We start from the raw sequence: 72089 nt of genomic DNA on the forward strand, positions 1-72089 counted from the left end.
TATTTATGTAGCAATATTCCATTGTCACATGCATATGGTGTTTATATATCTCAACTGATTCGATATGCAAGAGCTTGTTCTGAGTATAGTCAGTTTTTAAATCGGGGTAAGCTACTGACAAACAAGTTGATGGTACAGGGGTTTCAACAATCTCGATTGAAGTTAGCATTTCGCAAATTCTATGGTCGTTATAACGATCTAGTTCGTCCGTACAACCTCGCATTGGGTCAAATGCTGTCTGACATGTTTCATACTGATTGTTAAGCCGTTCTTGGCACACTGATTTTGATAAACTCCGTTTACCTGATCAGGATATAGGGCTCACGGCGGGTGTGACCAGTCAACAGGGGATGCTTACTCCTCCTAGGCACCTGATTCCACCTCTGGTGTGTCCAGGGGTCCGTGTTTGCCCAACTATCTATTTTGTATTGCCTATAGGAGTTATGAGATTGATGACTGTTCTTTATCTTCACCTTGCATTATCAAATGAATATCTGCAAGCAAACAAATCAAAAAGTCCAAAGGCAATAACTTGGTGAAAATCAACTGACCGAAACCAAATTCAAACTTGAATTCACTATTGCAAAGCAATGTACCAAATTATAAAATGAATTCAACACTTTACACCATTTTTCAATAAAATAAATATAAAAGACTTTTTTATATCATAGACAGTTGCTTCTTCAACAAAAATGGAAAACAAAAATATTCATATCTAACAGTCTCGATTGAAGTCAGCATTTCGCAAATTCTGTGGTCATTATAACGATCTAGTTCGTCAATACAACCTATCATTGGGTCAAAATCTGTCACATGTTTCATAGCGATTGTAAGGCCGTTCTTGGCACACTGATTTTGACTACGGATAACTCCGTTTATCTGATCAGGATATAGGGTTTACGGCGGGTGCGTCCGGTCGACAGGAGATGCTTACATGTACTCCTCCTAGTCACCTGATCCCACCTCTGGTGTGTCCAGGGGTCCGTGTTTGCCCAACTATCTATTTTCTATTGCTTATAGGAGTTATGAGATTGATCACTGTTCGTTATCTTCACCTTTCATCTGCGTTGTTGAGACGCTGGTCCTTAGCTAAGTTGTTACTGCATCTCTGTTTCACGAATACGATGTTCTCCCTAATTCTCTGCGACACAGTAGAATCCCCTGGTAATTCTAACTTGAATGAGCTGGAACGTTTTCTTGCACTACCCGGAGTCTTTGGCGTTCTCATTGTAAAGGACAAATTATTCATAACATGTAATAATAAGAATCGCTTATGGAAAGATGTGAACTCAATGAGAATCTGACTAATTATGCCGACTCAGGAATACGGGGATGAGGTGGGGGTGTTATGAAATCCTAGTGTGTACCTTGAAACAGTAGCTAATGAACGAGGTAGGTCTCATGCCAGTGTCAGAATCAATTAAGTTTGGGTGTGAAGGGGGTTAGTGTCGCTTGTATAAATCATGATATGTAACCCTTTCTATATATGTATATTTTTTTGTAAACATTTGATTCCAGGGACGTTAGCCATTGAAATATTGGGTGAAATTTATTAATCAAATATGTTTACATACAATATACACTCAATAAGACAATTTTAGCCACGTGGAGGAGGCTCTTTGCTGTAGAACCCTTTTATTTATTTATTTTTTTAAAGATAAGTTTAGACGTCAGTCATTGCCACATATGTCCCATGTAAGGCTGTCGATTTGGCAAGCATTCTCAGACTAGATTAATTACACAGTTTGGCATGAATTCCCGCAAGTCTGCCACACAAACTGCTTTCGTCTTAAATCCATTTGTATGGCTCTGGAACCCCCACCCCCACCCCCGATATCGCTCGTCATTCCAGACTCCTCGAAGGCAAAGCATTGTCCAGAATTTTTTATACTTTTTTTTTTGGCCATGCCTTTTTTTTTTTCGGGATACCGGTTTTGGTCGATCAGGCCACCAGAATTGTCTGTTGTTCTCCGACATAACGCATGGCCGACAGAGGCAATCCGGGCATTCTACATTCTATCAATGATGCTTGGGGAGGAATGATAGGATTAAGCACCTAGGCTGATGTTGCTTCGGAAACTTCTTTTTCTGGATCCCATTACCAATCGTTATGAGCAAATAAAGCACGAATTGCCGCTAATTTCTCCTCTGAAAGTTACAGTGATCTTATAGGACATCTTCGTCGGGATACAATATCGCTATGACGGATTTATTTTTAATGTTCGATACGTAGTTCGGATAATTATCGTCTCATAATTTTATTTTTAAAAATCAGGGAAGTTATCTTTGCGGTAGATAAAAGGGGATGATATGTGTGCCGTTAATTGCTATCAACACTTTCCGGTCTCGGATACCCAGGTGACTCGCTGGGTGAAAGCTGTCAATCAGGACCTGAGTTCCCGTGGGGATCCAGGTTAGAATAGCTCCTCAGTACCCCCTTGCTTGTCATGAGAGGCGACTAATTGGGGCGGTCCTTCAATTCGGATGAGACCGCAAAAATCGAGGTCATGTGTCACAGCTGATAAACTAAATCGTTATACAACGAGCATAGAATTTGCGAAATGTTGACTTTAAAGACCCATTTCTAAGCCACCTCCCTTAAAATTTATCTAGACAGGGATAAAACACGCACACACCGCTTGTCAATCATGAGAGAGAATAGATAGATTGATTGAATATTGTTTAAGTCCCTCTCGAGAATATTTCACTCATATGGAGACGTCACCATTGCCGGTGAAGGGCTGCAAAATTTAGGCCTAAGATCGGCGCTTATGGCCTTTGAGCAGGGATGTATAGGTCCTCAGTACCCCTTGCTTGTCGTAAGAGGCGACTAAATGGGGCGGTCCTTCGGATGAGACCGCAAAAATTGAGTTCCCGTGTCATGAAGCGATTAGCCAACCCCTGGATAGTCGGAAATTTAAACTCTATTGAATGCGGATGTAATACTCTTGACCAATCAGAACGCTTGTTCTTCCATTACTTTGGTAAACTAACCAACTCAGACTCTGTATGACGATGACATGAAGTGTGTCATCTTCGCTAACCAAGGATGACGCTCCACTTTTCTGAAAAGAGACACCGTGGAGCGTAACCCTTGGCTAGCGAAGATGGAAGTATGTTTGACAATGATTTCTGTCACTAAGAACAGGCGGTGCGAAGTTTCTTGGCTACCTACCGGGCGTTCATCTTCGCTAGCCAAGGGTTTACGATCCGCTCCGCTTCTCTACAAAGCCTTGGTAGATTTAGTGTGATTTTCGTAGCTTTGAGTGGTGCCCTCTAGCGTATGGAGAAAACAACCCTGTTTGGATTACATCATGCTTATCCAATGAAAATGCGTGCTTCAGCTACTGTTTAAAAGTTGTTTGAAAATGGCTGCGCTCGTTGTTTAGAAATGGCTGCGCTCAGAGAGTAACGGAATGTGGTATGCAAATCATTCAAAAATAAAGTTAACTATCTCTTAGTTGCAGACTTGAAAAAGAAATCAGTGAGAATATTATTTAGAAAATAAACATGTGGTGAACCCTTGAAATATAAGTAGTCGTTGAGTCTACGTCTAAAAATAACCCCACGTGTGTAAGGTGAATTCCAAATTCAAGAAAATAGCTCTGACGCAACTGTCTAAATCTGGGATTTATAGAACATAAAACAACGAATTACAAGAGATGTTTGATATCAAACTTATGGTACGGTACTGTAGTTAATAAAATGCACTTCTTTACGCAGAAACGAGTCTGAACTGCACACGTGACACCATTGGTTTGGATATGTATTTGATACACGGCCGAGTGACAGTTGTAGGTATTTAATTAAATTCCTTTGTTTTGCACGTGATCTAACGTAACGCACGTTCTATGATTGAGCAGTGGACTTTGCCTGTGTCCAATCATATGCTGAAAGTTGAGGCTACGAAAATCGCACTAAATCTGCCAAGGGTTTGTAGAGAAGCGGAGCGTTTCCATTGAAATATTCGAAGACTAATGACAATAATTGTGCATTGGTAATACCCCCCTCCCCTATTAGGATACTTTTATACAGCCAGTACTTTCTTTATAAGCGGCAGATTATAATAATGTCTTTGTTGTGCAGATACTGTAAAATCATTTAAATTCGTGGGGGCCAATTTTCGTGGATTTCTGAATTTTTACGGGTTCGTGGGGGCGTAATTTCGTGGATTTATATATTTGTAGGATTCTTGTATACTAGTTGTCTTTATTTGTTGAGGATGTAAATTCGTGGGTGAGGGGTACCCACGAATTCCACGAAAAGTGAACCACCACGAATTCTAATGATTCCACAGTATTGTTGTACATTCCGCCAACATCCTGTCTGTACATTCTGCCAACCTTCCCTGTCTGTTCATCCGCCCATCTGTTACTGGGAAATTTTAAAATTGGTTTCACATAGTTAAGTTTAGATTCAAGTTGGTGGCATAGAGCAATACCATGTTACTAAGATATCCCTACCTCGACTCAATATCCCAAACAAAAATCCAAAAGACCCGTGACTCTCGCTTCTGAACCTGGTACTTAACGAAAGGATGGTCACTATAAGCGATCTATGTTAAACGTACTTGGTTTGCCACGGCCCTGGGATAGAACCCCCCCCCCCCCCCCCCCCGATACCATCGAGGCTCAATGAATGTTCTCTATGCGTATCTGATTAGTGAACATTTATTGACTAATTTCTCAGTGTAAATTATAGTACAGTTGTCATGTAATGATTTATAGGTGGTACTCAAAAATAGTACCTCTAAAAGAGGAAACTAAGGTGTTGTTAGTGATTCCGTATTCTAGTAGTCAGGGTGGCTTCATACGAAAACTTCTCCATCACAATGTGTTGCATAGTTGATTATGGCTTTTATTATTAGAGCGAGATTAATATAAGCCTTTTGGCTTGTTTCTCAATCTATTTCATGTATAAGACATTGTTTGTAAACATTATTATAGAATTATTTACGAATAAATATTGTTTAAACTAAGCTTTTATTTGAAAAATAAATATCATAAATTCAGTTTAATTGTCAATGTTCTAGACAAGGACCTTGACGTCGTAAAGGTTTGATAACCCTTTTTATGTGAAGGAGAAACAAATTAGTTTTTACTTCTGATCAACTAAGATGATAAGATTTATTTAATGCATTTAAATGTCGCAGTATTTACCACAAATAATCAATAAAACTTCTCTTAAAATACCAATTTACTAGTAAATGGATGTGTGTAAATCGCCATTCCTCGCTTCATCTGATGAAAAAAAAAAAAAGCTCAATATTTTAAAAATAAATACTTACAAGTCGAGGTAGGTATTCATTTTGCAATCGTGATTTCAAAGGAGTAATTTGAAAAGTTGAACTTCATCTGGTAAGGAAATATGAATTGGACACTTGTTTCCTTCTGTCTTATTTTATCACACTCCTGTGGAGCTGCAAACATTACCGATATCGAAAATTTGTATACCGATTTGATTTTGAACGCAACAAACCCAGAATTACTGAGAAATGTGCGACCATCCGACAAGACGAAAGTAAAAGGCTCATTACATTTATTGTCTATCAGCGGACTGGACGAAATCTCAGGGACATTTTCAACCATCGTTACTATAAAGTTAAGGTGGCGAGATCAACGATTAAGATGGAACCCCTCCGCTTACGGCAATCTAAAGGACATCGTTGTTCCTCAAGACAAAATTTGGACGCCCTCCATTAATATAAGATACCCGATTAAAAAGGTAAAAAAACTGGGTCCGGAAGAGAACTTGGCAAAGATTTCCAGAAATGGTTCAGTCATTCTTAATTTAGGAGACTTTATAGAGACAGTTTGCCAGTTTGACGTTACACATTTCCCATTTGATCGTCAAAGTTGTGATATTATCCTCTTTTTGTTGAGTTACACAAAAGATGAAGTCGACTTGAAACAACGCCTAGGAGACGTAGATCTGAGTGCGTATTCTAGCAATGGCATGTGGAAGATCTCCGCTACAAAAGCTTCAGTTGTCTATATTTTAACATCTGATAACAATAAGTGTGCTGCATTGAAATACACGATAGACCTTGAGAGAAGGTCATCCTACTTCGTTCTCACAATATTCGTGCCTGTCATTATGCTATTGTTGTTGAACTCGGCAGTTTTCATTCTTCCCACGGAGAGCGGCGAACGTGTTGGATACGCCATAACGTGTCTCTTAGCACTGGCCGTCTTTTTGACACTAACAGTAGACGTTTTACCCCGTACCTCAGATCCATTATCGGTTCTGTCCACTTTCCTGATGCTTCTCGTGTTAACATCCGCTGGTATTTGTCTAGCAACGATAATTAGTGTCTGGCTTCATCACAAAGACGAGAGGTCTCCCATGCCACTACATCTGAAGAAATTTACTTATTTTATGTTATGTAGGTGTCGTAAAGTTCAAATTTCAGATTGCACAAGCGAAATTGTTGAGGCTAGTGAAAGTTCAGAAAATTTTACGACGAAACTTGCGAAAAACAATTTAAAACGTAATGGTCAACCAGTAGCAAATTCCAAAGTTCAAAGGTTAACAAGCCAAGACGAGGATGTAACTCTCAGAGGTTCAAAAAGTAAGGACAAACTGGATTCGAAAAATGAAATAAAACACAGAGTCAAGAAAACTACTTCAAATGATACCATTCATGTGGAGCTGAAAAATGTAAAATTGCACAACCACGAAATACTTGAAATCCCTCTGGAAAGTGACATCCTTGATGACCTCTATGCCGATATCACGTGGAAAACATTTTCAGAGCTTTTCAATTTTCTCTGTCTTGTGGGAACACTTACATTTACTGCCGTCTTTGGATTTCTCTATGTTTTAATTGCAGGTGGTAATCTCTGAGGAAAGCATGTGTATTAACCACAACAAAATCATGGAAAATTGGGGTTACTTTTATTTAAAATTGAGCTGTACGAAAATATTGTCTATTATTAGATTAACGTTAAATATATTAACTCAATTCGCAAAAGTCATACGAGCTTGCCCGTAACGATAGACATGGGCTATTTTTGTTTCTGATTATTTATTATACATCTAACGGAAAATGAAAGAAAACGACTCATGGGAAAATCTTGAGATACAAAGAATGTTAAAACATTATGACATCAAATACAATTAGTAGTATTGACGCTGTGAACTTTTACGTACACTATTCGTCAAACACATTGATTTTAAATAATCTTTTCAACATACAGTTCAAAGACTTTATTGAAATGTTCCACTGAAAAACGTCGTGTGAACAAATCAAAAATTAGAATTAATGGCATATTATGCACATTTAATAAGCGGAAATAAAGTCTAAACTCATTTTAAAAATGACACGGTTTCTGATTTATATCCGATTCAGAAGAGTGGGTGTTTCATCCAGATGCAGCACCTCTCAGCCAGAGTTAGTGTGGTTCAGTTTTCGCCTCAAAAACCTGAATTTCCATTTCCTTCGGTATCGTGCAAAGGGTTTTGAACCGTTGTTACACACTCTTTGTAAATTGGATTTTCGGACTGAAATAAAATGTAATATACTTTTTGAATAGTGTTCAAAGCCGGGAAGATATTTTTGTTCTAATGTTAAAGATGATAGAGTCCAGTACATCTCACCTGTTCCCAGGCTGGATTCTGAATTTCTGATTCGAACTTTGAGTATTCCATGCTGTCGTATAACATTGTCAAGATTTTCCAGATGACTAGAAGCAGAAGACCTATCAGAAAGATGGCCCCGGAGAGACTGAGTCCTATTGTCAGTGGATCTGGAGGGCTAGGGGGACATCCTGCAATGAGGGTGTGCGGTAATCCTTTCATGTATTCAAATGATTATAAAAAGTGGATGAATCAAAACTCACTTTTAGTAGACTTGATTAGTATCCTTTGTCCCATCTCAAGGTCATCTGTAAAAATGTGAAAACAAAACAAACAAAAAAACCATTAGAAAACTATGTATACATATAACAACGTTTCTTTCATTAGGCAGTATCAAAATACCACACTTTGTGATATCCATGGTAAATCTTGCACAATAGTGACGTCATGTAATTAGATCAGATTCACGAATGGAACTAAACAGTTTAAAAATATTGCAACGGCAAAATCTAAGTAGTTTCTTAGTAAAACCTGTACATACATGTATACAAAGGTTTCTATTACCCTGCATATTGTTTTGATTCTAAAGCTTATATGTTTGCTTGTGTTCTTGTTTCCTTGCCCGCAACTTTAACATTGCTCATAACCTTTGAACTATGCAACATATATTGTAAAGTTCAAACACGTTCGCTAAGGTCGAATTTGCAACAACTGATTATTGTCACGTTCGGGGGCATTCATGTAGTATTTCACGCACTTCTTGTTTTAGTTTTGAAAACACATCGAAGTATGAAAGTCGATAACGTGGTATCTTTCACACTATTTTCACCAACACCTTTGTCAATGTTTCAAGTTTTATTATAATCTTGTATGGTCCATTTAGAAGTCTTTCGGAGTACACTACATTTAAATCTGCAGTTTGATATATGTCATTGCTTGCTTGCACATTGTGAAATAATAATTATATTTAAAGGGAAAGGCAACCCTAACCACATTGTTGCTTTTATGAATAAAGTATTACTTACTGATATCGTAAATGGCAGTTTTTAAAAACAAAAATCCTTGCTTAACGATTAAATCAATATTAATCTATCATGGCCATATAAATTTAATTTATGACGTCACGCCGTCGGTTCCGGTTTATTTCTTCAGCAGCACTGTAAACATATGCATGACAAGTCACGAACAGTTAAATTTGGAGCCGTAGAGATTTGAGCCCGTTCTTTCGCAAAAAGAAAAAGAGAAAAGAAGACGTTCAGTCACGTGTATCACGTTTCTTCATACCAATGTCTCGAACCTCAACTTGTCATTACGCAAATGATGGATCCTTAGTTTACATAGTCTTTTCTTTTCTGATAACTTGGTTGGGTCAGGATTTAAAAATTATTTCCCCTCATATCTCCCTTTCGCATTAGTGCATAACAGCTTGACAGGAAGGCATCAACCTATTTATTCGTAAAATCTACCATATGCACATCTTTTATGATCTTAGAATTTCATGAAACCCGATACAGACGGTGTGACGTCAGAATTATTGATTTTTGTGGTCTTGAATACAAAAGAGTTCCACATCATGGCAGCCTCTACAGATGGCAGGGATTTCAATTTTAAACTATGCTTAGCACTCAGGGCCGTAGCAGTGAGGGTTCTTTAACGCGCCAAAGCCGTCGCGACAACGGGACATCCATTCTAAAATCATATCCTAAAGACCTGCGATTCTTACTTCTAAATGCTGAGCGTTTGGCGAAGGAGCAATCACTACCTACATTTATATACGTTGATTGATAGATGTTTTCCGCCACACTCAACAATTTTTCAGTTATATGGTGGCGCCCAGTTTTTATTGGTGGAAGAGAGAACCCAGCTACAATGTACCAGGGAAGGGACCACCGACCTTCCGAAAGTAAACTGCGAAACTTTCTCACTTACCGGCGCGAGCGGGATTCGAACCCGCGCCTACAGAGGTGAGAGGCCGTGTGATTTTGAGCGCGATGCTCTAACCACTCGGCCACGGAGGCCCTTTTTAAAAGATGTAATTTACATTTTCCACTTGTAATATTCACTTTTATATTGCTATTCGTTTCAAAAATGTTGTATCTTCTGTAAAATATTCAATTGTATTGTGCAGTATTCCATTTGTTATATATAATTTCCTATTTTTATTCTATAATGTTCTAGTAGTATTTGAATTCTATTTAGTTTTGCTCTATATTAATTGAATTTTCATTTCTTTTATTGTATTGTAAACGTTTCTTTTGTATTTGATAAAAAATATGAAACAAGTATTGTACATGTTTCACTTCTATTTGATAAGAATTTTATGACACGTATTGTAAATATTTGAATAATAAAATGCTTTCTGTGGTTATGTTCAACAAACCAAAGAAAAACATTGTATTCATATTTTTCTGTATTTTTTTTTATACATATAAATGTAGATACTTTTAAGTACGTAAAATATTGATTGACTGATTGCGGTTTTACGCCGCTTTGGCAATATTGATATTAATGATTTGTAAGTTATTGAAACGTAACAGCTGAAAATCACCGATTTATGTTTACTTACTGGCGCGTAGCTGCCTTTACATAAGTACGCAATTGTGTACACATCATGAGAGAGAGATCTTTGCCATTTCGTGCCTCAAAAATAAATGCATTATATAGTCCCAATTTATAATTTAATCAGCATGAAATGTCCATTCAATCAAAAAAGTCCTCTCTGAATTGCAAATCATTTTTATCATGTCGAATATCACTTTATAACAACATGGTATATTATACTCGTATACATCATATATATGTAGATGTAGTAAACGCATCATATTTTTTTTATCAGTAAAATATACCTTATATACAGAGACATTTCTCTGATAAACAACAGTCGAAAACAACGAGTAAAATTCGTAAAAACGAATGTAAAATGAATTCAAGTACACATGGTGAGTTGGCATTATAAAACACTTTGGAAAATTTTGTGAATTCTTTTGGGCTTGGAAATTGACTCTATGCACCAAAATAGGTGATTTCATTGGAAAAACCCAGGAGCTTCTTGGGGCTTCGCTTCCTGAGCCCCCACCAGGGCTTTGCCCTGGAACCACTTGGGACCCCTTGACATATTTTGCGTGCACTTTATTTTTATTTCGGCTACGCACCTGACTTAGCGTTACTTATTACACTAAATTCAATTAAAAGGTAAAATAATAAACCCGAAAATATATCTAAGAAATAATGATTGCATTTTCGTGTATGTTGCAGGATAACCTCCTTAGTCTTGAAATGTTTTGAAATATAAAAGCCGAAATGATAACAAGAACTTTATTTCTATTCTACTACGGCTCAGAAATCTACAGCCGATCGTTTTCTTATATAGCTACGAAGTAGGTCACTGTGACGTCAGAAAAATTTCCGAAACGAATTGGGCCTACATGTTTTGTGCTGACGAAATAGGTAAGATGGTAGGGACATTCTAGATTTATTTAAAAATATTTCAAGTATTTAGCTTGATGTTGACGGATTATATCAACTGCTTTGAATACAGAGTACAAGACAACTATGTGCGCATCGACATGTTTACATGTGTATCGATCTCGGAATGCAGACGATTGATCGATTTATATCGAATGATGAATATTCTTCAGTCATTAATGAATCTTTTTTTTTTTTACAACATATATTGATAAATGTTTATGATTTAAAAATTACATTATCAGTTATCGGTTTTATTGTTGTATTAGCAAAATACGAAATGGGTATCAGTTTTCTCATAATCAGTTATTACGTATGAATGTATATCGCAGAATAATGACCGCTTTATTCCTTTGATCTTTTCAATGACCGTGGCAAAATTTCCAACAATTGCAATTATGCAGCGAAATAAAATTCATGAAATGGGGATATTCATCCACAAACAGACGACACTAAAATCCGGATCTAACTAGATTGAAACAAAACGTGTCTTCATAATTAAAATTAATGGATTTCAATAGAAATGAACCAGATTACACAGTTTGTGTAAATATTTGCTATGGTACTTGATACGAAATAATAATTATGTGTACGTATTATTTACACGTGGTATCATTATCTGATAAGAAATAAATAATACTAGCTGAAATACTTTTAGGAGGGGAGTGTGTCCTGGCTTTCTCAAGTCGTGCCAGATTCCACGTTCTGTTCATTTCTGACGAATTATGATTACGGACTAATAATGAATTGGAAGTCATAGTGTGTTGGGAATGAATGTTCTTACAATGAACTGAGACGTTGTCGGTGTTGTCTGTAGGAAAAAGACAACTTTGGGCAAATCTTATTTTAACTCAACTGTATGACATATATATGTTTCAATATTCCATTTTCGCCTGCATATGGTGTTCATATCTCTCAACAGATTCGATACGTATAGTCAGTTTTTAAATCGAGGCAAGCTACTGACAAACAAGGTGATGGTACAGGGGTTTCAACAGTCTCGATTGAAATCAGCACTTCGCAAATTCTTATTTATCGTTATAATGATGTAGTTCGTCAATACAACCCATCATTGGGTCAAATGCTGTTTGACATGATTCATACCGATTGTTAGGCCGTTCTTGGCACACTGATTTTGACTACGGATAACTCCGTTTACCTGATCAGAATATAGGGCTCACGGCGGGTGTGACCGGTCGATAGGGGATGTTTACTCCTCTTAGGCACCTGATCCCACCTTTGGTGTGTCCAGGTGTCCGTGTTTGCCCAACTATATACTTATAGCAGTTATGAGATTGATCACTGTCCGTTATCTCCACCTTTCATTTTCACTTCCTTATAAAAATACTTTGTTTAATTTGATAAAGATTTTTGCAAAAACCTATGACATCACACGAGGGTCGATTAACCTAAAGATTGGTTTTATCAAAAGGAATACAAATTTGAAATATAAAAGCCATATCATCAACCAAGTAGGCCAAACTTCAAGGTAAAAACTCTTGGAACCAAAATGAAAGGTGTTGCCACAAAGAATACACATGTGAAATGTGAAAGCCCTATTACAATCCACGCCAATCTCCGATTAAATGGGCATCAACATTCGCTGAAGACTGACAACTTCCACTCTGGAACCATTAGTGAATACATTTACTACGTGTCACCATAGTCCCACACAAGCGCGGGTTATATTCTAAGAATAGATAGATTGAGTGATTAAATATTCGTTAACGTCCCTCTCGAGAATATTTCACTCATATGGAGACGTCACCACTGCCGTTGAAGGGTTGCAAAATTTAGGCCTAAGATCGGCTCTTATGGTTACCGCCGCGATGGCCGAGAGGTTAGAGGTTAGAGCGTTCGCCCCGCCTGCGGAAGACCCGGGGTTCGAATCCCGGCCGCGACAGACCTAAGTGGTTAGGGTATAATGACCATATTTCATATCTAACAAATGGATGGTGGAGTATTTGTAAGCATGGTATCATTTTGAAGGGTTCATCAAATAAAAATAATCCACCATAGGAATTTTAAAAATGTGTTTACTGCCTGATTTATTTCACCTAGAATTTAACATTGAAGTATATGGGAAAGGCATGTTTTATTACAATATTTTAAAAACAAATTATATTTTCATAATTATCTCTTGGTAGAAAGTTACATACATTTTCTTTTTATGAAAATATGAAATAAAATTAATCATTGACCACACACATTTGTAGAAAATTAGATTTGTCTTATTTTCACAAAGGGCAGACAACTCTTCCAAAAAGTCTTAAGTGCAAAAAGGTCAGCTTCTAATCATTTACCAGTCATGTGAATTTCATCTGCGTCACTTTCATCATTACTTAACAATAAACTTTTATGTTGATCTAAATCCTTCAAAATTGTTCATTATCCTTTCATTATACATGGAATACCTTAAAACAGATAGTGGCAGTTCCATCGCCAAACGTTCGGCATAAGGTGTGAATGTCACGGGTCCTCGGATACGACCTTAAAAACGGATGGGACGTGTGACAGTAGGTGTGGCACGCTAAAGGACCCTCACTGCTCATTAGCCGTAAGCGCCGAGCATAGGCCTAAATTTGAAGCTCTTCACCGGTCTGGGTGACGTATCCATACGAGTAAAAAATTCTCGAGCGAGACATTAAGCAAGATACAATCAATCAATCGGCTCTTATGGCCATTGAGCAGGGAGGAATCTTTATGGTGCCACACGTTCTGTGATACGGCACCTCGGTTTTTGCGGTCTTATCCGAAGGACCGCCCCATTAAGTCGCCTCTTACGACAAGCAAGGGGGTACTGAGGACCTATTCTATAATGGAAATGTTACCTGCAGCTAATATAACCTGTCACGGTAGTCTACTGGCTAACGCGCTCACTTCGCCATACGGTTCTCAATCCCGGCTAAGTTCGATTTTTTCAACAAACGAACATATCAGTATTTGTCTAGATGCATTTGACTTCCAAACCTTCAGTGCGCAAGTCTGGATTGCATCCGGACCTTTAGTGCGCATGCCTGGTTACTACAGTTCAACATTCTATAAGCATTGGTTGATGTTTAGAAAAACAGACATGCGCAGTGACACCCCTCCGTTTAGACGAAAGACAATTCCTTCGTACTTTGATTAGACTCTAGATAATAAAGTTGATGATTGAACTAGACCATAGGCAGGCCTGTCTTTCGCCAATTGCCCGGTATTAGAATTGAAAGTCACAGGTCTTTCGGATATGACCTTTAAAACGGAGGTTTTAAGCATCGATACCATGTGTCACTTCACTTGAAGATTGTGACGTTTCTACATGAGTGAAAAATTATCAAATGGAACGTAAAACAACTACTAAGAAGCAAATATCATACGTGTACCTATTAATAGAAATCCACGTATACTTACGGACGTTAAAGTTTATAATGCATCCAAATTCGTCTTGTAGAACACAAACTGTTACAGAGGTTCCATTGTCGATGGCTAGAAAATGGAAAAGGGTGAAATGGATTGCTCATCCGTAAGAGAAATCAACACAGTGGTACGACAATATCGATTTAAAGTTTAATCTGTTAAACATTGCGGACAAGAGATTTGGATGAGACTGAATTGTTATAAAAAATTAAATATGGTTCTTTGATGATTCTTAGGTGAGGAAACACCATTGATAAATAAACATAACACACACACACACACACACTTATATATATACATACACAGTATATATAGATATAAATTTACGGTAGCTTTCGAATCTATTTTACTTACACGCCTCTTCCAGAAGAGGTACAGTTTCTACGTTTCGACATTTCCGATTGCATGTAGTTTCGTTGTAGCGTCCCTGTTTAAATCCGATGCATTCTACACAGTCGTTGTTATTTTCACAAGTCCCAGGACAATTCTAAAACACATTATAATAAGTTACCTCAGTAGTTGTCTATTCACGAACAACCATTCTCGAGCTGTCTGGGTTGTTATCGTTTATATAAAAAGTCATATAGAGTTTTAGGCAGATATTTTCATGGGTTTATTAGATTTCGGACACATGTTAGGGACATGGTCCAAACTTTACGGTAATTATCACGCTACCTTACATTATCAACCATTCTTTTTCTATTTATTACAATATAATTCAAACACTGGCTTTCTTCTGAACTCGGATGTTGGATTTTATACGGGAATAACGCCAACACAGTCCCGTTACACTATACATTGTAATGTGTAAATTGATTTGATCAATGCAGCCCTTATCTGCCTCATTTCGTGACGTCATCGAAATATATATATAAACGCAATAGTATCAGTGGTTACGATTTTTGGAGACACTATAAATTGTTGATATTTACGTACAGTACAGGTACATGTAGGTTTTGTATTTACCTGACACCGTCTACACACGGGTCCTCTATATCCCACGTTACAGCGACATCTCCCACACTCACAATCACCATTATCTGAGCACAGGGTCTAAGTAAGGAAAAAGTGACGATAACACAGTGATTAATCTCATAATCCGTGTAAAGAATACAAATTTAAGTGCAAACTCGGACCCCTGGACACACCAGAGGTGGGATCGGGTGCCTAGGAGTAAACATCCCTTGTTGACCGGTCACAGCGGAGAAAGAAATGTATCAAAACTTCACGTCAGAGTAAATGAGATTAGTATAGCTTTAAAATGAATTGCTATATAGAATTATCCTATGCGATACATACCCCGTTCTTATCTCTGCATGTATCAGTTATCGTCGTACAGTCACACGCATCTCCAGTATAATTAGCATTGCAAACACATTCTCCACAAACACATCTGCCATGGGCTGGACCTGTGTAAGGACGGAAAGATCTTTAACTGATTGTACATTTATTTGTGATGACCGCTCTCTGGTGGTCTGGGAAGATGAAGATAACGAACAGTGATCAATCTCATAACTCCTTTAAACCCTATATCGTGATCAGGTCAGCATTGCACAATGATCGTTATAACGAGACTGTTGAAACTTCTCTAACATCAACTTGTTTGTCAGTAGCCTGCCTCTATTTAAAGACTGATTACACGAAGAACAAGCTCTTGTGTATCGAATCAGTTGAGAGATATAAACACCATATGCAGGTGATAATAGAATATTGCTATATAAATATGCGAAGTTAATGATGGAGAAGCATCTCGTTTGTCATAAAGTTGATTTGTTAGTTGGCCGTTAATATTTATTTTCCATAAAATATCTAAGGACGAAGTAGATGTGGAGGACTTTGTTGTGTCTTTTACTGTCCGTTTGAGATATTTTGATACTACATGAAGTTTCTTTCAGAAAATGTTACTGAAATGGCTGTGCATATTGAGTTCAAAATTAAGCACATACCACAGGAGAATGTATTTTGACAAGTGAATGCTAAATTTTTGCATGTTGTATATATGTTTTAAAGTCAGGATTTCGCAAATTCTATGGTCGTTATAACGATATAGTTTGCCAATACCATCGGGTCAAATGTTGTCTGACGTGTTTCATACCGATTGATAGGCCGTTCTTTGCACACTGATTTTGACGAAGGATAACTCCGTTTACATTATCACGATATAGGGCTCACGGCGGGTGTGACCGGTCGGCAGGGGATGCATACTCCTCCTAGGCACCTGATCCCACATTTGGTATATCTTGCTGTCCGTGTTTTGCCGAACTCTCCATACTATATTGCTTATAAGAGTTATGAGATTGATTGATCACTGTTCGTTATCTTCACCTTTCATGTAAAGAATGTTCCATAATTATTAATTTGAAAAGCACGTATAATTTCCATCACCCATGACAACAATCAGTTACATTCTTACTATCACACAACAATCGGTTACATTCTTACCATCACACAACAATCGGTTAAATTCTCACCATCACACCACAATCGGTTACATTCTTACCATCACACAACAATCAGTTTTTTACCATCACACAACAATAAGTTAAATTCTTACCATCACACAACAATCAGATAAATTCTTACCATCACACAACAATCAGTTACATTCTTACCATCACACAACAATGAGTTACATTCTTACCATCACACAACAATCAGATAAATTCTTACCATCACACAACAATCAGTTAAATTCTTACCATCACACAACAATCAGATAAATTCTTACCATCACACAACAATGAGTTACATTCTTACCATCACACAACAATGAGTTACATTCTTACCATCACACAACAATCAGATAAATTCTTACCATCACACAACAATCAGTTAAATTCTTACCACCACACAACAATCAGATAAATTCTTACCATCACACAACAATCAGTTACATTCTTACCATCACACAACAATGAGTTACATTCTTACCATCACACAACAATCAGATAAATTCTTACCATCACACAACAATCAGTTAAATTCTTACCATCACACAACAATCAGATAAATTCTTACCATCACACAACAATGAGTTACATTCTTACTATCACACAACAATCAGATAAATTCTTACCATCACACAACAATCAGATAAATTCTTGCCATCACACAACAATGAGTTACATTCTTACCATCACACAACAATCAGATAAATTCTTGCCATCACACAACAATGAGTTACATTCTTACCATCACACAACAATCGGTTTTTTACCATCACACAACAATGAGTTAAATTCTTACTATCACACAACAATCAGTTAAATTCTTACCATCACACAACAATGAGTTAAATTCTTACCATCACACAACAATCAGTTAAATTCTTACCATCACACAACAATCAGTTAAATTCTTACCATCACACAACAATCAGTTACATTCTTACCATCACACAACAATGAGTTACATTCTTACCATCACACAACAATCAGATAAATTCTTACCATCACACAACAATCAGTTAAATTCTTACCATCACACAACAATCAGATAAATTCTTACCATCACACAACAATGAGTTAAATTCTTACTATCACACAACAATCAGATAAATTCTTACCATCACACAACAATCAGTTACATTCTTACCATCACACAACAATCGGTTTTTTACCATCACACAACAATGAGTTAAATTCTTACTATCACACAACAATCAGTTAAATTCTTACCATCACACAACAATCAGTTAAATTTTTACCATCATACAACAATCGGTTACATTCTTACCTCCACACAGCAATCCGTTATGTGAACGACAGTTCTGGTCATTACATTCACATTTTTCTCCGCTGTATCCAGGTAAACAGTCACACTTCCGGCAGGTACAGTTTCCGGCACCGTTACAAATTCTGGAATCAATATGAGAATGAAAGAAAACGTGTAAGCTCACATCCCCACAATGAATGAAATGCTACACAATGAATGGCAATGCTATACACATTTACATGAAATACAACAAATTCTACAAGGTTTACAGTTGTGCCATACTGTACTACTTTTATGCATGTAACCAGATGACACTGATCAAGTCACTACTCAAGTCATATGCAATATTGTTTAGAAATGTAAGCGATATATAATATTAAAACAAAATTATTTTAATTACATATGGGCTGGAAACCGGTTTCACACAAGTTGCACCAAATAGTATTTCTTAATCAAACTTCTATGTTCAAAAAGTCAACAACAAAAAAAAATCATATAAGAATTTCCTGTGAATAACAACATCAACACAGTATGTCCATATCAAATACAAAGTTACATGAATTCTGTTCCGCGGTTTCAGAAGAGTACCAAATAGTATCATATTCTGACCAAACCTCAATGTACAAAAGTGGCGTAACTCCTGGTAAAAAATTAAATCAGTATATTTTCTGTGAATATGCACATCTATATGCAAGGCACAGAGTGTCCATTTTAAATACATAGTTACATGAAAGGTTTCAGAGGAATTCAGGTGACACACCCTTTCAATAGTATATATAATTTTGGTCAAACTTCTAAGTTTAAAAGGGACATAACTTCCAGAAAAAAATCGAATCAGACTTTCCAACGAATATGCACACATACAAAGTTTCATGAAATTCTGTCGAGTGGTTTCACAAGATTTGCGGTGACAAGAACATGACTGACTGTCTAAAACATTGTATCCTCCGCAACTCGCTGTGTAGGGTTATGTTGCTAATATACATGTATGTTATCATCAAACTGGAATATCAAAATACAATTAAACGGCACGGTATTCGCAGGAAAAAAAGGTTTTCTGTTTTACACCCCTTCCAGAAAATCGGTCACTCGTTCAAGTACATGTACAGATACGTAGACGTACAGACAAGTAGACGTACAGACAAGTACATGTACAGACAAGTACATGTACAGACAAGTAGACGTACAGACAAGTACATGTACAGACAAGTAGACGTACAGACAAGTACATGTACAGATACGTAGACGTACAGACAAGTAGACGTACAGACAAGTACATGTACAGACAAGTAGACGTACAGACAAGTACATGTACAGACAAGTAGACGTACAGACAAGTACATGTACAGACAAGTAGACGTACAGACAAGTACATGTACAGATACGTAGACGTACAGACAAGTAGACGTACAGACAAGTACATGTACAGACAAGTACATGTACAGACAAGTAGACGTACAGACAAGTAGACGTACAGACAAGTACATGTACAGACAAGTAGACGTACAGACAAGTACATGTACAGACAAGTACATGTACAGACAAGTAGACGTACAGACAAGTACATGTACAGATACGGGGCACTGTGTTTGTTGCTTTTCGTCCCACTCGAGAATCGTCAAACATATTGAGACGCAATACATGTTCTCCTAATGCTGGTGCACAAAACTTCTAAATTGTGTTATAACGCCTTACCGTTACAAGGGAGTTCGGTTTTTAAGTTTCGTCCGGGTTTTTGTTGTTGGTTGTTTTTTGTTTTATTTTATTATTATTATTATTTTTACATTGTATCATGTCTTACCCTGATTCTGTGCCGCAAGCCTCGGTTTCAGTACCCCTCCCGTCACAGTCGCAGGTCTCCCCAAACCATCCATCGTCACAGATACATGTTCCACATTCGTAGCGCCCTCTCCCGTTACACTTAGGACTACGTGGTTCCTATGTATAGTACAATGATAAAAAATGTACAACAGACAGTTGGAAGTATGCTACGATTAATATTTTTATCGATGTGTCATGGTATTGTAACCCTGACATTCCTACTTCTTGACTTTGCATTATTTGTTTTAATTTTATCTGGACATAAAGATACTCGAGTAGATATCCTATCAGAAGTAGAAATAATTTTATACTCCTGGGAAAAAATCATATGGTGTAATTATCTGCATTACCGCCTCAGGTTCAAGTTGACAGTCGCAGTCACACACGTGTTCAAAGTCAACGTTCACCCGCTCCTCCAGACCCTCAGGGAAGATGGTGAAAGTGAAGGTGTTTTTATCAGGGCACTCTGTCAGGTTTGATTGTATATAAGCGATGAAGTTTGCCTTAAAAAGGAATATACTTCTGAGTAAAGAAACAGTGGTAGAGTTAAAGAGAAACTGTATATTTTACGGCGACGTACATGTACAAGGGCAACGTGAAAATAAAATTTAAGATTATACGATATAAAATAAATCCCTTGTTTATCGATGCTTGATTTTGATATTACAGAAGAAATAAGTGTTGATAATTGTTGAATAAGATATGCCTATTTGTTTCCTCAATCCGTGATTTTAGTCTTGAATCAGCCTCATGGAAATTTCCAGAACGAAGCGCCAAGAACGAGGCAACGTCACTATATACGCTTAGATCTATAAACCAATTGCACGTTCTCGGGCCTTTCCGGGTTACACAGGCAAGCCGAAATATAACATGATCAGCATAAAATTGTCAGTGGCGGATTTAACGGGGGGGGGGGGGGGGGGGGGGGGGGCACTAAAATTTTCAAATTTACGGTAAATCGTAGTATCTTGTTTAGAAAAATATACTAAACGATAAAAGAAGCAATAATGTCTTCCACTCCTGGTGAAATAAATGACAAAATCTTTTGATTTCTTCAATTACTTTATTGGGAGAACTTAATTTTTTTCAAAACCTCTTACAATTAGCGTCGTTTTACTAATTTCACCATATTAAAAATGATGGAAAATAGTACAAATGACTTAAATAGGAGACATATTTCAAGTCTTATAAAATGTGTAAAATTCAGGAGCTTCCCGACCACCTGCCTCATACAGTGGCGCCGCCCTCCCCCCCCCCCCCAACCGCAATTCCTGGATCCGCCCCTGATTGTGTAGGTGTTCAGTGTTACGTATACCTATAATAGTTTTGATTAGTCTCATATTTATCATTTCATGAAGATTTTTAACGATATTACTTATATACATCTCATTCAACGAAGGACCCCCCGAGACCAACGATCTGACACATCGATTAATTTTTAAATACGATATTCATCTGATATTTTCGATGTTCTTAATTTTTTACGTGATTATAGGAGTCACTGTTATACGACTTTTTGTAATAATTTATTAACAGTTACTGACACATGAATAAACACAAAAGAGTTTTTATTTTGGTTGAACATGTTTTGTGAGGACACACATCTTTAAAGTAAGTACTAAGTCGATAATTGTCCAAAGTGTCAGATTTCAAATGGCCCGGGGTTGTTCTGGGAAATTTACGCCTTAGTATACAGGTAACTTTAAAGTTAAAACAATTTACCGAAATTAGGTTGTACACTACCTGGCAATGTCCAAGAAATCAGGCCACTCTTTACAATATAGCAGATTTTCTGTTTGTCATTCATATAGTGCATTATGTTTTGGGTTATTGTATTTGACGAGAAGAAACGACATGTAGTCATAATTTTGCTCCAATTGTTGTACTGGATAAAAACTATCATTATAAACACATTTGCAATACTAAGTTTCAAATTTTGAATTCATTTTGTCTTTGGTCAACTATTCGGCATGACGGATTACAATTGCATTCGTAAAATCATTATCTAATTATCCTCTATGCAATATTTTTAATTGTGATTTTCCGCGCTTGCACGAGGTTTCATCTAGTTTAGTTTATTTCCCACATGTTTGGTTGTAAAGAAGATGTTCGAGAAAATTGGTCAAATGTTGGCAGTTTTTGTCCCGCCCCTCAGGCCCCAGGAGTTCTGAAATTTACAATTTATGTCTCCGTTGTCCCAATGATTGATTGAATAAATATTGTTTAACGTCCCTCTTGAAAATATTTCACTCATATGGAGACGTCACCATTGCCGGTGAAGAGCTGCAAAATTAGGCCTATGCTGGACACTTACATCTATGACCTTTGAGCAGGGAGGGATCTTTATCGTACCACACCTGCTGTGACACGGGACCTCGGTTTTTGCAGTCTCATCCGAAGGACCGCCCCATTTAGTCGCCTCTTACGACAATTAGCAATGGGTACTGAAGACCTATTCTAGCCCGGATCCCCAATGATGCTGCATACTAAATTTTAGACGAATTGGAATGGTACATGTAGTTATCAAGAAGTTAATAATGTTCAATTGTTAACGGAAGACAACAAATTGTAATACACTGTTAACTGATTGATTCAATATTGTTTTACGTCCCGCTCGACTGCAAAATTTAGGCCTATACTCGGCACTTATGGCCATTGAGCAGGGAGGGTTCTTCATCGTGCCACACCCGCTGCGGCACGGGACCTCGGTTTTAGCGGTCTTATCCGAAGACTGAAGTGAGCATGCAGTTTCATTTCGTGTTAACGTATATTTGAAAATACAGTAATTGTATGTTTAATTCTTCCCGGTTGTCGTCGTTGTTAATCTTTTTGTTTAACGAGGGGACATTGACTGATGAGAAATCTATATACATTGTACACAGCAATAAAAAGCAACAAAGCACTATTAAGGTAATTCCCCATACCACATCTTAATATTGAAAAACCTACAGATTTCTATCAAAATTCGCATGTATTTTGTCGAGGATGTATATTGACTGAATTCCCGAAGAAAAATATGTTCAGCGGCCTTTCCCAGAGTACAGCCACTTCTAAAAACAGAACACATCACGTTAAAACAAGCAGTCGGGTTCGTTGAATGTGCGATAACGTTCACGACTCGTGAATAACATTTCTAACGTTATATTGACGTGGTATATGGAATTACCTTAAGAGTCGTAATACACACCGTTTTATCCAATGTCAGATTTGTGCAAATATTTGTTGAATCGTTGAGTCGCCTGAAAGATTAAAAAAAAAGTCATGAAGCTGGTACATGAATACAAATGGGTTTAGCCTGTTTTAACTCTAAACTCCTCGTAACCATGAATCCTTATTTATGGTTACAAGGAGTTCTGGGTCAAAACGGGCTTAAACCTTGAGCATATACATGTATGTATCCATGGAGTAAACATACACAATTATCTTATTTTAGTGCATTTTATATCCCCTGGAAAGAGGCATAAAAACGCTATTATTGTGCGTGCGTGAAAGCAAATCTTCACCACACCATTAGACATTTCCGATATTTTTCGGCTTGATACCTACAAAACTGGACCAAATATTACTTAGGTTCTGATCAAATTTTACTTATACCCGGATGATGAAGCCGAGCGAGTGCCCGTGTAACGAGCTGTAGGTGAAGTGCCAAACGTTTGGACCTATGTTTAGCGCTCTGGAACGTAGCAGTGAGGAACCTCCGTTTTTCTCAAGGTCATATCCGATTGATTTTTAGCTCACCTGAGCTGAAAACTCAAGTGAGCTTTTTTGATCGCCCGTTGTCCATCGTATGTCTGTCCGTCTGTCAATTTTTCATACTTTTGACTTCTCCAGAACCACTGGACCAATTTCAACCAATCTTGGTACAAATCATTCCTAGGTGAAAGGAATTCCAAGTTTGTTAAAATCATGACCCCCGGGTATAGGGTGGGACCACAATAGGGGATCACATTTTTACATACATATAGCGAAAATCTTTTAAAAGTCTTCTTCTCAAAAACCCTTGAGCCATAAGAGTTGAGATTTACATGAAAACTTCCTGGTATCAAGTAGGTTCAAGTTTGTTCAGATCATGGCCCCGAGGGTAGGGTGGGGCTACAATATGGGAGCAAAGTTTTACATGCTGATATACAATTTATAGGAAAATCACCTTCTCCAGAACTAATGGACCAATTTCAACCAAACTTGGTTCAAATCAACCTTGGATAAAGGGAATAAAAATTTGCTCAAATGAAGGGTCATTCCTCCTTCAATGGGGAGATAATCACAAAAATGCAAAAATAGGGTGGGATCATTTAAGTATCTTCTCAGGAACCGCTGGGCCAGAGGAGCTGAAATTTACATGACAGCTTCCAGACACAGTGCAAATACAAGTTGATTAAAATCATGGCCCCCAGGGGTAAGATGGGGCCACAATAGAGGATCAAAGTTTTATATAGAAATATATAGGGAAAATATTTAAAAATCTTCTTCGCATTAACCACCGAGCCAGAAAAGTTTACATTTACGTGAAAACTTCTTGACATAGTGCAGATTCAAGTTTCTTAAAATCATGGGTCCCAGGAGTAGGGTGGGGCCACGATAGGGGATCAAAGTTTTACACACAAATATATAGAGAAAATCTTTAAATCTTCTCAAGAACCACTGGGCCAGAAAAAGTTTATATTTACATGAAAGCTTCCTGATGTAGTGCAGATTCAGGTTTGTAAAAACCATGGTCCCCGGGGGTAGGATGGGGACACTATTGGGGATAAAAGTTTTACATACAAATATACAGGGAAAATCTTTAAAAATCTTCTTAAGAACCAATGAGCCAGAAAAGGTTACATTAATATGAAAGCTTCCTGACATACATGGACTTCAGATTCAAGTTAGTAGAAATAATGGTCCCGGGAGTTGGTTAGAGCCACAATAGGGATTAAGGTTTTCCATGCGAACATGTAGGGAAGATTTTTAAATATGGGCCAGGGTACCTCAGATGAGTAATGTGACCCATGGACCTCTTGTTTATATTATATACCCTTATTCGACAGCTATCCAGTACATATTTGATGGATTATGGTATTCATTTTTTACATGTTCATCATCAATATGTAGTACTACTCCTGTAGTTGATTTTTTGGGGGTCACCTGAGTTACTCAAGTGACCTATTGCTATCCGTTTTTATCCGTCGTGCGTTAACATTTGAACATCTTTAGGTTCTTCTCTTAAACTACTTGGCCAATTTTGACCAAATTTAGTGCGTAGTATCTGTAGTGGAGGGGAACTCAAATTGTGAATTTCATGATCTCAACCCCCAGAGGCCATGAATTTTGGGTAAAAACTGTAAAAATTTATACAATTTTCTTTAAATCTTCTTTTCTACTCCTTCTAGCATCTAGCACACAAACCGAGTACACGGTTATAATGAGCAAAGGTACCTCTACCAAAATTGTGAAATTCATGGCTCCTGGGTCAGAGTTCAAGCCCTAAGGCGGGGCCAATATGGCCATATAGTGAAAATGTATTAAATAAACTCTCTCTCTCTCTCTCTATATATATATATAAAGAACAACTAAATGCATGGTGATGATGTTCATGAAACTCTCTACTAAATTATTAAATTCATGGTTCCTGGGTCAGAAGTTCAGCCCCTTGGGCAGGGCTAATATGGCCACATAATAAAAACATATATATATATATAAAAATTCTTCTCTACTTTCACAGTCACAGGAGACAAATTAAATACATGATATGATGTCCGTAATGTCCTCTAAAACTTCTTGAGTTGTAAAATTCATGGGTCGGATGGGGGGGGGGGGGGGGGTAGGGGGTGTTAAAATGATTTATATGTTTCAAACTTCCATGTTTGCTTCATCTGTGAATAAACAGAAATTGTGTGCATATTTTGAAAGATCATAAACATGTACACAAAGGACTCTATATTGAGACTTAAAAGCAAATATAAGACTTCCTGTATGAGCTATAATTCTCAGGTGACCGTTAAGGCATGTGGACCTCCCGTTATATATTTACGCGTACATGTACATATCCATGGTGCCATGGTGTATCTTATAATAACACACGCAAGATTACAGGGTTATCGAACTTGCATTGGCGAATATATACATTGGTTGGATGTAAATAATAAAAAGACCTGTCATGTTTCGGTGCGGATTACATTATTTCACAAAAGGTTGGCGTTCACTAATTGCTCAGTTTTGGCACGCTAAGATTCCTTGGAATTTAGGAACATTTTACTGCTAACAAATTATTGTCTACACAAAAGAATAATCCTGTGCTGGTCATCCATATCCACTGCCTCTGGTTAGCACTATCCTTTTGGAAGCGGGTGGTGCGTCCGACAAGGCGCGTTAATAAACGTGTTAGCGTTGACTTTAGCACGTGGTCTTATTAGGACGTTATAAAACTGACTGTACATTAACATGCGACTTTTGGCGTCATAACTAGTATGCATGTGCCGAAACAATCGTAACAACTAGGCCATTTCCGCAAGTAAAAAAATAATGGAGACGGTGTTCCGATTGGTGTGATTCTTTATGAAAATATCTTGAACCATTGCATGAATCAAAGGTAATATTAATCGCGATTCGCTCTTTACTACCAAAGTTTAACATTTGTAAGGTACTTCGATAAATAAAACTATGGTATTCAGAAAACAGTAACGGGGATTTTCGAAGATCATATAGCAGACAGTGTGAAACATTATAATATTGAGAACAGGATGAGAAACACAATGAATTGGATACTAGACCCGTTGGTGTTGCAGTCGGTGTACAGGGTCAGTACCAGCTCCTCTGGAAGACTGCTTGTCACTAATTTCACAGTATCGCGAAGGCGCTGAAAAAAGAAGATTGAAATTTTCTTTGTAATTTGAAATACCTTTTAAAATAAATGTAAGTATATTAAATATAGTATATACATGTACATGGAATTCCTTTGCTTTGCTTACGGAAACCGTTTTCCCCTCATATATAGCAAACTGGAGATTCAAGAAAAACTCAATAAGTTACGCTTTGCAACAATTTTCACTAGAAAACAAGACGTATTATTATATCACTCAATGACAATCAGTTAGTACATTTCAATAACCATTCAGGAACCTCTGATCATTTATCTTTCGGTTGTATTTATATGTACAAATATGTATCTAATAACCCGTTCAGATATTCAATCTTATTTTTGTCTATGCTGTCTTAGTCATACATAATCTATAATTAACTTATAACATCTTAGGACCCCATTGGAAATAAGCAAGATTTATAAATTGCTTTCTTGGGTTATCCCAGGCAAAGATTTATTTAAAGTATATACTTTATATTGTCTGTGATAGGACCTGGTACAGTGATAAGCATGTATTTTGATAATGATGTTGGTGGCTATAGCTGTGATAATATTTGGAGTGCTAATGCGTACATATGATAGCAATGTGCCAAAAATTCATTTGTGATCCCTAATTGACATTATTAATGTATTTTACAATGTTTATGATTAAGATTTGTAATTTATCTGATGCTTTGCCTGAATAAACATAGTAATAATAACAGTAAATATATTATATGTAGATACATGAATACAACATGTGATAAACAGATGAATGAACAGCAACATCGCATATCATTATGAGAATGAAAAACACCAACCTGTGCTGATAAAATATTTGCATGTTTAGAGTGGCATAGCGAATTAATTTTTTACAAGTATGTGTCGACATTTTGTTTGTTCCTATGTTGTTTTTGATGGTTTTCGTCCCGTTAAATAATTGTTCACACATAGAAAGATGTCACTAGCTCTAGGTGAAGAACAGTGATGATAAGTTAAAACGGAGGTCCCATATCGCGACAGATATTGTCAGGATGAATAACCCTCCCTGTTACAGCCCTGAGTCCATGCTCAAGTTGTGGCACTTCGCCTATAGCTGATGACGTCTCTTTTGGAGGGAAAAAATTCGAAGTGTAGAAAATAATAAACGAACAAATGAAATCCTAGCCCTGTGGAAGAAATGCCATATGGTGAGGTTACTGCATAACATGGTGTATGGATTCTAGCAGGAAGTGACGCAGGCGAGCGCTGTGAACTTGTATTGCTTATTTTGTTTATCAGCACTGCGTTTTGGTGTTGCAAAATTTCGTTTGGTTACCCTAAAACTATCGCCAACAATTCTGAGAATGTTGGAAGCATCCGTGTTCAGCGCAGAGGCTTTGTCTATACCGCCAGGAAGGAAAGCAGCCAAATTGTCATAATAGACCCTTCTAACATAAGCATTGTCTTCACCGCCTATAACGAACAGGACGTTTATGTTGTTTTCACGTGCTTTTTGTAAGATTTGTCCAACAGATGGATAATCCTGAAAGAAATGTTTGTTAGATATTATATTTTTACAGAATTTTAATACTTTCATTCTGGTTTCACGAAGCTACAGTCATTTGGTGAATATGTAGAATTAATGTACCTGAATTTCTGCCTTTGTATATTTCCCATTGCTATCTAGGTGACACAAACAATCATTTGGTTCTAGAATTCCAGAAAACTGAAAATATTATTACATTTTACAGCTCGAGAACACATGTATATGAATTTTTAAACAATCAATTGAGATTCTTTAGGTCTTCTTATAAATGTCTTTTAGAGTACATCGATCCCTCTCGATCACTTATTTTGTACACAGTTTGGCCCTGCCCTAGGATCAGAAAGCCTACCCCGGGGATCATAATTTACAATTTTGGTAGAAGCTTCCTTGTTCGTCATTACTATATACTCAATTTCTCTGCTAGATGCCCAGGAGTAAAGAAGATTTTTAAAGAAATACATCAATTTTACAGTTTTTACCCCAAAATTAAGGCCTCTTAAGGTAGGGGGTAATGAAATTTACAGTTTCCGGTCTCCTTCACCTACAGATGCTACATACCGAATTTGGTCAAGATTGGCCCAGTAGTTTCTGGGAAGAAGTTGTTAACGGACGACGCACGTCGCCGGACGCAGACCAATATCAATAGGTCACACGAGTGACCCCGGTGACTTAAAACTTGAAGCTAAACATTCTGATACGCAACATTCTTGGTATCGATCATAGAAAGAAGGTGTTGCACATCTCATGCAAGTTGTTGGAGCATATAGAACTCATATTAAATACGTTGTAGCTTGGGAATTTGTAAATTAATGATATTTCAAAAACATGACATCTACCTACCCTCCCGTCGCCTGCTTGATGGAAATTGATGTCAGTGGCGAAGATAACCATTCGTCTAGATTTCCTCCTCCATCCTATTCGATCCTGTTCGCAGCATTTTTGTTAAGTTAAATGAGTGAAACACAAAATTTGATTTCACACGAGATAAAGAATCGAGCACGAAATGAATTAATACTATAGTATGCGTTTAGCACATACCAAAAAAAACAAACACGGTTGGATAACCTCGTCGTTGGACAGCTGAGGTACCAAATGTCTAATGGTTACAACAACAGCAATTAAAATGTACAGAAAAGAATTGGAAACATATCACTATCATCTGACGGCTGTTTTACTTTGACCTTGAAATTACAAATAAGTGTCAAGGATCTAAAAATAGGACAGTTCAATCTATAGAATTGATCAAACCTTTATTTTGGTTTGGTACTCACACCACAAACCATGACTTGCATCAGTCCGTCAAACAGTCCTTCTGTGATGTCAGTATTAGCGGTTGTGTTCACGCGACTTAGAGCGGCCTGTGCATGAAAACATAAAGTAAGAGTCCATAGAAATGGAGTTAGAGGGGATATACAACTGTCAGACATTACCTGTTCTCTAATTCCTTCCATCTCAATAAAATACAGTTTTTGATTGGTCAATATAATTATCAACAAATGAGAGAAATATCCATTATAAGTATGTACCTTTAGAATGGCAATGATATGATAACAATGCTTTCGTATTTAAAGGTTGATTTTACCCTAAAGTTTTGAATGTTTCGAGTGAGAGGTTGTCGATGAATGAAAGAGTATGGTTGGTCACAGTAGATAGCGACATCCCCACAGGGAAATTCCACACTACAATGGAAAGTACAATGTCATACATTATCAAATATACAAGTAGTAAGAAAATAAGAAAAACGACAAATTCCACTTTTTCTATTATTGCCGACTTCATGATATATGTCATCCTAAGGTAGCTCACTCCACCAAAACTGGATCTTTTAATGGCACTACAAGATGGCGAATTAAATGTTATGTGAAATGATTTATTAGTCTATCATCCTAACTCGGTGGATAGAGTGTCGGGTTAATGACTCGCAAATCCCGAGTTCAAATTCGCCAGGGTCTTTTGTTGATATTTATTGAAATAAATTCTTGAAAATCAGGAGGGGTGTGTGTGTGTGTGTTCTTATCCCAAATTGCATATTTTCTGCCTTTTTGACATATGTATTTATTACATATCATATCTTTCAAAAATAAATCATTTAATGCTGATTTGAGAAACCATTTCAAGGTATAGTGAGCCACCTTTTAGAGGAACAATATGGTTCTGAGAACAGTGAAAAGGCGAATCGAAGTGGGTTACATTTCCCTGTCTTTTGCTAGGTGGCGATGCTGTTCCCGGTCTGTTTACGTTAAAAACGCACTCAAACTCGTAGAGATTTTATTTGTTTTTCATTCATTTATTCTTAAACGACTTAAAATATCTATTCATACTCATGGATAAACAAAATTAGAGCGAAATGAATTTTTCGCAATTGAAGAAAGAGCTGAAGAAGTTGTCTGGAAGGAAAAAAGAATGAGTTGAAATGTAATGCGGTGTTCTTCTATTGATGCATGCTTGCTTTGATTTCGACATGTATGTAATTTACATCACCAAATCTTGATCAAACTAGCTTTGTTTATAATTCTTTTAAATCTATCTAATTCCAGTGAGACGTCTCGAATAAATAAATGACGCCGAGCCCTTCATGTGTCTTGGGAAGCTTATGACAGAAATAGTAATGTCGGGAAGGAGGAGCAATTGGAGCTGGATTTTTGTATGAATGCCCCAGTAGTAAAAGATACATATTCCGACGCGAATCCAGACACACCCTTCATTGGACAGATCACGGGGAAAGTACAGAGAGTTACTACGAGAAGTTATAAAGCCTTTGTGAAGCTATACGAGGAAAATTTCTGATTTACAAATGTATTATCGTGTGTCAGTAAGCGATTCTTTCACTTGTGTAAGATGTAGTTGTGATGCGGTGTCTGTTACTCAGTGGATGTCAACAAGGGGTTTATCGTAGAGGCACAGTGCGAGTGTGTTGTCGACATGAGTCCGGAAGCCCACTGTAAACACGTGGGCAGGGTTATGTATGGTGTATTTGTAGTTGGTTGTATATTGTTTAACGACCCATTCGAGCATATTTCACTCATATGGTCATTGCCGGTGAAGGGCTGCAAAGTTTAGGTCTATGCTCGGCGCTTACGGCCTTTGAGCAGCGAGGGGTCTTTATCGTACCGCACATTGTGACACGGGGCCCTAGTTTTTGCGGTCTCATCCGAAGGACCGCCCCCATTTAGTCGCCTCTTACGACAAGACATTTTCTAACCCAGATCCCACGGTGCAGTAATGTTTGCTAAAAATAAAAATATCAAAGCGGAAGAAACATGTACTCAACGCTTACATTCCACCATTGTAAGAAATTTAAGGGTAGACCTCTGAAAGCAGACTCTGTCCGATTTCAAGGAGCCGATGAGTTTACGACCATGAAGTTTGACCCTAGATCTGAAAAACATCGTAAAAATATTTCTTATTCTGCTTATTTCAAAACTGTTTGTTTAAATTTTCCAGGGTCGTCTAAAATGACTCCTAGGCACCTGATCCCACCTCTGGTATATCTAGGGGCCAGTGTTTGCCCAACTCTCTGTTTTGTATTGCTTAAAGGAGTTATGAGATTGATCACTGTTCGTTATCTTCACCTTTCATCAAACGACCATTTACGACACCTTTCACAACACCGAAAAGTTCTCTTTTAAATGCAAATGAAACGTAATTTATCTTTTAGAAGCTGTGATATATTTATAACATTAGCTCAAGAGGATTTCGAAGAGAGTAAAATAATATCATTGTTCAATTATTGGGTCCTCTGGGGGCTATGTGAAAGAAGCAGGTGAAATAAGGAACTTTTATTACCTTATTTTGGACAAAGCTATATAAGATCAATATTTAGTGAACAAAATCAGTTTTATCTCAAAAATAAGTATCAGTTTTAACATTTGCCATATTCCAAGTTCACAAACTGCATGAAAATTCCGACATTTCTCATTTTTACTGAAAAAATGAGAAATATCAACCATATGTTCCTTCAAAAACTATAGAACACACACTTGTTTCCCACTCAAATATACATAGTTTGTACAGGAGTATCAGCTGCAATTTTGGTATTAAAATGGCACATAGATTAACATGTACTCGATGTTTTTGAAAGGAAAAATTGAAAATGTATGTAAAATTACACACACACACACACACACACACACATATATATATATATATATATATATATATATATATATGCAAGGTGACGATAACGAACAGTGATCAATCTCATAACTCCCACAAGCAATACAAAATAGATAGTTGGGCAAACACGGACCCCTGGACACACCAGAGGTGGGATCAGGTGCCTAGGAGGAGTGAGCATCCCCTGTTGACCGGTCACACCCGCCGTGAGCCCCATATCCTGATCAGGTAAACGGAGATATCCGCAGTCAAAATCAGTGTGCCAAGAACGGCTTAACAATCGGTATGAAACACGTCAGACAGCATTTGACCCAATGCGAGGTTGTATTGACGAACTAGATCGTTATAACGACCATAGAATTTGCGAAATGCTGACTTCAATCGAGACTGTTGAAATCCCTGTACCATCAACTTGTTTGTCAGTAGCTTACCTCGATTTAAAAACTGACTATACCCAGAACAAGCTCTTGCATATCGAATCAGTTGAGATATATAAACACCATATGCAGGTGATAATGGAATATTGCTACATAAATGTGGGAAGTTGACGATGGAGAAGCTGAAATCATCCCGTTTGTCATACAGTTGAGTTGTCAGTTTGCCGTTAATGTCTACTTTCAATAAAATATCTAAGTATGAAGCAGAAGTGGACGACTCTGTGGTGTCCTTTATTTCGAGCTCACAGGGATATATCAAATCGACATATGAATGAAAACTATCATTGTTAATAGACAAAACTTCATCGATATATCTAAAAGTCGAATTGAAGGTCACAGCGAGAGATTTTTTCTTCTCACGTAGAAGTTTTTGAATAAATTCTGCTTCATATGAATATAAAAACAGGTCAGCTAACAAAGGAGCACAATTCGTGCCCATGGGAATTCCAACAGACTGTTGGAAGACCTGATCACCAAAGACCACGAAGATATTGTCAATGAGGAACTCTAGCATATTTTTTATTTCAACTTCAGAGTACTTGTGCGTGGAATCAGAGTGGTGTTTAACAAAGTAAGTTTTTGAATGACTGATCACTAGATATGAATATTTCCGTTTTCCGTTTTTGTTGAAGAAGCAACAGTCTATGATGTCAAAAAGTCTAGTCTTTAATTTATCGTGAGGAATGGTCGTGTATAGTGTTGAAAAGTCATAGGTTTTAATGCTATTGATTTGGGAAAAATTCTGTGATTTGAAGTTTACTAAAAGTTCTTTAGAATTTTTTAGAATCCACATTTGATTAACACCACTTCTGGCATATGTAGTCGCACAGTAAGTTTGAAGTTTCTCCTTCACAGCTGTTAACATTTTCGTGAGGAGCAAAGATAGGGGAATACAACGATATAAGGCCTCAACCGTGCGCAGCTTTTTGTGCGCCGTAAATCGAAGGTTTTTATAAGGGGTGGATCTGTAGCTCTCTGTTACGCCAAACTATTTTTTCAGAGAGCTGCAGCTACATGTATGTACATGTATGATATTATTTCTGGAAAGTGATGTTTATTTCATTGATTGTTCTAGAGCTTGCTATTTTCAGTAGAAAGATTACGTAATGGTTGCATCATCTTTCAAGAGTGTACTAGAAAATTTATTCCCATTATATATACAGGCTCTGTTTGGACATTTTTTATGCACTCTGGATTATTATACTGGGAACAATGATTTTGGAAGTTATAGTTTTGTGTGTTTAGATTCTGTTTGTGGATTATTGTTCAACTACCGTGAGTTAATATTTTGCTATTTTAACAACTTTCTTTCAATCATTAATTATAAATAAATCTTATTATTTATTTAATTGCCTTTTGTTAGTAAATTCTGCTGCGCTATAACAAGGGTTTGTTCTGAAAAATAACAGTGTGGCCTCAGTTGTTACATTTATCACCATGATTAAACATTTCTACTAAGGTATAATCTTGAAACAATTTTTTATTGGGTTTGAATTTGAAGTCTATTTTTTTTAACAGTCAAGTGAAAAATGGGGTCCATGATACTATTATCCTCCTTTGTTCAATAAATAAAAGTGACAATACAAGTAGCATCGCACAATATCGTTGTATCTTTCAAGAAGTCTCTTCATATGACCAGAATTTGTCTATATATCATGTTTATGCGGAAAAAGAATTGCACATGCATCAATGATAACATAGCTTATAATCTTAAAAGCACTAGTCTCAAAACGTAATGATCACAAATCGTAAAATATAAAGAAGAATTCTACAAGTAATGAATTTATTGTTGTAGTTCTTATCAAACTATCGCTACTTGTATCAACTTACCTTCGAGGATCAGTTCTGGTAAAGGGCATGATGACTTTGTCCATAGACGTCCCGAGTCCGAATCTGAAATCGTTGGTTAATGTGGCGATTTCTCCAGCTAGTCAATAAAGAATGTTGACAACATTTCCATGCATCTATTATTTACATAAACTTAGAATTGTTTATTCTCCAATTTGCACGTTTTGCAAGAGGGATTTTGAAACTATTGATCACATATTTGTAGAATGTCCATGTGTGAAGAATTGAAGAATGGCTTTATGAAAAACTGGACAGGCATATTAGTTTTGATAGACAAGCAATTCTTTTCGGAATATTTGCTAATAAGAATATTCACAAGGTGGAAAATTTGATACTTCTTATGATAAGGCAATATATTTATATGAAGCAGAGTTTATTCAAAAACTTCTACGTGAGAAGAAAAAATTTCTCGCTGTGGCCTTCAATTCGACATTTAGATATATCGATGACGTTTTGTCTATTAACAATAACTTTCATTCATATGTCGATTTGATATATCCCTGTGAGCTCGAAATAAAGGACACCACAGAGTCGTCCACTTCTGCTTCATACTTAGATGTTTTATTGAAAGTAGACATTAACGGCAAACTGACAACTCAACTGTATGACAAACGGGATGATTTCAGCTTCTCCATCGTCAACTTCCCACATTTGTGTAGCAATATTCCATTATCACCTGCATATGGTGTTTATATATCTCAACTGATTCGATATGCAAGAGCTTGTTCTGGGTATAGTCAGTTTTTAAATCGAGGTAAGCTACTGACAAACAAGTTGATGGTACAGGGATTTCAACAGTCTCGATTGAAGTCAGCATTTCGCAAATTCTATGGTCGTTATAACGATCTAGTTCGTCAATACAACCTCGCATTGGGTCAAATGCTGTCTGACGTGTTTCATACCGATTGTTAAGCCGTTCTTGGCACACTGATTTTGACTGCGGATAACTCCGTTTACCTGATCAGGATATGGGGCTCACGGCGGGTGTGACCGGTCAACAGGGGATGCTTACTCCTCCTAGGCACCTGATCCCACCTCTGGTGTGTCCAGGGGTCCGTGTTTGCCCAACTATCTATTTTGTATTGCTTATAGGAGTTATGAGATTGATCACTATTCGTTATCTTCACCTTGCATATCAGTAAATTCTCAAGTGTAAGTAAATTAAGTATAGATGCACCCAAAAAAATTATCATTGATAGAATTACAGTTGAATAACTTTTGTTGTTGAAAAACTGCAGGTATATGGAGTTTGAGAGATACTGGCAAAATATTGACGATAAATTATTACTGTATTAGTGTATTAAAAGGTTTGTCTGAAATCTAAGATTGCATAATATGTGCTGCTTTGCTTTATGTGTTCTCTCTTTCTCTCTCTCTCAATTTATATTTACGAAAATGTCTTTTACTTATGAATATCGATGATATTATTGTGTGGGGTTAAATTACATGTATATAATTATATCATATGAAAGTTAAATGAAAAACAATAAAAAGAATGTTGACAATGGCATATCACCAGTTTTCTTAAGATTAAGGTTATTTGTCTAATCTAACGAGTGTTAGCTTACTACCAGACGGGTTAATAATTATCTATTATAATATCATTGACAGGACGTTAAAAATATATCAGTTATTGCTTAGCAATATAATTACTTGGATGGTCTGGGTAGGTAAGCTAAATTTATACTTTTCTATATCACTGGTAGAACATTGGATAACTTAAAACTTGTCTGTATCATGGATTGGACGTTCAATATTAGTTGAATAAGCAAATACTAACGTATACTTAATTATTGACTGGACAATAATGGTAGTCTTATCTATATCATCATCGTCGCAAGCCACGCCTATTGTCTCCGTTTACACTACGTCAAATGCTGTGTTTGTATGATAAAAAAATCCTCGACTTCATGAATATTTAGGTCCATAATTAGCCAACCAATCGGTGACCTTCCATTTTTTATTTTTATTTTTGGTGGAAAGAAAATCATTCGGAGGTCATTGTGTGCTCGTAGCGGAATAACCCGAGGATTGCTGATTGAGAACAAACTGGACACTTTTTAGCTATTGTAACTAATGGACACTTCCTTGTTGACTTCACCAGTGTAATAAATTTACCGTATAATATGTGTAACCACGCCGCTCTCTTTAGATAATTGTCCGATCAACTCTTTGTCTTTCAGATGTCAACACATCCACTTTACCCAAATGTTCTCATCAAGTTTGAGAATACGATTAAGTTTATTAACACAGAATTTACAAGTGTAACCTCTGCTGGTAATACGGATTTCATTTAATAAATACTGATAAACTTTACTTGCTTCTGTAAACAGGGATCCGCAGCCTTTTGTGTCGGTTATTACTTGTAAAATTAGCTTGAAAATACGGATGTATTCTTATTGCTGTGATAAAATTTAGAAATTCATTTCAAAATTAAGGATTATCTCCCTCATGCATAGCTCTTATCCTTAGACGAATTTGACTCCACTTTTTGGCACTCTGTTTTCCCCAAAAATAGCTCTAGCAAGTTTATTGTTATTTCGGATTTCAAACATTTCGGTTGAGCATTATTTGTCGAAATGCGCATCTGGTGCATCAAAATTGGTAACGTATAAGTTTTACATTGTAAACAAATACTGTACGTTTTAGTTGTGGGCGCAACCATTACAAAATCGGAAATCTGTTATTGTGACTGTGATAGGTCCAAAAAAGTATTGTGTCATTTCATAATTATTCATGAAAATCGAGGGTTTCGCTGATCATGCAGTCACGGTTTGAGGTAGGGTAGGTACTACCGGACTCAGTAACCGTGGCTAGCGACGATGCTTTATCCTTTACTGGACGTTGATATTTGGTGGACAAGGTCACACTTACCTATATCATTGACTAGATTGTTAAGGGTAGATACCAGTGATCGCATCGTGTAAGAGGGATCGTTCAAGAAGTACAGATCGAGAGGGAAGTTGCGGGCAGTTCTGTAGAAAATAGGGAGTTCGAGCCCATCAGCGTCTGAAATACATAAAGATTTAGTTACTAATACTTCTAAAATTTAATGATATACTTTTTTATATTCTTACATGATACGAAGATTATTTCTGTGCTGTTGATGAAAGGTGAAGATAATGATTGATGTGAAATTTTAATTGACAGGTATGATATCTTCCACACTAGTCTGAATTTCGCTGCTGTCATAGGCAAGAAACGACTCCGTGACCTGGACCGGTAAATGTCCTAGTAAAAATAAACAAGTGAAATAGAGAGAATGATGACGTATATCTTTGTTATTTTAAGAACCTGTGGCTTGCAATTTGGCATGCAAGTAGTTGAAACATTAATCAATGCAAGGAAAGCGACAAAATCTGCATAACGTACCTAGTTTAAGATTTTCTAGGCATTTGAAGCGAGCGGTTAGTTTTTTTTATCTGGGTCAGAGTTAGACCCCTTTCTGTATTTATGGTATCACAGAGTTCGGACCCAAAACGGGCTTAGTCCCTGTGTATTTATCAAAAGTGTTTAGATGCGATATTTTGCTTACAAAAACTCTAGAATATATAATTATACATTTGCCAAAAAATATAAGGTGTCGCGATTCTTGGTTTTTGTGTGTGTCAAGGTAATCATAGTTCAAAGTCACAATCCCTTCGTGCGAGAGGACTTTAAAATTCAATGAGCACGGGTTTTATATAATTCTGAATAGTGGATCATTCGAATTTTTTTTAACTTTGTAAAAGAAGTGCGAACGACCGTGGGTTTCCGACGATGACAGTATACATGCTATCAATTTTATATCGATGCAGGCTACTGTCAAATAAGTTGATTTTACATGTGTACAGAGGTTTCAACAGTCTCGTTTTAAGTCAGCATTTCGAAAGTTGTGTGGTCGTTCTATAATGATTTAATTTGCAAATACAATCAGTCATTGGATCGAATGCAGTCTGGTGTATCATACCAATTGTTAGGCCGTTCATTACATAATATTTTGACTGCGGATTATTCCGTTCACTTGATAAAGATATAGGACACACGGCAGGTGTGGCCGACAACGGGGGATGCTTACTCCTCCTATAGGCACTTCCAAATGTCCGTGTTTGCCCTACTCTCAAATTTGCATTATTTACACGATTTATGAGATTGACCACTATTCGTTAACTTCACATTTTTTTATGAATGGAAGTCCATTTAATTAGAAAGCATAACCAAAAACACTTGCAAATTTGATATGATAGACCGAATTTCCTTGCGGTAGCTCAGTGGTAGTGCATTTGCTTCATAACCAGGAGGTCGTGAGTTCGAGCGTGTAGTGACAAGCATCGGCACGTTAAAGAACCCTCAATGCTACGGCCCTGAGCGCTAAGCCTACTAGTGGGTCTAAATTTGTGGTACATGTACTTCACCTACAGCTGTTGTCGTCTCAATGTGAGTGACAATTTCTAGCCCGTAAGCCGGGACGTCAAACAACCAACAACCAAATTTTCTCTGATGTTTTGGTCATACTTCTTTTGGCCATTTCAGCGTAATAAGGTAAAGAATGACATGAAGGAGGGGGTAATGGTATTGGATAGAGAAAATGATTCCTCATTACGCCCCCTTCAAAGAAGGGGCATATTGCCTAGGACCTGTCGGTCGGTCGGTAGACCACATGTTGTCCGCTCAATATCTTGAGAACCATTCACTTGATCGTAATGATATTTCATATGTGAGTTAGTTATGAGTATATGAGGACCCCTATGGTTTTCTAGGTCAAAAGGCCAAGGGTCAATATACTCTGGACATAGGAATTACCGTCCGCTCAATATCTTGAGAATCCTTTGCTTGACAGACATCAAACTTGGTACACTGGTACATCTTTAGAAGAAACTGACCCCTCTTGATTCCGAGGTCACATGGCCAAGGGTCAAACTGGACATACAAATATACTGTCCGTTCAATATATTAAGAACCCTTTGCTTGACAGACATTAAACTTGGTACACTGGTATAGCATAAGGAGTAGATGACTCCTATTGATTTTAGGTCACATGGTCAATCCACTCTTGACGTAGGAAGATATTGTCTGCTCAATATTGAGATGACCCCTATTGACTTTGAGGTCACATGGTCAAACTGCATATAGGAATATACTGCCCGCTCAATATCTTGAGAACCCTTTGCTTGACAGACATCAAACTTGGTACACTGGTACATGTACATTTTCAAAAGAAGATGAACCTTATATTGATTTTGAGGTAACATGGTCAAAAGGCAAGGGTCAAACTCGACATACGAATATATTGTCTGCTCAATATCTTGAGAACTCTTTGGTTGACAGACATCAAACTTGGTACACTAGTACATCTTCATGAGAAAATGACCCCTATTGATTTTGAGATCACATGGTCAAAGGTCAAGGATCAAACTGGTCCTAAGAATATACTGTTCGTTCAATATCTTGAAAATCCTTTGCTTGACAGACATCAAACTTGATACACTGGTACATCTTCAATAGAAATGACTCCAATTGATTTTGAGGTCACACGTTCAAAGGTCAAGCTGAACATAGGATTATTCTGTCCGCTAAATATATCTTGAGAACCCTTTGCTTGACAGGCACCAAATTTGGTACACTGGTACATCTTCAGGAGAAGATTACCCTTATTGATTTTGATGTCATATGGTCAACCTGGACATAGGGATATACTGTTCGCTCAATATCTTGAAAATCATTTGCTTGACTGACATCAAACTTGGTAAACTGGTACATCTTCAGGAGAAATTGGCCCCTATTGATTCTGAGGTCACATGGTCAAGGGTCAAACTGGACATAAGAATATACTGTCCACTCAATATCTTAAGAACCCGTTGCTTGACAGACACCAAACTTGGTCCACTTGTACATCTTCAGGAGAAGATTACCCCTCTTGATTTTGAAATCAAATGGTAAAAGGTCAAACTGGACATAGGAATATACTGTCCGTTCAAAATCCTGAGAACCCTTTGCTTGACAGATATCAAACTTGGTACACTGGTACAGCATAAGGAGTAGATGACCCCTATTGATTTTAGGTCACATGGCCAATCCACTTTTGACATAGGAAAATATTATCTGCTCAATATTTTTAATTGGTGATACTACTATCAATTAAATGATGCATGTGTGTAACCCTTTTCAATTTCGCACCATGGGGGGGGGGGGGCATATATGTTTTACAAACATCTCTTGTTTTGTTTTTCAAAACACACTAAATATAGGGTATGTAAAATGAACCCTAAGGGATAGGTAGTTCAAAATAGCATGGAAATGCTTCTAATTTTGTTACTTTTGTTATATCTTAGGTCTCAATCCCATATTTTTGAAATACGTTTTCTTGTGATTTGTTCTACTCGAGGCAAAAGGCGGTTCTTTTACACTTTTCGATTAGGAAAACTGGTATTTTACTACGCCGCTGATTCCACCGAAGAAATATTTCCATGTAATTCAAATCCCCCAGATAAGACCTCATTTGTAATAACTTGAAGGAAGAAAGAGTAATATAAATCTAAGACCCGCATATTTTAAAACTGAAGATAAATACACGCATGTATGGTGCATCATTTCTCCCCATGTAGTATGTTGTATACCTACTAGGTACGAGTTTTATTTTCACTCTTTGTGGTTTAATTTGGATCGGATCTTTCCGTGGACCTCCGTCAGAAAAATCATCATCCTAAAACACATTGCGACATTGAATGCATTAAACAATTACATGTATTCTAATCTGAGACCAGTGTTATTCGACTATCATGCATTCGAAAACACAACTGATGTATTGAAAACCAATGCTGCGATATGTAAAGATATTTTTTGTGAATGTATTTAAAAAAATATTCGTTAAATGGGCACATAATAAAACAAATATGCTGTACATATTACCTGAATAATCTGTAAGGTATGATTTTTCCTCTTCACTATATCAATGCACCCATCATCGATTATCTTGTTCATATTCGCACATCTGTCAAATCCGTAATCCTTTAAAAAATATAGTTCAATTACGAGTATTAACAAACTCTGGATTCCTGATTTAAGATTCGCCAATAAAAGTTTGAAATTTAGACGAATGAAAATTTCCACAATAATATCAGCAAAATTGATGGATACTCCCCGACCGAACTGCATCTACCCAATGAACTACTTTCTATGACGAATAACCTGCACAATGTTTAATAACTGTTGAAATATATATGTGTATATATATATATATATATATATATATATATATATATATACACACACACATACACACAAAGCACTAAAATAACCAACGACACGAACAACCATATATAAATATATACCCCTACATTGACCTTTACAAAATGACCTTGAGTGATCTTTGTCTGAAAGTCATTTCCCTATGATTTTTTTAATGATATATATATGATTAATATCTGTTCAAAAAATGTTGAAATGAGGAACGATTTCCTTGGCACATGTTCCCGTAGGGATCCACGTTAGAATAGGTCCTTAGTATCCCGTGGGGATCCAGGTTAGATTAGGTATTCAGTATCCCTAGGGATCCAAGTTAGAATATGTCCACACTACCCCGTGGGGATCCTGGTTAGAATAGGTCCTCAGTACCTCGTGGGGATCCAGGTTAGAATAGGTCCTCATTACCCCGTGGGGATCGAGGTTAGAATAGGTCCTCAGTACCCATGGGGATTCAGGTTAGAATAGGTCCCCATTATCCCGTGGGGATCCAGGTTAGAATAGGTCCTCATTATCCCGTGGGGATCGAGGTTAGAATAGGTCCTCAGTACCCATGGGGATTCAGGTTAGAATAGGTCCCCATTATCCCGTGGGGATCCAGGTTAGAATAGGTCCTCATTATCCCGTGGGGATCCAGGTTAGAATATGTCCTCATTACCCCTTGGGGAACCAAGTTAGAATAGGTCCTCAGTACCCCATGGGGATTCAGGTTAGAATAGGTCCTCATTATCCCGTGGGGATCCAGGTTAGAATAGGTCCTCAGTACCCCCATGAGGATTCAGGTTAGAATACATTATCCCGTGGTGACCCAGGTTAGAATTGATCCTCATTATCCCGTGGGGATCCAGGTTAGAATAGGTTCTCATTATCCCGTGGGGATCCAGGTTAGAATAGGTCTTCAGTACCCCGTGGGAATCCAAGTTAGAATAGGTCTTCAGTACCCCGTGGGAATCCAAGTTAGAATAGGTCCTCAGTACCCCTTGAAGATTTTTTTAAGGGTTTAATCTGTAGGTCTCTGATCCTCAGAGAGCTACATTTCTGTAGCTAATATACAGATACATTACTCTACGTAAGTCAATGGTTTAAATGTCCCTCTCGAGAAGTTTTCACTCGTATGGAGATCGTCTAACAATCGGTATGACATACGACAGACAGCATTTGACCCAATGACAGGTTGCATTGGCAAACTAGATCGTTGATCTAGTCAAGAGTGAACTTCTGGGATAAAATCAAATAGATTACATTGTGTGAAATGTTATATAACGCCATTTCTGAAAAAGATTTCTAGCTTTATATTTGTATCTTATAGCATTCCGTAAAATCGTTTTATTTCATTGTCATTTTAAAGTAATTCTCATTGATTAAAAGACACAGCATTAGTATCAAACCGATTGCATGTGTTTATATGTTCATGATATGAAGAAAAACGTTTTCATGTATAATATGACAGGTTGCGGACGATTTGAAATTGGACAAGACCATGTAGAAAAAGTTTGACTTGAGCCGAATTCTTCGTTCATTTATGGGAAATAAAACCACTGGCACAAATATTACACAACATGGCAGACAATTCTATGCAAGATCTATTTGTAACTACATGTAACATCCTGCTACACGGTTTTAAGTATGTCGGCATGTTTCTAGCGCACTTTCTTTAATCACATGCAAAAAAGAATATGTTAGTATACTTCTATTTATGATCAAAGGTAGGAACATATTGTGATCTGTTGCATGCTATGATATTCAAATAGTCCTTTCATTTTTAATTTTGATAATTCGATATGTGTACATATGTATTTTTAATTTAAAGAGATTTTTGATTGATTTTATCTTGTTTAACGTCTCTCTTAATTATTTTTAACTCATATGGAGATGTCACCAAGACCGGTGATGGGCATCAAATTTAGGCCTTTGCTCGGCACTTACGGCCATTGAGCAGTGAGGGTTCTTTAGCGTGCCACACCTACTTGACACGGGACATCCGTTTTTATGGTCATCTCCGAGGACCCATGGCATTCACACCTGATGCCGAGCGTTTGGCGATGGAATTGTCACTACCTGTTTTAACGACTTAGGTCTGTCGCGGCTGGGATTCGATCCCCGACCTTCCGCATGCGGGTCGAACGCTCTAACCTCTAGACCTTCTTTTCTTACAGCAGATAGGGTTATTAGCATGATAACATTGTACATGTATATCATTCAAACACTTATTTCTCTTCCGTCCGGTGCTTACATAATGTGCTTGTTTTCATCTTCCTTTCAATGAGGTGTACACAGAATATTACAATATAACAACCTGCTGTTCACGAATGACTCAAAATAAAACCCTTACCGGAGGTGAAAATACTCATGCAGACATCATGACGACCGTATTTACGAGGGGTCTTTGAAACTTGCTGAATGTAGACTAGTGTCCGCTGGCTAGGAAATATGATACAGATGGCATGCTGCCGACAGTACCTAAGTTCCATTATGGCAAATTTGACCTTGATATCTGACCTTGATATTTCAGTTTACGATATATGACGTCCTAGTCTCGTTCAAAAGTGACCTTGAACTTTGATCTTTTAACCCCGAAAATCAACATTGTTCTTTCTTTCTTGAAAACGAAGTTACCTGTAAAGTATCGAATCAATCACACAAAACCAGTGGTCTGTAGTGTATCTACAAACTTTTTCTATGAAGTCCCGTATCGACGTTGACCTCAAAATTAATAGGGTTTTCCCTCGTTAAATGCTCTTGATTACAAAGCTACCTATGACGTATCAAATCAATCTAACTGGAAATGTGGCCTGTAGAGTGTCTACAAGCTCAGAGTTACACACACACATATATACACTCGCATACTGTTACATACTCACCGATGTATAAACGGCCCTGTTATTATATCATGTCGCAATGAATTGCGAGAGGATCAAAATTAAACAGCAAGCCAACATATTTGTAATTTTCACTAGCCAGGTTGTTAACATTCGATTTACTATTCTAGAAAGTTCTACTGCATTTAGATATCATTGTTATCAAGAATCGACAACCACAACAAATTGAAATAAAAACTTAAATATTCATTGGCATTGATGTAAGAAATATAGTTTAATTTGAAAGAAATCCGGAAGACTGTATCAGCTGAAAAATCAAAGCATAGAACTGGAGAGAGGTTGTGTTAATCAATAGAAAAAGGGAAACGTACCCGATCCTTACACCAAGCACAGCCCCTGGTGACGAGACACTCTCCACAGCGCGATCCCGAACACATCTGCAGGCTGACTTCTGGAATGCCTATTAACGATATTATAGGAATTATGCTGTAAATAATTATCTTAAATTGATTCTCAAACGTCAAATGCTTTGAGCTTCAAATGTTATATTGATTCGCTAATTTTTCAAGGAAATATTTATGGTGGGACGCTTTCAGAATAAAAATTCTTTGATTTTTTAAGTAAGATTTTCTGTTTGGTATTAGATACATGTACTCATGTAAAGCCGTAGGTATTTCTTTTGGAAAATATTGGGAAGTACCACTGATACTAGATCTACAGATCAACACCTTATAAAAAGCTTCCGATCTACAGGGTCTTATTTCGATGCATTCTCAAAATTTTAGTGTTAAAAAAATCTTAAAACACTTGTGTCAAAGCACACCTTCATGTAAAACTTGAACGGTACCAATTTGGATGCACCAGATGCGCATTTCGACAAATAATGTCTCTTCAGTGATGCTCAACCGAAATGTTTGAAATCCGAAATAACAATGAAGTTTTAGAGCTATTATATATTATACATTTATTACAGTTCCATTAAACTGAAAACTCACAACTTGAAATAGTTTCATTCTTTGATGTAGTTATGTAAAGTTGCCAGTTCTGCAGCTAATATAATGCATGTACTTTGTACTGGCAATTTAAAAAAAATCAATATCACCATTACTAGTTATGATTTATTATAATGTAGTCAGATGTGACTTTTTCATTTTATAGGGAATATTCGGATATGAAAAAGTTGAAATTTATACAATATATATGTAAGTATCTAAACCATGTTAAACCACGATATATAAAGGCGACTACGGTTTTTGGTTACATGTAGCACATCACTATCTTGTAGGTTTTCTGGTTTAATTTGGTATTTAAAAAACATGTAAATTTACAACCCCAAAAGTCGCACTCATTCTACTTTGAATCATCCAGTGAAGTGGTATGAGGCATAGAATCAGTTTCCAAGGTTATGGGATTGAACCATACTATGCACGTGTCACTTTTACTTTAAATATTCTATAACCAAAAAAAAAAAAAAAAAACCTTTCAATTCCAATCGATCAAAAATCGTGACCATGCCCCTTTAATATATATGCACGTTTCACATTTTGATATATTTTCGGCTTTATTGAATTATATGTAGATTTACTATAATCATACTAATAAATCAATTTATGGAATTAACGATACTGTATCATTCATTGTGCGATTTATTTTAACAGCAGCTTACAAAGTACATGTATATTTACTACGTGTTTAGAATTTTAAAAACGTTAAGTATATGCATTTCAAAACAAATATATCTACGATATGTTTATAGCACTATTTATTAGTATATTCTCAAGACACCTGATCTATCTAAGCAGAAATTCCTGAACAGAACTATAAAGACAATTGTAGGCAATATCAATAGCAAAATCTACTATGCCTCTTTGCTTTAAAGTTTGGTACTGTAGCATTACTAACATGGGCAAGTTCGAAAATCGTAATTTTCAGACATAACCTACTATTATTTTGGATGTTCTTTTAAAAGTAAGAGGTAATCTAAATGTAGTGAATTTTAATAAATTGTAATTAGTAATTAAATTGTTATCATTCGCGTTTAACGGTGCATTTGTTTACTTTTCATTTCTATCACTCACTGTGTGAGGTGATTTTTAATTATTTGCTAAATTGTAAATAGTAAGTAAATTGTTATCATTCGCGTTTAATGATGCATTTGTTTACTTTTCATTTCAATCACTCACTGTGTGGGGTGCTTTCCCACGGATATGAAATTGTTAGTATCGAAGAACCTTCTAATGAAGACTAAGCCCATGCACATGTAGCTGATAAGAATACTAGTATTTTACTTACATACTGCTATTACAGTGATAATAATTCCTGTATAGAGGGCATTTAAACACATCTTGTCGTTTCTATCGCCGTCATCTATTGTTGTCATCAGGTAAGTAACGGATAGGAAACTGTGACTATAAATGTGTTACTCACGTTAAAGTACATGTGTGTGTGTCGGATAGGAAGTCGTAAGAACAGGACAGGAAAGACGAGCTTCGTTGATATATGACAAAAAGTACACGTAAATATCATCTTATTACGCGCATGCTCACTACACTAATTATTTTTGGGGGTTTGTCTTAAGTACAAATATTCATACGGGCACCACAACAGTACCTGATATCTTATGTAACAAATCTGGTGAAACATATTTTGATGGGGTAGTTAACATCATGGTTTAGCCCATTACAATATGTCAAGCTTGCTATAGGGTTAAGAGAAACGTTCAGAATAATTGTAAATAATCCAAATCAAAGATTATGTGAAAGAAGAGATTATTGTCACCTTTTTGAGTCATTTTTAGCATAGATATATGTAGCTTTGCAGAAGGAAACTTTTAATTTTTGTGAATGTTTCAAATCACGACTTAAGCAGGTGCTCTGCGGCTCTGTCAATTCTGGCGGCACGTCAAATCTAAGACGTTTAACATTGATAGTATTACTCAGTATGCCTATGCAGAGCACAGATTTACATGTACGTCTGATATTATCTAATGACATGCTGTCTGTACATGTTTTTTAGTTATTATTATCAAATTTTGATTAGTTTCCCTCTCAAAACTAGCATTGACATATATACATGTAGATGACCACGGGTATGATGCATCTAACCCAACTTTGCCTTTACGCATGCGTCTACCTTTAATGCGCATTGGCTTCGTTTTGCGTTCACACGGAGCTAATGCGAAGTAAATTTAATTCGTGTTAAATCGCGACGTAAATTTTAATTCGAAAAAATCTAATGCGCATTAAAATCTCCGTGTGAACGCGGTTCAGATTTAATTTGCATTAACTTACGTTTAATACAAATTAAATTATATCTTCGACAAGCGCCCGATATTAAAAGTTAAAGTCACGAGTCTTTCGGATTTGACTTTAAAAATGGAGGGCCCTTTTCACGGTAGACTTGAGCCCTCCCTGTTACGGCCGTAAGTACTATTTATGGGTCATTATTTGTGGCTCTTCATCTAAAGCTTTCGACATCTCTACACGATTGAAAAAAATCCTTGAATGGGGGCGTAAACCAACAAAGAAACAACATTTCTACATCACGCAGTCACTAGAACGATCGCTTCGTACGCGGATGATCATGGATTCAACTCCAAGTGTTAGAATTGGAAGCAACTGGTTATTCGCCAAACTCTCGGCATGAAAAGAGAGTTTTAGAATGAGACATTTTGAAAAGCGAGGTCCGATGTCATGATAGAGCTGGAACGAAAAAAAACTCCAGTTTGCATAAGTTTGTTGCTTTTCCCAAAAAGCTGTTGATGCCTCGGTGTGAATGATGCGTTGTTGCTGGGACGTTAAACAATCAGTACTATGATTTAAAAAAAAAACTATAATAATATTCCGTGGAAATAAATGATATGGCGATTCTTGAACTAATATTCTAACAGAATACTGACGAAAATACCCCGGTTTATCTTAAATCTTATTTGCTCTGTGTAAATGAATAAACAACGAATGAGTTAACATCATTTACATACACACGTAGGGTAGCAGGGGACAGTTTCGCACTATAGACCTTATAATACAGTTGTATTTCAGTGGTAAAAGCTACAGAGCTATAGCAGCAAAAACCGCGCTAAGCATACATGTATGTTCATGTGATGGTGTTGTTAAGGAGTATTTGCGAACCAGAACCATAAAATCTCAGAGGAAAAGTTCCCCACGTCCCCGTAAAATCACGGAAATCGTTCTTCAATTCATCGAATATCAGAAATGGAAAAAGCCGTCAATTTATTGTAAAGAAATTCGGCAGAAATTACTGGACGATCAAGTATGTACTGTAAACAATGTGCCATCTGTGCAGAAAAAATGCATGCATTGAAACACAAGCTACAATTTTCTCACAAAAAGTTGACCGTTATTCCAGCCGAAACTTTAAGACCAGACCACGAACAGAAGGTCGAGGCTTTTTTAAGTACTATTTTAAACTACAATTACACGCAGGTGCATTTTTTGACGAGGCATCAATTATTGGAAGATCCGGAAACCGTCATTATGGACATGCACACATTAGTGATCGAGCCATTGAAGTTCAGCAATACACAAGTTCAAATACAATCAACGTATGTTGTGATTTCTTTGGATTGAATCATTTCAATATTTTAAATGGAGTATCAAACGCAATGGGAATGATAGCATTTTTATTTTTTTAGCGAAGCGCTTGCCGAAAAAAAAATGAGTTAGGGAACCCCATGTTCAATCGTGGTGATCAAGGACAACTGCGGTTTTCACCAACAAAGACATGGAAAACATTGAAAGAATTACTGGCTACCACGGTGTTGACTTGGTTTTTCAGCCCCCATACAACCCTGAGTATAATGTTACAGAGTGTGTATTTGGTGTGATGAGACAGGTGACAAATTTGTGTCGCAATTTCCGGAACTTGCCATCGTAAATGCACTGGACTACTCGGATATGAAACGAAATATGCCTGCATGTTTTAAAAGATGTGGTTATAAGTAATGTATAACTTAGTTATTCTCACCATTTTGTCATTGTCATATGACTTTATCACTATGGTGAGCTCTGATTGTGTCATTAATAAACTAAATTTTAATAAATATGCATTTTTTTTAGCACGTTTGGAATAATTATATATTACTCAAAATTTGATAAGGATCATAGATATTTTTCTGTTTAAAAAATTAATAACTGCATAACTGGCAATATTGTGTCCAAGTGAAATCAAAAACGTCTTCAACAAACTTGCACGTGCATTTCATGCCATGGGAAATGCGTTTCTCATCACAGTTTATGCTTTTGCTACCAATGCACGATTTTCACTCGGGCATCGGTGTCTGATTCTTTCTAAAATTTCAAACTCATTTGAGAGTTTACACTACGTTTATCAACACAATGCCCCCTCAACGTGTAAGGCGTCGCCTGACGACAGAACAACTGGGCAGATGTATTGGAATGCTTGACGCTGGCTATTCACAACGTGACGTTGCAAATGCACTAAACGTCAGCCAGAGCGTTGTAAACAGGGCCTGGAACCGACAGCAAACTTTTGGTACAGCAGCACACCGACATGGGGGTGGTCGTCAGAGGTCGACAACCCAACGCCAAGACCATTTTGTGGCTCTTCAGGCACGACACCATCCCTTCTGGACAGCAACCAGCCTACGTAACGACCTCCTGAACGCCTCGGGGGTGAATGTGTCCACTCAGACAATACGGAATCGGCTTCACAATGCAGGTCTCAACTCGAGAAGGGCATGTGTTCGAGTCCCTCTGAGTGTTCGACATCGGCGGGAGCGATTGGACTGGGCTGAAGATCATGTCACTTGGACACAGAACGATTGGGTTCAAGTTCTGTTCACCGATGAGTCCAGGTATTGTTTGGACTTTACACACAGGAGGCACCGAGTGTGGCGACGACAACGTGAACGTTTCCATGATGCCAACATCAGTGAACATGACCATTATGGTGGTGGTTCCATCATGGTCTGGGGTGGAATCAGCAGGGATGGAAGAACAGATCTTCATGTCCTGGAGAGAGGAACAATGACGGAGGTGCGGTACCGGGATGAGATCCTCGATGTTTACATCAGACCCTACGCTGGTGCTGTTGGTCCTGAGTTCATCCTGATGGATGATAACGCCCGTCCTCATCGCGCCAGGGTGGTGGAACAGTACCTTCAGCAGGAGACAATTGTCCGTATGGACTGGCCAGCGCGCTCGCCGGACTTGAACCCGATTGAGCATGTATGGAACATGCTGCAGTTTGCCCTTTCACGCCGTAAAGCACAACCCACGACTTTGGCAGAGCTCGGGAACGCCCTCGTGAAAGAGTGGAACAACCTTCCCATTGGAAACATCCGGGTGCTTATTGACAGCATCGCTCGACGTTGTCAAGCCGTCATTGATGCAAGGGGAGGCCATACCCTTTATTGACACTTCATCGACTAAGTGTAATGATGGACTATCCCCAAAAACTGTGTAATTCTTTCTCTGGTTTGCTGTTAACTTTTTGTAATGAAATGCCTTTTGGTGTTGTCATCAGATTTCAAGCATTCCGTATTGATAAAAGTTCATGCCGTTCATGAATTTTTATTCATAACCTGAGTAAATACGTTTCTGAGTCAAATTTATGTCTTTTCTTATGTTAGTGGTAAATTACACACATATAACCTAGTGATCCTTATCAAATTTTGAGTAAGTAGTTTATGTGCATGACATTAAGTTCAGCCAAACTGAAAATTGTTGTGTTTCGATAACCCTATCTACCCAACTTTGTGGTGTCACTTCTTCAGTTGCTAAGTTATTATGTGTATGCCCGCTATTGCATACTCTGAACAAATACATAGTATATCTATATACAATGCTTAAGGTGATCTATCAAACCTTTCACTGCAGTGATGTTGATTAAATTTCAATTTATTAAATACAATAGTCAGTGCTAAATTGAATAACTTATTATTTTTTTGTTGGTTATATACTTCCTAAATAGGAATATTTTGTAAAGATCTATGCATACACTGAACTAACATTTGTATGCTCTCCCTCAATTATTTGACATGAAGACTTTTATTGCGATATTTTGTGAACTTTATTCTGAAATTAAGAATCTGTTTGAAAAGTCAATTATCCTTACAGAAAATTTTAAAAAGTATTTTATATTATATTGATCAGAGTATTCTATTAACTATGATATCGACATGCTTAAGCTACCTCACTACACCAAGGCGGAGCTTTATATTCTTTATGACACTACACTACATGATGGCGATTTCAATGTTTTGTGAAATGGATCGATTTGGTTATACATCATTTAAAGCATTGAATTGGTGGCAGATCCCGAGTTCAAATCCGCCAGATTATTTTGTTCGTATTTACATAATTAAATTTTTGAAAATCATGTTTTTTGTAAAATCCAAATTGCATAATTTCTGCCTTTATGACAAATGTACTTATCGCATCTTTCATAATTAAATAGTTTCGTGCTGATTTGAAACTCTTTCAGGGTGTTGTGAGCCACCTCAAACGTGTTGATTGTGAAAGAACTTACTTCCCACATATAGAATGTAATAAAAAAAATTGTTACATGTCCTTCTCTCAGGTCAAACTTTCTAGCAATTGCATTCATGAATCTACATTACCAAATAGTTCATGGAAATTCTAATACTTGTTGAGTAATCTTGTGAAATTGAGTACCACTGATATGTTTGTATGTCACATATGCTAGTAGATTGTCTGAACCATCGATTCGTGGTTAGATTTTGTCAGTTGTTCCTGTTTGAAGAGTTCATGACCTTGATGGTTACCGATTAAAATTTGTAGAAATAGATGTAATAATTATCTATAAAGCTTTGATTATTTGCTAGCTTTTGTCATTACTGACGATGATACATCTTGAAGCTTGCACAATCTATATTTTGTGGATGAAAATCTTTGTTAACATGTTCATCATTGAATATAATACAAATTTCAAGAATCTTGACCACAAAATTGACAATTTATTTTTATATCCCTGCCATTGAAGATTCGAATCATATATAGTTTTTGGCATGTCCTTGCATAAACACTTTAACCATGACAACTTTTGAATGGGTGTTGATAGAGTTTTCATATTTCACATTTGTACTTGTGACCAGACCTTTTGTTTTGCAAAAGTTTTGACCTTCACCTTGCAATTTGACCTAATTTTGAAAAACTTGAACCCTGTCATAACTTTTCAGTAGTAATAGGGCTTTCATATTTTTTCACATGGGTATTCCTCGTGACATGACTTTTCTTGGGTACCAGAAATTACTTTCCCGTCAAAAATGCATCTTAACTACAGTCAATAATTCCATTCATTGCAAAAATAACCGAGGTGTACTGAACTGTCTCTCACAAAGATAACCGAGGTGTACTGAACTGTCTCTCGCTATATTTCAGTGAATTGGATGTTTCAAATTTTATTTGAACTTGCTACAACTCAGCATTTCATAACTGGAAATAAATTCTGAAACTCCTAGAAGTTATAAATGAAAATACATGTATATCAAACTCACAGGCATAAAATGCAATACAATTTAGTAGTGCATTTCCTTAAAAAAATGATTACACTAAAATACTGTTTCCTTTTTATCAACTTCTGATATTTCTTAATTGAAAAACAAATTATCAAACTTACATTATGAAAATATTACAACCAATGTATCAGCATAATACATGTATAATTTGTAGTGTATTTAACTACAATGTGAACATTACAGCAAAGTATCTTCGTGTTGTTTCTTATCAACCAGCGATACATATTTATACATGTATATGTACAAAGTATAAAATAAAATGTACGAACTTTCAAAATTGTAAATATTAAACCCATCAGCAGAATAAAAATTTCTTCGAGAGTACAATGCTACACTATAATAGTATGTGTAAAATATCTACTCAAACAGTTCACAAGTCACTGTCCTTTGGCAGCGGACGGTTTTGTGGTGGTGAATCCAATGGTAATGGTGGACTCACAGTAGAGGAAGGGGTCAAATTCATGGGATACATGTAATTTCCATACACATCATACACATGATTTGGGTACACAAAATACTGATATTGGTAAGGAGTTGTTGAATTATAGGGGTTGTACTGTGGAATTTGGAATGGAGAACTCTTGTATTACATGTACATGTAATGGCTGTTGTTGGACAGATGCAGTATTGGAAGGTGACTGCATTGCCTCGGTTACACAGTCAGTAGTAGGGGTTGCTTTGCATTTGACTGTGTCTGTTGCATTGGTCTTATGTTGATCAGGCATTATACTGGCAGTTTGTTGAGTGTCCAAGTTGGGAATTTTGCTGGTGACTGTTGATTTCCCCTTCATCATCAAGCTACTTATGTAAGAAGGGGAATTGTCTTTAGGAATTTGACCATTAGTAGCAATTTTGATATACCGCAAGTCATGCTGTAAATTTTGTGCTCCCTCTTTACTTTCACATTTCAGAGGAAATAGTGAGTTTAATAGTGGGCGCATTGCAGACACAAAATTAGTATTGTTATGGTTTTGAAACATTTTGATGCTGTTCAATTCATCGGTTATATTCTTCAGTCTCCTCTCGATATCATTGATTTCTTTCGTTACCTAAAATAAAACAATTGACATTGTATTGGCTAACAGAAAATATTTTGTTTGATATACATGTATCTATAAAAACTGCCTATCCCATCAAAATCATCTCTACCCATTTTAATAGGTATTTATTTAATTGCTTGTTAGGGTATTAAAATAATACAATTCAATTTCATTTTGTATACCCCATTCTTATTTCTTGAAAACAAAAACCACTATATGTAGGCCTGAGTTTATCAAGCAAACTACATGTACATACAGTTTACTCAAATTGATGGTGGCCTGGGAACATTTGTGCACGTTTCAAGAAAACAGTATCAACAGCGGCAGCCAGAGTATGTAGTTTGATCATTCAATATGTCCCTTTTGGTTTTTATTGATATCAAGATTTAAATGTTCAATATTCCATTATATTCAATAAAAAGTACATTAATTTAGCCATTTATAGGAAGACACATATGATATAATTTCTATTTTCATTTACGTGCACCTTACATTTAAACTTTTGAAGTAAGTATATATAAGGAACTTGCCTCATTGACAGCATGCTTGTGATCTGGGTGTTTCGTTTCAATGCACTTGACAGATAAACATGCGCCGTAAATCGGAGGTTTGTATAAGGGGTAGATATGTAGCTCCCTGTTCCGTCACAATATCTTTTCCAGAGAGCTACAGTTCTGCAGCTATAGAAATGGTGGACTATCGATTTCCAATATCCAGTAAAATAAAAAAAAATATCACATTGGTCTCCTTGTTTTAATATGGTCGATCTACTGCACAACACAAAATCCCTGGTGCAAACGGGCGATCTCCTGCACAATCATTTTATTTATATCAAATTTATTGAAAAACGAGTGACAATTACAAGACATGATAACAAAGGGTGGTATTAAGTACATGTATATTCTATTTGCAAATTTATAAGGAATGAGATGAAACTGGGGTGGGTCTTATTTGGTTCAAAGGTTCAACTTCATTGGTAAAAATTCACTACCGACTCTCGCGTCAAAACAATTCCAGCCCCCAAACGAACCATCAGAGTGTATTGCTTTCTATGAAATCATAGAATACTAAATTGCCTAGAGCATCACATTCTTATTTTTTCAATTTAAGGCCCAATTTAATTTATAAAATCTAGGGGACCCGATCTACTCAACTAGATACTGCACAACCGGATGTTGATCTTGCGGGGGGTGTTCACAACTTTTTACGGTAGATCGATGGGTGCCCGTGTACACACAGGGGCTAAGCCCGTTTTGGGCCCGAACCCTGTGATACCGTAAATATAGAAAGGGGTCTAACTCTGACCCAGATAAAAAACTAACCACTCGCTTCAAATGCCAAAAAAAAAATAAAAATCTTAAATTCGGTACGCTATGCGTAATTTGCTGGTCTCCTTGCATAGATTAATGTTTTAACTACTTGCATGCCAAATTTCAAGCCACTGGTTCTTAAAATAACAAAGATATACGTCATCGTTCTCTCGATTTCACTTGTTTATTTTTACTAAGACATTTGCCGGTCCAGGTCACGGAGTCGTTTCTTGCCTATGACAGCAGCGAAATTCAGACTAGTGTGCAAGATTTCGGACCTGTCAATTAAAATTTCGCATCAATTATATGCTACTTACTTCCTCATACTTTAATAATGTTCTCTATGTTCGCTGTATCTGGGTCGCTTATTTTACAAAACATCAACTCCTAACTTCAACCACAGGAGTCTGAAGTTTTTTCAATAATAAAGCTAAAATAATAAAAAAAAAAAAATACATCCCCATACTAAAAAAAAAATACCAGAATGGCAACGCGTTTTTTGAGGTCCCGCCTGAAAATTATGCCTTGGTTCAACTGGGAGAATTTCGCGAGAAATTCCGTAACCGGAATGTATGGACTGTTTATTCAAGCAGAAATTTCCAACCTGTGTGACGATTATGGGCCATTTCTAGCCGGGTTTTTTCACTTCGATAGCTCATCCCTGACTCCGTGATGTGAAAACCGGAAATGCGCTCCGCGGTGAATTTCGCAGGTTAGTAAATATTAAAACCAATCCGAAACGCGCCAAAATGTCTGAAGCTGAGAAAGCAAAGAGCCTCGCTTTTTCAAGCCATAATGTGATAGTTACAGGCCAGTGTGGAACAGGAAAAACTCACCTTTTAAAGTATATATTTATGAAAATAAATAAATCAACTTTTTTTCCCTGAACTTAGAAATACAGAAATGATAATTACTAGGGACACTGCGGGGGCGGATCCAGGTCATTTTTCGGGGGCGGGGAATATGAAGAGTGTAAATGATAAAAGTAGATCCTACATAAGTATAATTTGAGGGGATTTTAACACTCCCATCACCTTGCTGGATCCACTCCTGAATACATATTCAATGTATATACATGCATACACAAAAGTATCATGAGACATCCCAGCTCCTTAATATCAATCACTATGATACCTCGATGTATTACTAGAAAACTTTTTAATGACAGAATTTCTAGATATGCCATGAAAACATTTTATGGCTGATGCCAAAAGTTCATGTTACATCTTGAGGTAATTAAACATGCAGATATCAGTGCAATTTTCATTTGACATCAGAAAACATTGTTGCTGAAAATGATCATACCTTTTATTTGTGTAGGATTTTATTTATCCTTTTTATGGCATCATATGCGAAGGGGCCTTCTGTTTTTCTTGTTGGTTTTGTTTCTTATAGTGTTTAATGCACAGGGAGTTGTAGCCGAATAGAATGCTGCAGTTTTTCCAAAATTACATTTGCTTGAAATACTGCACTGGCCAAGAATTATTGCAGTAGTTGCTGGACAATACTGCGAGAGAGTTGGATTATCATTTAACCCATTTCTGATCCCTCTGTGCTGACCAAACAGGTTTTCAACTATATCTGAGTTTATAAAATTAATGCTGTTTCCTTTCCCCAGTTTTAACATACAAAGTGATGTAAATCCTGTGATTGTAGAATTTATATCATCCCTGGTTTCCTTTGTTATCAAATTTTTCGCTTTAGTGTCAGAGTCTTCATGGTCTTTTCCCCACTTATTCAAGAAATCCAAAGTCTTCTGTAGAGATTTGAATCTGTCATCACTGAGAAAGATTAAAGGTTGGTGTGAGTTACAGAACACATCTACAAGGATCCTCCAAGGTAGCTTGATAGCTTTTCATGAGGAAAAGCATATCTTTATTGAGAACATCTAGAGCTAGAGAATTCCTCATTTTTGAGGCAGGTGTAAGATTTAGATGTTCTGGAGAAAGTTTGGCATGGATACCAAAGCCATTCTGAATATTAAAATTGAAACATTCCACCCAATAATCCCACACAATATAAGAGTCATTGAGTAGTAAAAGTCTCCCCTTTTTTTGTTTATGCTCCAGTTTACTAGACTCGATATTATTTCGGACTCTCTTTAGTACATGCATTATGTCTTGAATGGCACAGATTGAGTGATTAATGTCATATACATCAGAAAACAATGCTTCCCTGGGGTTGCTATCAAACAGCATGTTAACAGAAGATCTGTCTGTGGAAGCTCCGTCCATCATAACGTAATCCACAGTAAATCCATTCTCATTTAATACATCCACACACTTCCAAAAACATTATATAGCTGATGAGCTGCGGCAGTACTTGAATCAAAATAGGCAACAGGCCACCTGTAAAAATATACGTTATAAATTCAATTAGTATATGTCAACTTTTGAATACAGCTTTTACATTGTCACAATTTAAATTGGATAGTATGATGTGTACAGCTATAAAGTTAATTTAGAGTTCTGGCTTAAATGGTATTGTTTATCAGAGTGTATGTTAACTTTTATGACTGTTATTATACCTGAATCCAGTAAGTCCATGGAACACTAACTGAAGAACATGTGTTGCTAATGTATCTTCTTTTCTCCTTGACAGAGGATGGCAATATTATTATTTGTGGTATCCATGTCCACAAATCCGACTAAGTTCCAGGAGTCTCCTTTCTTCTGAATCACTAAATCATCTTGTATGGATATTTCATCGATAATAATACCTCCATTCATTCCAAAGTGTGATACCTGTTGTCTAACAGCCTCCTTTTTCATCCACTGAAGATTTTCATGGTTAAAGCAAGGGCTTTGTTTGATGGAGTTTTTATAATATCTCAAAAGTCTCTGAGAAGGTAATACCAGAAGGCCAGAGTTTTTAAGGTCTTGATACCCTCTAGGTGATCTTATATACAAACTTAGACAGATAGTTATAACATCTGTATTCCATCGTCTTTGATGTTTTTCAAGAATGTGTCTTTTTGTTTTGTTTTCTGTTTGTGCATGTGGTTTCTAAACTCACATTTTTTCTTTTTCTGTTCTTAAGTATAGAGTCAGAACACACTTCACAATGACTGTTTTTCTTTGTCCAGTTTAGAATTACTTTACAAGATTTACTCTAAATTCTTCTTTCAAATCTATTTTCATCATGAAGTATAGAGAAATTTGCAACAACAAAAGATGGTGATTCAGTTTCATTCAAGCTTGCTATTCCACAGTAAGTTTTAATAACTGACTAGATGAATGATACCATCAACATTTTGTTGAGTGGGTAATAAGTCAAAACTAATATGAAATGGTAAATTTTGGATTTTTAAAGTTACTTTTCCATTGTCAAATGAAATCTCACACTTTTGTATATGCCCATCAAGAACTACCACAAGAGGCATGTCAAATTTCAAAACATAAAACATTGTGACTCATCTCTTTAAGTTCACAGTGGTTTGGTAGTGCAACGCTATCATGTGTCTCAGGTGATCTCAGCTGAACTCCCTTATAAGCTACACACCTTTTCCCCTTTTCGTACAAGAAACATGGAACTGCATTGAACAGAAGCTACATTAACTTGCCTATGGTATCCTTATTTGGAATGCAAAGGGACTTGGATTTAAAGAATTTGAAACAGCTTTCCACAATGGAATCCAGTGTTACCATACCTCCCATGGTGCTGGCATAATTAATACACAACCTAAAACAATTTTTAAAAATTAAGGGATTTGATTGTTTATTTATTATTTATACATAGCAAAAAATCGGTCTCAAAACCATATCCATGTTTATTAGCTCACCTGAGCCGAAGGCTCAAGTGAACTTTTCTGATCAAAATTTGTCCGTTGCCTGTTGTCGTCGTTGTAAACTTTTCACATTTTCATGTTCTTCTCCAGAACCACCGGACTAATTTCAACCAAACTTGGCACAGAGTATCCCTGGGTGAAGGGGATTTAAATTTGTTCAAATGAAGGGCCACACCCTCTAATTAAGACATAGTAAAAATTTGGTACGGTCATTTAAAAAACCTTTTCCTCAAGAACCACCTGGCCAGAAAAGATGAAACTTATGTGAAAGCTTCTTGATATAGTGTAGATTCAAGTCTGGTCAAATCATGACCCCCAGGACAATGGACGATCGAAGTTTTACATAGGAATGTATAGGAAAAATCTTCTCTAGAATTGTAAAGCCATGATTTGTCATACTTGTATGAAAGCATCCTCAGGTAGTGTAGATTCAAGTTTGTTCAAATAATGACCTCCGGGGTTAGAGTGGGGCCACATTGGGCGATCTCAGTTTTACATAGGAATGTATAGAACAGGGTCACTATAGAAGATCAATCTTTTACACGAAAATATATAGGGAAAAAATTAAAAATCTTTTTATGCCATGATTAGTCAAAGAAATATGGAAGCATCCTTAGTTAGTGTAGATTCAAGTTTGTTCGAATCATGCCTCCCTAGGGGTAGGTTGGGGATACCTACATGTATACATTTAAACTTTTGAATTCTGAACTGGTTTCAGCTTCTGTAGCCAAAGTGCTAAGGTGAGCCCATGGACCTCTTGTTTTAACTTATAAGGCATAGAAACAGAGGGAAATGTACATATTTATGAAGCTGACTCAAATTGATTTTCTTAATTTTTCTAACATTGTTAATGTTATAATTTTACTTGATATTTGGATTTTGATACAATATATTTTTTCTCCACAAGGCCCAACAAATCTTCTACACCATCTGAATGTTCCAAACACGCTGGTATTAAAGGAAGGTGCTCCAGTGATGTTGACTAGAAATTTGCCCGGTGGTTTGTGTAATGGAGCTAGAGGAAAAGTTCATTTATTAAAGAAAGATTGTGCACCAGTGATTAACATTGATGGAAAATTAATTGAAGTTCCTCAGTACAGATTTGAAGTATATTCACCAGAGCAATCAAAAGTACTGCCAGTCGCACTCAGTACCCAATTATTTTGGCCTATGCATTGACAGTCCATCGAGCCCAAGGCCAGACAATTCAATATGTGGATGTAGACTGCCACTCTTTCGTTGCTCCAGGACAACTCAGAGTAGCTATTGGAAGATGCAAGAGCAAAGAAGGTCTACGTGTACACAATTTTAATCTACATAAAGCTACTTTGAAGCATCGTCAGTGTGTTTATGACTTTTATAGCAACAATACTTTCATTGAACCTTTAGATGATCTTTCTTGCTGCAGAAAATCAGACATGTCTCTCCCCACTTGTAGTCCTTATCCTGCAGGTCCTTCAGACAGTATTGTCACAGCATTAGATGATGACAATGACTTTCAAATTCAAATGGATGTGTCTGATTTTTCTCAGCTTGTTTTCCCATGGACCTTGGAGGATTTTTTTCATGAAAATGAAGGACAATCATACACATCTGGTTTGGCAGTTGACTTTATGCAGTCTCAAGAATTAGAACAACACTCTAGATTTTTATATCATAGCGATATAGAAATTATGAACAAACCTTTGGAATCAAGCACAGTCCCAAAATGGAACCTTGCATATGGAGAATTAAATAAATTTCTCATAAGTGACACCCACATAAAAGCCTGTCATCAGCTGTTTAAAACTGAACATATTTCAAGTTTACAGAATAAACTATCTTCAAAATTAGTATTTTGGCTGACAGACAAAGTGATCGCACTAAAAGCAAATGAAGTAGTGGAAAAACACACAAAATGTTTCTCAAAGAGGGGAACAAACTTTCACCTCAGCTGGTCAAGCCAAAATAAGATACATAGCAGGAGTTTGTACACATAAAGTAACCAATAAAGTGAGAAGCACTGTGGAAAGAAGTATTGGAAAATCCTCAAAAAGAAGCAAAATTGCATGTAAACTGAATTACAAGAAGCAAAGGATGTTGCAGTATTTCCGCATAAAAGAGGATGAAGCTCCCTGTAATGATCCTAGTATGTCGGAGATAATGTACAAGCAGGGACCATCAAGAGGCTTGACCATTGTTCGTGATGTAATGTTTGAGGTTTTTTTTATTGCTTTGAATACTTTGGTGCAGTCTAGTTTGTCTTCATTCCATTTTCATTTGCATGGTGAACAAATATTTACATACTGCAGAAATGTTGTTGATTCCAATGAAGATATTCTTCAGAAGTGGGTCAGACTGTTTGGGAATTTTGAGGATCCGGATTTGGAAGATGAAATATTTCTTACACTTATGGAAATTTTTAAAGATATTACAGAACATTTCATGAGAGTAGCATTTGTTGATGCATTGAAATATTTTAAGTCAACAATACCTCGGAAAAAGAAACAAGCCTTGCGAAGCAAGATCAGTGCACTTGGTGACAGAGATTCCAGGCCAAAACAACAGAAGAAGGAACAAAGTATTGTTGTTGAACCAAAAAAGCAGAAAAGGGGCCAAAGTAGTGTTGTGGAGACAGAAAGTGACACAGTTTACAAATGTAATTCATGTAACGTTATCTGTGAATGGGAACCTGAACTGTTGGAATATGAGAGCATTGCTTGTGATAAATGTAACTGCTGGTTTCATTACAAATGTGCAAACATAAAAGGGACAGAAACATTTTTTTTAAAAACATCATCCACATGGTACTGTAGCAACTGCGCACCCAAAGGAAAAGGACGAGGCAAGAAAAGTTAAAAAAAAAAATAAATATTTAGTACAACAAGCTTATTTACAATTATTTTGCAGTAAATGCTATGAAGTGCAAAATATTTTACACAGAGGTAGTGAAATAAATGGGGGGGGGGGGGGGGTGTTACGTACCAAGCTGCTAGGTTTAACTGCTGGGCCATATTTCTCAGCTTTTGAACGTTTTTAAATCTGGCGCCATGTAAAATTTTGATTACCTCCCTCTGATTTACACATCAATTTTAAACGAGTGAAATAAAAAAAAAAATGAATAACTATTTGACGATACCTTTTATTATATCCAAAATCAACCTTTTCAATCCCGTTGATTTAAATTTCTTTCATTTTATTCTGTGATTTAATATTTACTAACCTGCGAAATTCACTGCGGAGCGCACTTCCGTTTTTCACATCATGGAGTCAGGGATGAGCTATCGAAGTGGAAAAAAACGGCCAGAAATGGCCCATAATCGTCACACAGGTTGGAAATTTCTGCTTGAATAAACAGTCCATACATTCCGGTTACGGAATTTCTCACGAAATTCTCGCGGTTGAACCAAGGCATAATTTTTCAGGCGGGACTTCGAAAAACGCATTGCCATTCTGGTGTTTTTATACCCCCCGCAACAAGTTGTGGGGGGGGGGGTTATACTGGAATCGGGTTGTCCGTCTGCCTGTCCGTCCGTCCGTCTGTAGACGCAATGGTTTCCGGGCTCTAAAGCATTATCCTTTCCACCTACCGTCACCATATCATATATATGGACTACCCATGGGATGAAGATGTTCCCTATCGATTTTGGGGTCCAAAGGTCAAGCGCACTGGACATCGAAGTAGCAATATGGTTTCCGGGCTCTAAAGTGTTATCCTTTCCACCTAGTCACCATATCATACATATGGACTACCCATGGGATGAAGATGTTCCCTATCGATTTTGGGGTCAAAAGGTCAAAGGTCACGCGCACTGGACATCGAAGTAGCAATATGGTTCGGTTTGTCATGCCATTTGTTTTTTACACTCAGAAAAGAGGTAGTTTATACCTATTACCAACACCCTTTGGGAGATGGGGGTAAGCGGGGGGTATTTCTTAGTGAGCATTGCTCACAGTACCTCTTGTTTTAGTAGGGGGTGTATTTTTTTTTCAGCTCTATTATTGAAAAAACTTCAGACTCCTGTGCTTCAACTGCCATTTTGAGAAACGCATTAAAGACCCGAATTATCTAAAACTTTAAAGAAAGGGAAATGGGTAAAAATAATCTAAATGAAATAAAATAAAATAAACAAAAAATTAAGAAAGCCAACAAATAATGTTCAATTTCCTTCTCTAGGTGCAATATCACAAGAATAATGTTTTGATCAATTTTAAGGTATTTGAGATTTTAAGTATATCGGGTATTTATAGTGCTTTCATTAAAATGGCAGGTCTTGTCAACAGTTGATGCTGCTGAGGAAAAATAAGTCGTGTAACGTCTACACGAAGAACATTATTAAATTATGAGGATGTAAGTAGCGTATAATTGATGTGAAATTTTAATTGACAGGTCTGAAATCTTCCACACTAGTCTGAATTCCGCTGCTGTCATAGGCGAGAAACGACTCCGTGACCTGGACCGGTAAATGTCCTAGTAAAAATAAACAAGTGAAATCGAGAGAACGATGACGTATATCTTTGTTATTTAAAGAACCTGTGACTTGAAATTTGGCATGCAAGTAGTTAAAACATTAATCTATGCAAGGAGGCCGGCAAATTACGCATAGCGTACCGAATTTAAGATTTTTTACGCATTTGAAGCGAGTGGTTAGTTTTTTATCTAGATCAGAGTTAGACTCCTTTCTATATTTATGGTATCACAGAGTTCGGGCCCAAAACGGGCTTAGCCCCTGTGCGTGTACATAGTATTACTGTGAACGACAGTCATCTTATTTCACGCTCATGGCGCTTGAGAGTTGTCAGGTAGTGTAGCGCTGGCAGAAAAGAAACTAACTTTTAGCAAAGCATTATTTCTCATATCTACATTTATTTCAAAGAATTGCATAATCACAAAGAAATACATGTATTTGGTTCACTATGTAGGTGCAAGTCAGGCGGTGTTAAATTTGACCTATCACTTGTACAAATGTACCTTAAACTCTATTGATACTTGCATAGCGTGGCTAATTTGAAACCACAAAACCAAATATAGAATATTTTTCACTCAGTGAGTAAGGCTTCCTGTATAGAAAATGTTATCTCAGTATTTAAACTTTAATTTTGGTCTGTGACGGAAAACAGTTCTCAAATAGAAAGCCGTAAGAAGAAAGAATTTCTATAACGAAATATAATCCCGTGATGAATTGTATGCAAAATAAAAGTGCAGTATTTGGTGTGTGTGGATTTTAAATTGTAATGTTATAAATGTACCAATTGTCTATGCTGTTGAAAAGAAATGCTTGTACATACAAGTATTTCTACTTTCTACAAAGCCCAAGAAAACCAAACGTGGTAGACCTTCAATGCACAGTCACTTCCCAAAGGTTTCAAAATTTAAACACCTACACTAATTAATTCGTTTTCTCTTCAGTTTTAAACACTCCTCTAGCGTAACACACGGTCAATGTTACCTAAATAAAATTTGTGTAGAAAATTGATTCAGATCGAATAAATTTTAACTAGATCTTCTTATCTTAGAAAAACAGAGCTAATATAGGATATATGTATCATAAAAGGCGAAGATAACGAATAGTGATCAATCTCATAACTCCTATAAGCAATACAAAACAGAGAGCTGGGCAAACACGAACCTCTGGATATACTAGAGGTGGGATCAGGTGCCTAGGAGGAGTGAGCATCCCCTGTCGACCGTTCACACCCGCCGTGAGCCCTATATCTTGATCAGGTAAACGGAGTTATTCGTAGTCAAAATCAGTGTGCCAAGAACGATCTAACAATCGGCATGAAACACGTCAAACAGCATTTGACCCAATGATAGGTTGTATTGGCAAACTAGATCGTTATTATGACCATAGAATTTGCGAAATGCTGATTTTAAACGAGACTGTTGAAACCCTTGCACCATCAACTTGTTTGTCAGTAGCTTGCCTCGATATAAAAACTGACCATACGATATATACAATGACAGTTTATGTAAATAAATAGGTATTGTTTATAATTTTCGTATCTTATGATTAAATTTACTCTACTAACAGTATTCCACTCACATCTCGGAAATGATTGTTGTAAATAAGCACGCTTTCTAAACAAATGTGAACGAATGGTGGAGAAGCCCCTCCTCCGATAATGGAAGATGATTCCAACATGGGAGTTTATTGATTGATTATATATTGTTTAACATCCCTCTCTAGAATTGTTTACTTTTATGGAGACGTCACCATTGCCGGTGAAGGGTTGCACAATTTTGGCCTATGCTTGGCGCCTACGGCCTTTGAGCAGGAAGGGTTCTTTGTGTCACACTTGCTGTGTTACGGAACCTCGGGTTTTGCGGTCTTATCTGAAGTACCGCCACTTTTAGTCGTTTCTTACGAGAAGCAAAGGGTGAGTGAGTGAGAGAGAGAGTGAGAGAGAGAGAGAGAGAGAGAGAGAGAGAGAGAGAGAGAAAGGGGGGAATAAACCTTGTCTACCAGTGGCAATTCCAAAAGTTTTGAATGGGGGCGCCGTAAAATGCAGGGGGTCTGAGATGGGGCTGTCTTGAAACACTCAGTGGGTTTAGAGCAAATCCATTGTGAGGGCCCAAGGGTGAAGCCTGCGGAAGTTACCAAGTTTTGGCAAAATAAGGCTTTAGGTTTTAAAAACAAAATAGGGAGGGGGTACGTGCGCCCAGCGTTGGATCCGCGTGAAATCAGAACAAGGTTTGCATATTACGTGTCATCAGAACAAGGTTTGTAAATTACATGTTATTAGAACAAGGTTTGTATAACATGTAATTTACAAACCTTGTTCTGATTCCCTGTAATATACAAACCTTATTCTAATTACATGTAATATATTAGAACAAGGTTTGTATGTTACATGGAATTAGAACAAGGTTTGTAAATTACATGTTATTAGAACAAGGTTTGTAAATTAAATGTAATTAGAATAAAGTTTGTATATTACATGGAATCAGAACAAGGTTTGTAAATTACATGTTATTAGAACAAGGTTTGTATATTACATGTAATTAGAACAAGGTTTGTAAATTACATGTAATTAGAACAAGGTTTGTAAATTACATGGAATTAGAACAAGGTTTGTATATTACATGTTATTAGAACAAGGTTTGTATATTACATGTAATTAGAACAAGGTTTGTATATTACATGGAATTAGAACAAGGTTTGTATATTACATGGAATTAGAACAAGGTTTATATATTACATGGAATTAGAACAAGGTGTGTATATTATATGGAATCAGAATAAGGTTTATATATTACATGGAATCAGAACAAGGTTTGTATATTACATGGAATTAGAACAAGGTTTGTATATTACATGTTATTAGAACAAGGTTTGTATATTACATGTTATTAGAACAAGGTTTGTATATTACATGTAATTAGAACAAGGTTTGTATATTACATGTTATTAGAACAAGGTTTGTATATTACATGTAATTAGAACAAGGTTTGTATATTACATGGAATTAGAACAAGGTTTGTATATTACATGGAATCAGAACAAGGTTTATATATTACATGGAATCAGAACAAGGTTTGTATATTACATGGAATTAGAACAAGGTTTGTATATTACATGTTATTAGAACAAGGTTTGTAAATTACATGTAATTAGAATAAGGTTTGTATATTACATGGAATCAGAACAAGGTTTGTATATTACATGGAATTAGAACAAGGTTTGTATATTACATGGAATTAGAACAAGGTTTGTATATTACATGGAATCAGAACAAGGTTTGTATATTACATGTAATTAGAACAAGGTTTGTATATTACGTGGAATTAGAACAAGGTTTGTATATTACATGGAATTAGAACAAGGTTTGTATATTACGTGTAATTAGAACAAGGTTTGTATATTACATGTAATTAGAACAAGGTTTGTATATTACATGGAATTAGAACAAGGTTTGTATATTACATGTTATTAGAACAAGGTTTGTATATTACGTGTCATCAGAACAAGGTTTGTATATTACATGGAATCAGAACAAGGTTTGTATATTACGTGGAATTAGAACAAGGTTTGTATATTACATGGAATTAGAACAAGGTTTGTATATTCCATGGAATCAGAATAAGGTTTGTATATTACATGGAATTAGAACAAGGTTTGTATATTACGTGTCATCAGAACAAGGTTTGTATATTACATGGAATTAGAACAAGGTTTGTATATTACATGTTATTAGAACAAGGTTTGTATATTACATGGAATCAGAACAAGGTTTGTATATTACATGGAATTAGAACAAGGTTTGTATATTACATGGAATCAGAACAAGGTTTGTATATTACGTGTCATCAGAACAAGGTTTGTATATTACATGGAATTAGAACAAGGTTTGTATATTACATGTTATTAGAACAAGGTTTGTATATTACATGGAATCAGAACAAGGTTTGTATATTACATGGAATTAGAACAAGGTTTGTATATTACATGGAATCAGAACAAGGTTTGTATATTACGTGGAATCAGAACAAGGTTTGTATATTCCATGGAATCAGAATAAGGTTTGTATATTACATGTAATTAGAACAAGGTTTGTATATTACGTGTCATCAGAACAAGGTTTGTATATTACATGTAATCAGAACAAGGTTTGTATATTACACTTGGACTCTTTAGTAGATGGATTACTGTTTCCAAGCACAAGTTTACATTACCTTCTCAATTTTGAATAACAATAACGTCATGTTACTGCTGATTTGCAGTTGAACCCTTGTATCATTGGACATCAAATCGATGATCATCCCACACTTAAATTAGTTGTTCCAGGAGATTAGCACACATCGTGCGCTCTTCTTGTAGCAATGTCCCCCAGCGAATGATTAGTATAAAGATCACCCATTCCTATCTGATCAATCAGATTTTTCACAACTTTGGAAATGGTGACAATCTTCATTCCGAGATTTTTCTGTCTAATTACATATCCAGTATACCGTTTTATCTCGAAGAAAAGCATCAGTATCTTCTCCTGAACAAAATTTTCTAAACTTACGTGTCAAAAACATTTCTTACACAGACTCCACCAGTCACGGCACAACTACAGTAAGTGTTCGAAGGGTTTCTTTGTAAAATGAGGATAGACCATTGAATACATGAATAGTTTGAGACTGTTTGCAATGTGTTTGTCCTCAAAGGATGAATGAGGGGCTCAAATAAGTGGAAATTTTGGAAAGAAATATAAGTGAGAAAATGTTGTTGAATAATTGATTGGTTGATTGAATATTGTTTAACTCGATAATATTGTTTAGCTCGATAAGTTTTCAACCATTTCCGGTGAAGGGTTGTAAAATTTAGGCCTATGCTCCGCGTTTACGGCCTTTTGAGCAGGGAGGTATTTCCCTGTTGTGACACAGGACCTCGGGTTTTGCGGTTTCATCCGAAGGACCGCCCCATTTAGTCGTCTCTTACGACAAATTAAGGGTACTGAGGATCTATTCTAACCCGAATTCCCACGAGATTTGAATAGTTAAGAGAAAACATCGCCAACGAAGTCTCGTTATTCATTCATTGCATAATCCATGTATATTGAATATATTCATTTTAAAAGTATAAACCTATGCAATATACGATTTATTAGTGTAATTAACCTCTTTATCGCTGACATGTGTAATAAGCGTATTTTACATGTTAATTTCCACGGAGGTAATTTGTTTTGCAATTTTTTTGAAATATTAGAATAAATATTGTTTTGTAATCCCCGTATGTTTAGAATTTGACACATGTACAACCTTTGAAATTATTTAGAAACTCTTTAACAGGTGTACACAAACATTCATAATGTTCATGTGTTTTTCACAAGTAATCTTTAATCATGCTTAGCGGGAAATTATGGTAATCCTTAATAGAAACAGAGATTTTTTAAAAATACCAACAATACGTAAATACATGTACGAGCGGTCATACAAGTGAACTATAATTGAACCCCTTTCAAATTCTATAACTTCATTCTGGCTGCTTTGTCAAGAAAAGATTTTTTATGAGCCTATCAAATGAAGAAAATGACACCCCCTACCCCCGAAAACAACATTGTAAAAGATAAAATGAAGAATTTCCTCCCAAACATAGCATTTTTTCAATTAAACGTGCTGTTAATCGAACTAGATATGTTTACGATAACTTAATTTGAATTTAGTTCTAAACCTGGTACAATATACATTTATGTATCACATTAAATTTTAAAGCGAAGAGTCCGGTGGGAAAAAAAGGTTTGCCTCATTTGGGATGAATCTATGTGAAAGTTCGACCATTTCCCGATATCCTGTAGTATGGGCCCCCTTCCCACAATTCCGTCCGCGCACTCTCTAGATTGAGGTCAGGCACCGGTTGATTTGCTGTATGACAACGCGCAATTTCAAAATGGCGGACAAAGTAAGTTTTCATCTCGAGAAAAAATACACAAATACTCTTATTTTTCATCATGACAACTTATTTCACTATTTCCATTTCTTAACCTAAGTACTTCCGGGTTAGAATAGGTCCTCGGTACCCCTTGCTTGTCGTAGAAGGCGACTAAATGGAGCGGTCCTTTGGATGAGACCGCAAAAACCGAGGTCCCGTGTCACAGCAGGTGTGGCACGATAAAGATCCCTCCCTGCTCAAAGGCCATAAGCGCCGAGCATAGGTCGAAATTTTACAGCCCTTTACCGGCAGTGGTGACGTCTCCATATGAGTGAAATATTCTCGAGGGGGACGTTAAACAATATTCAATCAATCAATCTTTTCATTTCCCGTTTCATTTTATTTATTTTTGGCGACATCGGCTTCGAAATCCCCGGAATGAAAATTGTTTACATTTTAGACCTCCAATATATACATTGTCTTGTACCGGTGTTGTAGGGTGAGCCTTCCCCCATAACGAGACTTCCCCCGGAAGCCTGGCTCTAGAGTGCGCCTTTCCCCGGAAGCCTGGCTCTAGAATGAGCCTTCCCCCGGAAGCCTGGCTCTAGAGTGCGCCTTCCCCCGGAAGCCTGGCTCTAGAGTGAGCCTTAGCCTTCCCCCTGGGGGAAGACTCACTCTAGAGCAGGAGAACCCCCGGGGAAGTCTCACTCTAGAGCCAGACTTCCCCGTAAGTAGGTAGGTAGGTAATTCCCTTTCCGATAAACTAAAATTTATTTCATAGTTTGCACAGGAGGGGATGAAAGCGGGGGTGTCCCTCTAAAGCGAGACTTCAAAAGGGTTTTATGGCTCTAGAGTGATCCTGGGGGAAGGCTCAATCTAGAGCAGGAGAACCCCCGGGAAAGTCTAGAGCCAGACTTTTCCGTCGGAAGACCTACTCTATCACTAGTTGTAGTCACCCCCCCCCCCCCCCCCCCCTAGCAGGACTTCCCCCTTCATTCATCCCTGGTAAACTACTATCACTTTATGGAGATTGTTTAGATACCAAGACCTTTTTCGGCAGGGCATTGAATTATTTTGCTTAAGTCGTTTATTAAACTCAAGAGAAGAAAACGGTCAATAAAACACATTGGAACTAATAAGTCATTTTGTTTGACCCATAGACCTTGAACTTTGTCCCACACAATACCTATGCCTTGGTTAGTTTTAGAAGATTGAAAAATGAAATGAGGAAATTTCTAATTCATGTTTCTTCTCATCTTCGTACAAATATCGGTTATGCTTTTAAACTTGTACAACTTCAGATAGGTAGGTAGAGAGGTAGGTAGGTAATTCCCTTTCTGATAAACTAAAATTTATTTCATAGTTTGCGCAGGAAGGGGGGGGGGGGTGAAAGCGGAGGTGTTTCTCTAGAGCGAGACTTCAAGAGGGTTTTGTGGCTCTAGAGTGAGTCTTCCCCCTGGGGGTAAGGTTTATTCTAGAGTAAGTCTGCTGGGGGGAAGGCTCACTCTAGAGCGAGAATACCGGGGGAAGGCTCACTCTAGAGCCAAACATCCGGGGAAAGGCTCACTCTAGAGCCAGACTTCCGCAGGGGAAGGCTCACTCTGGGGGGAAGTCTGTCTCTAGAGTGAGCCTTCCCCCTGGGGGAAAGCTCACTCTAGAGCCAGACTTCCGGGGGGGGGGGGGAGTGTCTCACTATGGGGGGAAGTCTGGCTCTATAACACCGGCACCGAAATTTAATTGTCGCATCCCATGTATATATGACTGATATGTGTACTGATGTACAGTTTTGTGTATGCCGCTCCCCATTTAATGTAGAACAATCTGAATTTTCTATCGCGATTTAACACAATTAACAAACTATTAACATGTGATTTGAACTACTGATGCAAAATACTTGACCCATGGAAAGCGTCTATACTTCAAGGCAATCTCGTTCTATACATATCACACTCCCTGTTTAAAGTACACATCTACACGTGTGTTCTTGTCATTCTCTACCATAGGTGTCACTGCTCGCTAACACCTCTGTCAAATGCCGAAATTTCAAAATTCTTGTAAAATTATTTGTCAATTCTTATACAAACGTCTAACTTAATTCGCTTAAACAATTTATGATGCAAACGTTTAAGATAAAGCTGTGTTATCGCTTGTTAAGAATTCCCAAATTGTTGATTTTAATAAAAATGAATCATTATTTCCCGATTTGTTTGCGTTAGCTTATCTACATTAATCATTCTTATTCTTAAATTCCGTTCCGATTACCGTTCCGCGCTTTAGCAACATCCTGCCACGGCAGGTGTAGCACGATAAAGATCCCTCCCTGCTCTC

General features: G+C 36.9%; 2 protein-coding genes across 2 annotated transcripts; one reads left to right on the plus strand and one right to left on the minus strand.

Annotated features, from left to right (window-relative positions):
• Nucleotides 1-5367: 5367 nt before the first annotated feature.
• Nucleotides 5368-7300, plus strand: LOC125663751 (acetylcholine receptor subunit alpha-like). The gene has a single exon (XM_048896092.2). It carries the CDS (start codon nucleotides 5368-5370, stop codon nucleotides 6844-6846), a length of 1479 nt encoding a protein of 492 aa, XP_048752049.1. The 3' UTR covers nucleotides 6847-7300.
• LOC125663602 (integrin beta-6-like) lies at nucleotides 6881-47231 on the minus strand. The gene is made up of 23 exons (XM_056152992.1): nucleotides 47059-47231; nucleotides 45138-45226; nucleotides 41615-41713; nucleotides 41327-41408; nucleotides 37601-37735; nucleotides 34709-34805; nucleotides 29908-30004; nucleotides 29597-29683; nucleotides 29166-29249; nucleotides 28428-28505; nucleotides 28116-28322; nucleotides 26730-26815; nucleotides 23165-23216; nucleotides 20328-20480; nucleotides 19958-20094; nucleotides 18178-18299; nucleotides 15742-15851; nucleotides 15409-15495; nucleotides 14797-14929; nucleotides 14437-14511; nucleotides 7842-7886; nucleotides 7600-7769; nucleotides 6881-7503 (listed from the first exon to the last, which is right to left on the minus strand). The coding sequence occupies exons 1-23, from the start codon at nucleotides 47144-47146 to the stop codon at nucleotides 7417-7419; spliced, it is 2400 nt and encodes a 799-aa protein (XP_056008967.1). The 5' UTR covers nucleotides 47147-47231; the 3' UTR covers nucleotides 6881-7416.
• Between the last annotated feature and the right edge of the window lie 24858 nt (nucleotides 47232-72089).

This window comes from Ostrea edulis, chromosome 1, assembly GCF_947568905.1.
Source record: "Ostrea edulis chromosome 1, xbOstEdul1.1, whole genome shotgun sequence".
Classification (NCBI taxonomy): Eukaryota; Metazoa; Mollusca; class Bivalvia; order Ostreida; family Ostreidae; genus Ostrea; species Ostrea edulis.

Bases quoted from the DNA above. Each gene is read 5' to 3' on its own strand.
- LOC125663602 (XM_056152992.1), bottom strand. From the start codon at position 47,146: ATGACAACAATAGATGACGGCGATAGAAACGACAAGATGTGTTTAAAT. The intron at 15,496-15,741 runs GTATGTATCGCA...TTCCTTACTTAG, and splicing joins CATGCAGAGATAAGAACGGG to ACCCTGTGCTCAGATAATGG. The intron at 7,770-7,841 runs GTGAGTTTTGAT...CCCTCATTGCAG, and splicing joins ACTAATCAAGTCTACTAAAA to GATGTCCCCCTAGCCCTCCA.
- LOC125663751 (XM_048896092.2), top strand. From the start codon at position 5,368: ATGAATTGGACACTTGTTTCCTTCTGTCTTATTTTATCACACTCCTGT.